The sequence below is a fragment of the Equus caballus genome, chromosome 17 (assembly GCF_041296265.1).
Source record: "Equus caballus isolate H_3958 breed thoroughbred chromosome 17, TB-T2T, whole genome shotgun sequence".
Lineage (NCBI taxonomy): Eukaryota > Metazoa > Chordata > Mammalia > Perissodactyla > Equidae > Equus > Equus caballus.
In genome coordinates, this window is record NC_091700.1 from 71,670,517 (window position 1) to 71,742,605 (window position 72,089).

The 72,089-nt window shown below is 40.7% G+C and overlaps 2 protein-coding genes across 2 annotated transcripts; both read right to left on the bottom strand.

Moving 5' to 3' along the window:
* Positions 1–1,596: 1,596 nt before the first annotated feature.
* POU4F1 (POU class 4 homeobox 1) lies at positions 1,597–6,182 on the bottom strand. The gene is made up of 2 exons (XM_023621714.2): positions 5,666–6,182; positions 1,597–5,006 (listed from the first exon to the last, which is right to left on the bottom strand). The coding sequence occupies exons 1-2, from the start codon at positions 5,786–5,788 to the stop codon at positions 3,864–3,866; spliced, it is 1,266 nt and encodes a 421-aa protein (XP_023477482.2). The 5' UTR covers positions 5,789–6,182; the 3' UTR covers positions 1,597–3,863.
* A 9,212-nt stretch (positions 6,183–15,394) lies between these two features.
* Positions 15,395–53,204, bottom strand: OBI1 (ORC ubiquitin ligase 1). Its single transcript, XM_005601293.4, has 6 exons — positions 53,021–53,204; positions 42,026–42,161; positions 39,766–39,857; positions 37,428–37,676; positions 33,771–33,859; positions 15,395–18,116 (listed from the first exon to the last, which is right to left on the bottom strand). Exons 1-6 carry the CDS (start codon positions 53,090–53,092, stop codon positions 16,601–16,603), a joined length of 2,154 nt encoding a protein of 717 aa, XP_005601350.1. The 5' UTR covers positions 53,093–53,204; the 3' UTR covers positions 15,395–16,600.
* Positions 53,205–72,089: the final 18,885 nt, after the last annotated feature.

Below are 72,089 nucleotides of genomic sequence, written 5' to 3' on the forward strand. Positions count from 1 at the left end.
TTTAAACGAATGGATGGCATAAACGTGCCAGGTTCATTTTGCTTATTATTCTTTTGCCTTTCCTACGCCACCACCGCCTGGATTTCCTGAGAAGTTGAAATGCGAACGGAACGCAATTTTCCCACTCTCTCCAACTTATTTTGAGATTATTCTTTAAAAGTACCAGAGCCACACATTTTACTACTTCCACCCACTGACTGGTGCCAGAATCCGTCTAGAGTGAAGTTCTGCTCTTCAGAACCAGAAAACTTTGAAAGGCCAACTATCCCCTCGCCGAGTGGCAAGACTTTGCACTCTCTTCAGGAGGACATTTGTTTGCTTGTTTGTTTGTGTCTTCACGGATTGCCAGTTACAGATGTCTTAGAATAGTCTTATTATTTCTTCCAGCGGCACACAGATCCACTCACCGGAAAGCAAAGCATTTCTTGTTTTGCACAGTTTCCTACTATATAAAATAGGAAACTCTGCAAAGCATGTATTCTCATCTGTTTTATTAACATAATATTTTCTTTTATTTGGTAAAGATTTTACTTAATACAAAACAAATGCTTAAGTTCTTATTACATACATTGGTCATCATTGTATAATACAAATGTATTTGCCTGTAACATTTCTGTTTGGGGCAGATTTTTTTTAAAGAAAAAAACAGCCTTTGTAAATCTTTTTTACTTGTGCATTCTCAGTTCTCCAGTAATGAAATCTGGTCATACTTTTCTATAAAATAACGTGTTTTTTTTTACAAATGCATTTTATTAAAAACTTTGATGACATTTCAAATCAAGAGCAACAGAAACAAATCAATTTTGATGGAAGAGATCTATTTTAAAAAATACCTCTAGTCCTTTTTTTTTAAAACATTAACAACTGTTTAAAATCACAGCTTTTTAAATGTACTATTCTTTTTTGAACATCAAGTGTCTTGTTTCACAGATTTGCCGGTGAAATTAAAAAGGTCTGGCTAAAATAGAATGACTTCAGAAGATATAATCCCAGCTATAAAGAAACTTTGTACATTTGGCATCTGATCTTGTCCCAGGCCACCAAGAAATAGAGAATCTCTGGTCCCTCTGGAGCAGTAGGTGGCACACTAAATGTTCCAAATGAACTGAGGCATGGACAGATCAGTGGATGGTTTTTATATTTGTTACCCTCCAAAGAAAAGTCAATTAATTATCGCATTTTTAAGTAACATTTTTAGGTTAGAACAACACAGATATAAACCTTCAAATGCCTCTGTCCCTGAACCTCAATTTAAATATTTTGAGGGTGCCTGGTTATTTATTACCTTCCACCACTCTGAAACAAGGGCTGTGGTGTAAGAGTTTCTGCAGTTAAAAAGAAAAACAAAACTTTGATAAACACAGGCAACTAATATAGAATTCATTTTATTCAGAGCACCGCTTTTCACATGAGTTATCTGAAAGTGAATTCTGATTCAGCAGAAAAATACATCATTCTCACCCCTTCCCCTCTTTTCATCCCCCTTTCAACATCCTCCCCTTCCCTGTATTTTTGGTTGAATTGAGTGTCATTTGTTGACCGGCTCTACTAGGAGTTGGCCCAGTAAAAACACAAAAATGCACCCAAATCATAAAATTGCTCTTCTTTCAGTTATGTTTTATTGGTAAGTGTACTGGGACACATCCCCCTGTTGTATTTTGGCGCACAGAAATGGTTCTGATAGAAGTGGGGAGGGGAAAGGTAATAGAGCAAGGACATAACCTAGAAGAAAGCTCAGCAGACATACATGGACAGGTAGATCAATCTGTGAGACGTCCCAGGATTAACACTGGCAGTTTGTAACCACTCTGTGAGTGTGTGCATTAAAGAAAATATTTACAATAATCTTCCTTTTTTCCTTTTCCTCTAAATACAAGAATAGGACAAGAATGTTGTGTTTTCGGTGAAAACAGGCAGTAGACTGTGAAATCACACTATCCACAAAACAGTCTATCAGAAAGCTAGCCCAGTATAGTGCTCAGTTTCAAATGCATAGGATGTTTGCGCTGCAAACAATGATATACAACGTAATTAAATAAATAATGCCTAACCAGAGTGAGACCTAATTGTGTTTCTTTCTGCACCTTTCAGAACATGCATGACTTCAGTCTTATTAAATGGCAGGTTTTTTCCTTTTCTTATTTGTTGTTTCCAATTTTTTAATTCTTATTAAAAGATGGTAAGAAACCACCTCCACAAGAGATTAAAAAGAGTATCTTGTGCACCAAGCAGGCCTGTTACCTAACCACCTTCAACTGTCTTTCTCACTTTTTTATTCATCAGCAGTTCATAAAGTTGCTTGATTATTACTATGAAATACTATACATGATTTTCTATTTGGGAGACTGATAGTGCAAATTAAAGTTCTTGCTACCCAACATTTGTCCCCAGCAATAAATTACTGTTGAATAATAATAATAATAATAATAATAATAATAATGAAACACAGTTGTTCTGCTTCCCCCACCCCCCAACATGCAGACCCTTTTGAAACAAACGGAGGCCTTTAAACCTGTCTTCCTTTCATCTGAGATTTAGTTGGTTTTTCTCACAGCCAAGCCCTGCTCCAACTGAAAGCAGAAACTTCTCAATATTTCAGTGATTTCATGTTGTCCAAGAGAGAAGGAAAGGAGACCCAGAAGGGCATGATGGAACTTGCTCTGTGGAGAAAACGGGACAGAGTATTTCCTAGTGTCTTCCACCCCAGCAGTCTACTTGAATCCATAGGAAAAAAAAAAAATCAGTAGGTAGTTTCAAATAAACCACTCAGAAAAATAAACCAAAGGGCAAGCAAGTTCTATGGGTGGGGGAAAGCTTACTTTGAAACAGTCCATCTTCTAGATCTTAGATATAACAGCAAAAATGAAAAGAGAAAAACCTTGTTAAAATTGTTTTATTTTCCTAGAATAAAATATTTATTTCGGAGGCCCTAAATTCTGCCTTTTAGTTAGCTCAAAGACTGTGCCTCTCTCCCTAAACACTCCCACCCAACGGGGACCAGGCCACAGGAGTACAGGTCGGTCACTGGAACACTTGGACTCCACCTAAACACGCAGCCACCGCCCCCCCACCCCCGTGCCCCCTTCAGCTGTGTCCCCACTCACTTTGTGGCAATGGAGAGCAGCCATCGGAGTCTCATTGGAACGGAGAAAAATAAATCAAAGAGGACATGAACGGGGTGGAGGTGAGATTTAGAGGGAAAATTAATTAAACACACAGACAGAACAACTAGCTCGCTACCCAGAATTTCTGGTTCGTTTGGTTTTCGGTTTCTGACTAAGTTTGTGTGTGTAGGGTTGGGGCGGTGGTAGTAATGGTGGTGCTCTTTTTTCTCTTCCTTAGGGGGGAATGAAGCTGCAGAATACGGCTCCCCGGAGTTAAATTTCTAAAGCACTTTTTCTTTGTTTTTGTCCTGTTCTGTTTTAGTTTGTCTTTATTTGTCTAGTTTTTGGTGGTTGGTAGGTTTGCTTTTGTACGTGGTTCCTTGGTCCCCAGGAGATTTTGATAAGTGTCTCTGGTCAAAAACAGTTCATTTCCCTACCCTTCCCGAGTCTCCCCCCACCCTAGCCCCCAGAACCATCCTGCTCCTCAAAACCCCTCCTCCAGTCTCCGCTTTCCTTCCCCTCACTGCCCGCTCACCCAAATGCTCCCCCCTTCTCCCCCGCCATCTTCTCCTGTGTCCACACGCAGCACCCCAGACCTCTAGGCTGGGGGAGGGTAAGGGCAGGGAGAGCAGAGAGGGGGCGGAGGAGATCGCGGGAGGAGGGACTCCCCAAATGCAAGCAGGTAATGGACACTCCAAATCCGGGGGGAAGCAGACCCTTCAGCTCCCGCTCGGCCCCACCCGGCACCTCCCACCCCCCTCAGTAAGTGGCGGAGAATTTCATCCGCTTCTGCTTCTGTCTCTGGTTGCAAAACCACACCCGCACCACGTTCTTTTTGAGGTCCAGTTTCTCGGCGATGGCGGCGATCTTCTCGGACGAGGGCCGGGGTTGTACGGCGAAGTAGGCCTCGAGGGAGCGCTTCTCGGGCGCGGCGATGGAAGTCCGCTTGCGCTTCTTCTCGCCGCCGTTGAAGAGCTCGGGCTTGTTCATTTTCTCGCGCTGCGCGCCCTCGGCCTCCTCGAGCCACGCCTGCAGGATGGGCTTGAGCGCGATCATGTTGTTGTGCGACAGCGTGAGCGACTCGAACCTGCAGATGGTGCTCTGGCTGAGCGAGCCCACGCCCGGGATCTTGAGGTTGGCCAGCGCCGAGCCCACGTCGGCCTGCGTCACGCCCAGCTTGATGCGCCGCTGCTTGAAGCGCTCGGCGAACGCCTCGAGCTCGCGCGGGTCCGTGTCCGAGTCGCAGATGGACGCCAGGCCCGCCGCGCCCACCACGGCCGCCGCCGCCGACGCCGCCGCCACCTGCCCGGCCGCGGCCGCCGCCGCCGCCGCCGCCGCGCCGTGGTGCGCCGCCGCCGCCACCAGCCCGGGGTGCGGCAGCCCCGACGGCATGTTCATGGCGGCCGCCGCCGCGGGGTGCGACAGGTGGCCCAGGCCGTGCATGTGCGGATGCGGGTGCGCCGAGCCGCCCAGCAGCCCGCCGCCCGGGCCGCCGCCGCCGCCCCCCGGGCCGCCGCCGCCGCCGCCGCCCCCGGGGCCGCCACCGCCTGGGCCGCCGCCGCCCCCCGGGCCACCGCCGCCCCCCGGGCCGTCGTGGGCGCCGCCGCCGCCGCCCGCCGCCCCCGCGCCGCCTGCGCCGGCCATGAGCGCGAGCGAGGGCGACGAGATGTGGTCCAGCAGGTCGCCGGGCTCCAGCGCCTGGTGGTGGTGGTGGTGGTGGTGGTGATGCGCCAGCGGCACGGTGGACGTGGACGTGCATGGCACGCTGTTCATCGTGTGGTACGTGGCGTCCGGCTTGAACGGGTGGCTCTTGCCCTGGGACACCGCGATGTCCACGGCCGCCAGCGCCTCCGCCCGCGCCAGCAGCGTTTCGTCTAGGCTGGCGAAGAGGTTGCTCTGCAGCTGCAGGCGACACAAACCAAACCAAAAAACCACAAAACCAAAAAAAGCAAAAACACAAAACAAAACCACACACAATCCGGCAAGCACAACGAGCAAAGGGCAAACACAAAGCAACCAAAATAACAACAACGGAGGTGGGGATAGTGGAGACCCGGAAAAACGGAATGGGGGACACATTGGGGACGAAACAAGGGGACAGACGAGAAGGGACGGGAGTGTGGGGAGGGGGGCAGACGCGGGAGAGAGGGGGACAGAGGAATACATTCCGGGAACGGGCGTGGGAGACGAAAAAGGAGGGGAAAAGAAGAAGAAATGGAGATGTAACTCGCAGCTGGGGACCCGTGTCACACACCCGAACACGCACAGAGACCACCTTTCCGAGGCATGAAATTAACAGAGAAAGTGAAGGGAAGTCGAGAGTCATGGCCCCAGCGCTCCCCACTATGATCGCAGGCGCCCGAGACCCGGGCAGAGGCGACGCGAACACAACATTAAGCGCCACTGTATAAAACGTGCCTCGCAGCGGGATTTCTCTAAAACTCCCTGTCCGCAAATCCCCGCACCGGGACCTGGGCACACACCAGGACCCAACATGCAGCGTCTCGGAGACGGGGAGGGGGCGGGCGCGCGGGCCGGGGCTGCGGGCGTGGGGCGCTTACCGGCGGCGTGGGCAGGCAGGCCCGCCGGATGGCCTCGGAACTGGAGTGCAGAGACGGGTACTTGTGCTCAGGGAGGGTGGGATGCATGGCAAAGTGAGGCTGCTTGCTGTTCATGGACATCATCTTGATGGCTTGGCATGTAAATCCACAAACACTCCGAAAGTCCGCGGGAAAGTGTGCACGCCGACTCCCCCGGCCTCCCTTCCGAGGCTGCTGCCGAGGTGGCTAGCGGCACGAAGGCGGCGGCCGCGCGGGGGGCTGCTGCTGCGCCTGCTGCCGCCGCTGCCGCCCGACGCTCCCTTTGACCGCGCAGAGCGCCGCGCACCGGCCTTGCGATCCCACTTCTCCGAGAGCTCTAGCCCGGCGCGCCGACGGGATGCACTCCTCTTACACCTGAGCCCCACTTCTCGCGGCCGGTCCGGGAAGCTCTCGCGAGAGCTCGCGGCCCCGCCGCGCTGACAGGCATCAACTGTCTCCGTCTGTCTGACGCGCGCTCTCCCTCTCCTCGGCGCCGTGCGTCTGCGCGCGCGCGCGCTCTCCAGGCCGCTACCGGCGCGTGGGAGCCGCTCTTATAGTGACCACCAGCAAGGACAGCGCAGGTGACGCACCTGTAGCTGCCCGGGCATGCGCATTGCACGCCTCACCTTTCCCACCTTGGGTCTGGAAAGATCAAACGGGGCAGCTATTGTCTGAGGGTAGACACCTTTTAGGCAGAGAAAGATAAAATGCTCGTAAGCCCCTCGGTGGTTTCCCTACCCCCTCCCCAACACAAGCTCTGAATATATGCACATTACTTAGGAACACCTCCTCTCCAAGATGTCTAACAAGCTGTTATATAAGGTGCACAACTGGGCATTTGTATGTTAAATTATGCCCGTGCATTCCTCTGTATACAGTATAAATAACAACACAGAAATGCAGAAGGTGCTGTCTTTTGCTGCAAGAAACTGTTTCTTTCAAGGTTTATAAATAGCTTCCTGGAGAATAATCGCGGTGACAGACATTTGTTTGAACCAGGCAGACGCTATTGATTTCCATATAATTTCATTTCCTCCGCATACTTTGTTGTTGTTGTTGTTGTGAATATAACTGTGTCAGGCACCGACAGTGACAGCCACTTAGGAGCCACAAGGAGCGTGTGCTTCCTACTTGGAAACGGCTGTTGAAATGAAATTGTGCGTTTCTCTTATTGTTTGTCTCCTTTAACCGTGTACAAACCCACATTTCAAACGAGCTCCGGGTGATCTGAGGCTTCTAGTAATCAAAAGGAAAAAATAGTTAACAGGGTGTAGATGGGATCTTTTCCTCCTCTCAGCATGCGCGCGCGTACACACACACACACACACACACACACACACACACTATATGCTGGAAACTCCAAGAAAAGGAAACTGCTTCAGAGAAAAGGGAATAAAATGTCGAAAAGAGAACTTTCTTTTCCCTTCCATCCTTTTGGTTTCTTTGCTTCTTATCTCTGTCTGTGTGTGTATATATACATATATATTTTTTTTCCTTCAAAAAGAGACAGGACCAAGCCAGTTTGTAGGAAACCATGATTAAAATATTAATTCAAACCAATTTGAAAGAATGGGCCCAAGCTCTCGTCCGGCCTTTATTTATTTACTTTTATTATTATGAAATCAAAAGCTAAGAAGAAGAATAAATCAATTAGCCAACCCGTTGTATGGCCCTTATGTGGCAGGCAGATCAAGGGCCTCCTGGGGAACCACAGTTCAGGTGCCTGTGTCCCCAGGGACGCAGCGCCTGCCGGGGGTGATAATAACAGCCCAGATGTTATCACATCTGCGGCGAGAGAGCCGGAGACCCGCGAGGGGCTGCTTATGGGAGGCAGAGATCAGATAAATAATCTTTCTGGTCTCTCCCACACCAAGGAGGTCTGTGTTTCCACCAAGTAGCAGATCTCAATTCTATAAACCTAAGTTTGCGTTCTAGCGGATTTTATCTTTTCTTTGGATAAATGCGTGCGTATTTAGCATACCACTCACTACTCAGATTCCAAGAGGAGTCCGCAGGCGTCATCCTGGCTTTTTCTTCTTTCTTTTCTCCTCTGTCTACCAACTACCCCCCCCCACGCCCCCCCACCCCTACTCCCCCACCCCCACCCCCGCCCTGCGCGCGGCTACAGCCTGAGAGGGGAGTAAGAAGTATGTTCACTTGCTGGTGCGAGAAGGAGCCGCATTTCCATCCATTACGCGGTCCCCTGGGAGTGCTAAATGCAACTTTATCTCCGTGGGGAATGGACGATGAGCAGGACAGCGCTGGAGAGGGAGAGTGAGTCCTACTGTAGTCGTCTCACCGGGTGTCCTGGCTTAACCTAATCCTTCCTGACACCCATCGTGGCGGTTCCCTGAGCTCTCCCGCGGGAGGAAGGAAGGGCCCTGCAGAGGGCGAACGCCTACATCCTGCCCTCCCCCCAGAGAAAGGCTGGCCTTTGGGGACCTCCGAAGGGTGCAGGGGGACAGAAACGAAAACAGCACAGTTTTGCGGCCAGGAGGACCCCCTGAGAGCGAAGTGGGCCCCTGAGTACCGGAAGCTCACTCGGTTTACCCTCCAATTCTGGAAAGCACGGAGACTCTTCTCCTAGCTTACCTCTCTTTGGACGACTGGAGTCCCTGCCTACCTTGGGGTGGGGCCAGACTTTTGCCCAGAATATCTCGCTTTTCCTGGGTCTAGATATATGAAGGCTGTGGATACAATCCCCTCACCGCCCTCCCTCCATGGATTCGAAGCCCATTTAGGGCACACCTGTGTCCACTATGACGCTTAACAAAGTGTTTGCCACAGAGTAAAAATGCTCTATAAAGCAATATGTGTCTAGAACGCAGGAGAAGCCAGATGGGGAGGGCCAGGGGCCAGGAGCAAAAGCCAGAAACAGTCCAACAAGCCAGGGCTAATTGGGGGCAAGCAGGAGACTCCTCTCTCCCTAAAAAGGAGATGGAGACTGGGCCAGAGGGTATGCTGTTCCCATGCAGAGCTGTAAATCTTGATTCCAGCCTTTTCTTTTTTGGAGGTCAGTTATTTCATCCCTACCTCATTAACTTTGTACCTTGCCTCTCTACCTCACATCCTTGCTGAGCACCAGTCTGGGCCAAGGTGAGACACTGGAGATCAAACGAGGTATAAAATATCTGCCCTCCAGGAGGTGGCAGTCTCTGAGAGTGGAGCAGATACAGGTGAAGAGGTGTTTATGGTACAAGTGTGACAGGTGGGATGAGAAGGAGTTGTACAGAATGTGGGGTGGAGGCCATGCTTGGAGAGTTATCCTGCAACATCCCTGCTGGGATCAGCCCCAGGCCAAAAAGTGGGGCACAGTGTCAGATCTGCTGGCAGTTTCTTGGACCTTATCAAGCCTTTCCCTAAGTACCCCAAGGCAGTGAAAGGAAAGGGTAGTGGACCAGGCTCCGGCCCACCAATATGTCACTGCTTTGTTTTCTGGGTTTGGCAAGTGCAGTAACTAGTTGGCCCCTGCCTGTGCTAATGATGCCCACATGGGGTCTGAGCCTTGGCATAGATTCCTGGGCAGGTTTTTTTTTCTCCTTCTTCTTGCTTAATGACCAACACAGATTTCCCCCCTCCCTTCATCTCATAGCTTTGCATTTTATCAAGAGGGGAATAATGAATGCACAGCTATTGATTTCCAAGGAATTTCCGCCCCCAGGGATAGGGAGTATATCATCTGGATCAGAGACACATTTCTTTCCCTCATTAATTAATTTTCTCCTCCTCCTTTGGCAGGCCCCACTTCACATTTCCTTCGGCAGTGCCTCTTTCTCGAGCTCAAGGAGCAGAGACATTCCTTGGTCGGAGTGAGGGCCTATGAGACAGTGCAAGGGCCGGCACTGTTGGGGGTGACCACTCCTCGCCTTTGACCAACCACCCCCTCCACAGCTGGGGAGAGCGCGCCTGACGGCTGCTGCCGGCTCGCGCAGCCTTTCTCCTGCCAAAGGGGCGCTGGGAAAGCTAGCGCTGGACTGAGCAGCGGCTACCTACACGCACCCCGCCTCCCGGAATTGAACCGAGTTATTTGTGCGGATTCAGGGACAGGGGTTTGGCCCTAAGGAATGTCCACTTAAGTACATGGAGGTTGTGTGTATGCAGGTGGAGGAGATCGGGCCCACCTTCCTTCCCGAACCCGAGGATCTGGCCCTACCTGCAGGCCCGGCCGCCTTGGGCTCTGGTGGCCCAAGCGGGAGCTCTGCTCCTGCCAGGCTCGGGGCGGCACGTTTCCCGCAGGCAGCCGCCGGGTTTGAAACTAGGCACACTCACCGCGGAGCTGGCGGCCCGCGTGCATGGCAAGCCCCCAGCGCCCTGAGCCGCGGCTCTAGAGGCCACGCGGGCTGTTCTAAGCAGGGCGAAGGGACAGGCAGGCGAGAAGCAGGCCCAGAGCTGAGGGTCGGTTCTTGGAAGAGGGGCTCACTTGGGCGGTCCCAGCGCCCTCTTGCTTGAACACTCTCTGTCCAAAGGATGGGACGGGTGCAGTACTGTCCCTTCCCCTCCTGGCAGACTTCTCTCTCTCTTAGCGCTACCCCTCGCGCTTCCCAGCCTGTCCCTCCCGCGGTGAGGGGACTGGGCTCCTCGCTGGCCCTGCCAGGGGCCCTCAGACCTCCCCAAGCAGCAATCGAAGCCGCGGCGCCCACCCCGCCCGGTCCTGGGCAATGGCTCTGCCCTCTGCCACCACCCAGGGCCCAGCTCAGCCCAAATCGGGGAGCCCAGAGCCACACTTTCGCTGGCCGGAGCTCGGAGATTTCCTGGAGGCCACTGTCCTCCTTTTCCACCCCGCCCTGCCAGGATCCGGGGCCGCTGGTCTCCCTTGGTCCCCAAGGCCGGGGTGGGTGGGTTATTGAGGCCCGTAGGGATGTCCTCCTGTAAGGCTCTCGGCCCCACATTCAGACTGGGTTCCAGCTGGAACCCGCGGAAGAGGTTCTTGAGTAATCCAGTGGAAAACTCACTGTTTTCTTTCTTCTGGCTGTTTAATTCAAATGCAACTCCCGTTGGGAACATTTTCCTCGATGTCGACCATGTCGCATGTCGCTTATACCCTTCCGACCCGAATGATGCTCCCAGTAAAGTTCACTGCGGGTCATCATCCCTCTGGGCGTTACATAAATAGAGATCTATGTGTGTATCTCCACCCTACTCTCTCTGTGGACTTAAAACCCGCCCAACTTGTGAAAGCCCTACGGGTGGGGCAGGACAACTAGGTCTCGGTCCTAACGGGGGCACTGCCTCCCCCGCCCACTGGTTGCCAGAACCAGTTTCGCTGTCCACGTGAACAATGTTGTAGCACTAAAACATGGCCACGGGCCTCTGTGGTTTAGGTCCCAAGAGGAGCAGAGCTGCTCCCGCCCCGCCCAGGCCCCTTCAAAACTGGAAGAGCGCGCTGCTCAGAGGCGGGGTTTCAAGGTTTCCAGGTGAAAAACAACAAAGAACAAACCAACTCTACGACAGACGCGCCCGCCGGTGACCCCACGCGATGAGATGGAAGTTCTGTCGCCTTCCCTCTCCGCAGATAGCCGCGTGCCCGCGGCTCCGTCCGGGACGCACGCAAGCCTAGGTTGGAGGGAGCTCCGCTGGCGCAAATGCACAGCAGAGGACCCCCATCCCCCCACGAGTGCAGTTCCGAGGACCGAGAGGCAGGCGCCGGTCGCTCTCCGCAGGCTCAGCTCTGCCGGCAGGAGCAGGATCCCCAAGAGGGTCCAGAAGCCGCGGAGGAAAGCGCGAAGCCGCGAGTCCAAATGCCAGAGTGCGGAGCTGGGTCCTGTCGCCCGGCTCCAGCGCTCGCCGGCGCCGCCGCCAGCCACCCCTCCACCCCGCCGCCCGCGCAAATCAAAGCCCCTTTCGAGGGACTGGGAAATAGTTGCCTTGTCATGTAACACATTGCCCTGATTTATTATAAAATTTTAACGAAATCATGCATATTTTAACAGCCTTTAATCACTGCATGAAAATTTAATTCATGGACTGTAGCGCGTTTAAATAAATGAAGTGTTAATTCATTAGGATTAATTAATTTGTTAAAGGATTGTGTGCAAGGTTAAGGTGGAAAGAAAACTCTTTTGTTGGTTTCGCGTCTTAATCGCCAGGTTACGCGAGCGGTAATAAAATGAGAGGAAATCGCAGAGCAGGTCTTTTCTGCGGCCGGGGCCCGGGCGGGACCAGCTGAGGGCGCCCTCAAGAGCGCGGGAAACTCCGGCCGGATGGGCACCGGCGACTCTGTCTTCCCGGGAGACCTGGGGGTGGGGGAGGTGGAGGGGAGAGCCGCACTGGCTGAGGGAATCCCGGAAGGCTAGGGGGTTCGCTGGAATCAGAGGGAGGAAAGGGGACTCAGAGCCGAGGCTGGCGGGCCAGACCTCACCTCCCCACCCCTAGCACGAAGATGACCCTGTGAGTGTGGCGAGGTCGCGCCTTCTGGCCCTCGGAGCGCCAAGGTTCGGCTTAATGGACAGATGATGGGCCAGCCCTGCCACCTCCTGAGCCTTCCAGCGCCCAGGGAGTCACCGTCTCGCCATGAAGCCGCCGGCCCTGGCAGCGACGGAGAGCCTAGAGTCTTGAGGAACGTTCAGAGAGGAGGCAGAGCAAAGCCAAACTGGGAAGCTCAGGCTGGAGCAACCGGGAAACCTTTCTCAACCAGGAGCCCTGCCGTTAGGGAATGGTTTCTTCAGCATCTCTTCTGAGACATCCGCTGAATAGGCGCTCCTTCCAGGATAGCAGACACTCAAAAGAGAAGTCCTCTTCCGCACCGAACTCTTATTCATCCTTAAAGACCCAATACAAATGGCACCTCCGTGAAGACGCCTGGTTTCCTTTCTGCTTCACGCTATCCCCAACAGGGACACTTCTACTCACCAATGCTGTAAGAATCAAAATGGACCAGAACTAGGTCCTCCCTCCTGTCACAGTCTCAATAAAAGCCTATATCAAATCCTTGCCCTCAGGGAGTAGATCTTAACACCTCCAAACTACAAGTGTCACACAAGGCACACACTTGGTTAATCCAACTAACATTTATTAGAGAAGTCTGCTCCCTAAGACACAGCAGAGCAAGGAGTCTACCTTATTTCAAAAAGTAGAGCTTCAGTTCAAAGTATTCTAGACTGCCTCTCTCATATAAAACTGAAGATCACCCTAGCCTGGGCTCCAGATGGGTTCTTAAATCTGCATCTTAATAGATGCTTCCTCAGTCAGAGTGGGGTTCCGAGAATTAGGCAATAAATGTTCACTATGCACTCTGAGATCATTGCTTAAAAGGTTTTTCTCTCTGCCAAGTATGATTAAAAGCTCGAGTTACATCACGATAGGCAAAGACTGTGCTGTTAGGACTCCCACCAATAAGAATGAAGGGTCTTATGAGGTTTGGGAAACCCTTCTAATCTAATAGGCCACACTCCATAAAATTCAACTGTTAATCTCAGTTTGATGTTCTCTACAAATCTCACTCACACACACAAAAGCAAGGGGGGAAAAAATCTAGTGCCTGTATTACACTTTAAATAATTGAAACTCATTCAAGTATAAGGAAACAAGAAGTTTCTCAAACATCTTAGAGTTCAAGACCAAAGTTCTTTCTTTGTTCAGTGGTACCTCTAGTTGTTTCAAACCAACGTAAGTATGAGACTTCAGGAAAACACAGCAGATTTGATATTAAGGGACTGTAAATCTTAGTCTACCATTTTGTTTTAGTCTGTTGATCCATTAGAAGAGGAAAAAGACATTTTGGATGGGAAGATTTTGAAAATTAGAAGATGAACACCAAAGGTCATGTCAGAAAAAAAAACCTAGCATCTTGTCACATTTCCTTAGCCATAGTATTTTAGAAAGATGAACAGTCAGACAAGATGGTTTTTATACAGACATGAACTGATAAGTGTCTACTTCCTTTATCACTAGTGCATCTTTTTCCAACAGATTTAGTGGGGATTTTTTTTTTTTTTTTGAGGAAGATTAGCCCTAAGCTAACAACTGCCGCCAATCCTCTTTTTGCTGAGGAAGACTGGCCCTGAGCTAACATCCGTACCCATCTTCCTCTGCTTTATATGTGGGATGCCTGCCACAGCATGGCTTGAAAGTGGTAGGTAGGTCCACACTCGGGATCCAAACTGGCAAACCCCGGGTTGCCGAAGCAGAACATGCGAACTTAACCACTGCCACTGGGCTGGCCCCTAGTGCTATTTTTAAATTCATCTAAATCTCAAGAGTTAATGTGAATCTTTATAAAATTAAAAGTGGCACACACACACAACTCCCATCATTGAGCTTCCACTTAGTAGTAGAGTTAGATCCAGGAACATAGGCAGGAATTAAGTGCTACTTGAAAAGAAACATGCTAATATTTCCAAACTACTATTTTAAAAAGAACCCTTGGAAATTTCAAAGCCATTCATTCTTTGGCCTACAAATGTGAACTCCCATGCATGGAGGAGGAAGGGTACAAACTCTGGAGTGAGAGGCCCAGCTCCAAGACATGGTTCTATTCCATTCCAGCTGTGTGACCACTAATGCTCAACACACTTGTTTGTAAACTAGGTATGACAGTTCTTGTCTCACACAGTTTGAAAAAAGGATTAGATGAGATACAGGTTAGGAAAGTACTTAGTTTCAATAAAAAGCAGTTTTTGTTTTTTTTAAAGTGTGTATATAATAGACAATTAAAAATATGTGAGACCATCATACTTGACATGACATAACAGATTATGGTAAAGAGTACAAATGAGAATGTATGATTAAAATCAGACCCTGCACAAATTATTCCCTTCAACTGAGGAATTCATAGGTTTAATTTAATATATGAAGTCCTGTGTTGGGAAGGATGGATTAGTGTCTCTGAAGCACCTGGGAAACATGCTGCTCCAATCTAGGCACTCTCACTCCGGTCAGGCATTAGTAAATCATGTTAACACTCTGGATTTCCATGGAAGAGTGCCAGTACATATTTAGATTACAAACCGACACATTCTTGGTAAAGAAGAATTACAGACAGAATAAGAGTGAAGCTCACACCTAGATTTACTCCATTAGTTCAGAAAAATTTTAGATTTTTACCCTTAATAGCATTTCAAATGTATAACTACACTGTCAAAGATAAACTGCTAAAATCTCTGAAGGTATCCATTAGCTTTAACATATCAGAAAGAGAAGACAACATACTAATACTTATTGGAAAATATATATGATAAAACAAAAATTATGCTTTATAACTAGGGGAATTTTTGGCTCTTACTACTTTTCAAAGTGGAGGACATGATTCTCCAAATCACAAAAGTGACTTGTTATACTTCTATGGTTTTGTTGAATCCTTAGAGTCTATTATAACAGGGGTCAGCAAATTTTTCTGTAAAAGGCCAAACAGTAAATATTTTAGGCTTTGTGGGCCATGTGGTCTCTGTCACAACTATTTAACTCTGCCGTTGCAGGGCAGAAGCAGCCAGAGATAACATGTAAACAAATGACTGTAGCTGGGTTCTAAGACTTTACTTAGAAACACTGAAATTTGAACTTATCATTTTCCTGTGTCACAAAATATTCTCTGGATTTTTAAAAACCACTAAAAAATGTAGAAACCATTTCTAGTTCACAGGACTTTCACAAAAACAGGTGCAGTCCAGATTTGGTCCATACGCCACAGTTTGTCAACCCCCCATAAGATCAATTAAAAATGATAAGGTTTACTTGTCTTTATAGGCTAATTCAATAGCAAGACAACATCAAGAATTACAGTGCTTATGACATCTTTTATTCAATTCACATAGAAAAGCATGCAGTATTAATGTAAGACAGTACAGTATTAATGTAAAATGTTCAGTGCACATTAGATAAACAAGTCATTAGCATACAAACCATTTTTAAAGGCCCATATAGGCACACCAAACATGTTTAGAATAATATACTTTTTCAAAGCCTAAATTAAAAATTGTGCTTAGCTCACCTACTCTCACCTCGTCAACACTTCATGAAAAAAAAATTTTGTCCTACATAAAAGATATTCTATTAGCCAACTGAAACTTCTTTTTCTTAAGTAAGGAAAACAGTGCAAGCAAGAATGCTACCACCATGCACACAGAGTTTCCACAAAGGACAGTAACATGCAAACAAGAACTTCATCACTCCAAAAACAAGCTTCCCAGGCGTGTGAGTGGATCAAGAACTTGGCAATGAGCGCTTCTGCACCTGCATATCCAGAACAATGCAGCTACCACGTTTAGGCTTCTCCAGACCCAACCGTTCTATGCCTTCCTTCCCAAGTAGGCTCAAATTCTGATTGTTAACACACACAAAAAGATAAACAAATGAAAGCTACCTGACATAAAACAAATATTTTCATATAGAAAATGTATTCTTTCATACCAGCAAAATATGAATTTTCACAAAAACTGGACAAATGTTAAAAATGCATAAAATCTAGAAAAACGTAAATGAATACTGGAGTAAGGTTAGAGTGCTATTTCTCCACCACCGCCTTGCATAAAAGTTAGGCCATAACTAAATATAAATAAAAAGGGCCAGGCAAAATAATTTCCACTCCAGGAAAAGCTTTAAAGAAACTCAAGTGTCTTATGAGCATGTGTAGACAACACTAAAGTTTTATTTAAGAAATCCAAGTCCTGAAGACAACTGAGGCTCATTAACAGGCCATTGTATCTAACAGTTAAATCAAGATTCAAGAAAACATAACATACCAAACCAGACACATATACTATTAAAAAGAAACCCTCTCCCTATCCTTTCTGGTCAAAAAGACCCCCAAATGAAAAAGAACTCTTCAAAATGAACAGAAGTATTCTGGGAACAGGATAATCCACCATTCTGATTTGACACTCAATTCAAAATTGTACAGAACTTTTATGAGGGGAAAACAGTAACTTTAAAAACTTATATTCCTCTCAGGACAAAAAACATAAATGACAGCTTTCTAATGAGTCAACTTTTAGTTGCTTTTGATGGGCTGGCATTGGAAAGACTGCTCTGGATTTTTCTTTTTGTTGATTGATTCACATTTTTATTCCTCTTTTCAGGCACAAAGGAAGTAGACCAAGGAGACTGAAGCTGGTTATGAAGACCATGCATCTCTGAGGACATCTTAAACAAAGATGACCCAAACCTTTGATCTTCAAATAGCCGGTGTGAACTGCTTAACAAAACACCCTGGGAAAACTCAGTCTGAAACAAACAGCTTGGGGGTTTGATTTCATTAGTTCCTGGGTTAGAACTGGGATGGAGTGAAAAATCTTCATTCATTTCTTGGTCAGAGGGAGAGAGGAGAAAAAAAGAAGTGGGTTTCCATTCATTTCCATTTTCTAACTGATCAGTAGTTAGAGAACCTTTGGAAAGGTTTGGCTTAGTTCTTTCTTCCAACTTATCTGATTCCTCAAGAAATTCACTGCCTTGAGACGACTTGGATAAACCATCCAAATCCACCGACTTAAAACCGTTATTGCAAGGACTCTTGCTGTTGTCTGACTCTGACATCATTGAATCCAACTCAGAGATTTTGTCAAGGTAAGCTGCGTCCATTGATGCTTCGCTGGATGTTCTTGTCCGATTCATTTCAAAAGAGCGAATAGAATTCAACCTCTTGGATAAACATGAGCCTGATTTCTCACTCAATTTTGAAGAAATTTCTCCAACAGAATTTGCTATTGTGTTCCCCTCTGAGCTTTCAAAATCCAAGCTTTGGGCATAGCTTGTGGAACAACAATCCCAAAATCCTGTCTTTGGGGAAGTAAAACAGTCTGATTTCTTTTCATTTTCACTTCTATCATCTTCTGAAGAATCTTTATTACAAACACTTGAAGAATCACAAAAATCATCAAACACCAATTTTCTGAGATGGTTTGAGTGCTTTTTGGAGCCTCCTGCTTTGACCACAGAGCTCTCTCTGTTTTCTGGAGTACTGAGCTGAAGGCAACTCAGGGACAACGGAGTACAAGGAGCTGGAAGATCATAAAGTTCTTCATCTTTGTAGGGGACACAGTCACTTGGCTTATTACCCCATTCTCTTTCCAAATAAGTATCCATACTTGTATCTGTCACATCTAACATTATTTCCACTTGTTTTTGATATAGGTCTTTGTTCTTAGAACAATTTGGTTCTGTTTTGCTGATGCCTTCCTGTCTGGCAGAACTGCTAGAAGGCTTTGCCAGGTGAGAACTCGAGGTGGATGAGCCAAGCTGCTTTCTGGCACCATCACCTTGATTCTTTGATGCCATATCCTCCTCGCTACATTTGCTCCCCTTGCCATCTGTAGAAAGTGTTCTCTGGCAAATGGAATTCATAGCTTCCTTCTCTTCACTTGAATTTTTTAGCTGTGCAATTTGAGATTCTAATTCCTCTATATACTTATCACTTCGTTCCAGGGCTTTCTTGAGGCGATTGGTTTCACGTTCATATTGTTCTACTTTGGACTGAAGAGCAGCTACTGTAAACCTTCCAAACCTGCAAGGAATGGAAGGATAGTTAAACTTACAGTTCAAGCTTTTCTCTCTCCTTTTTGAAGTTTAAGAGTGCAAATTGTCTCAGCCCATTCAAATTTCATCTAACAGTGACATTTCAGACCATTCAACAAACAGGACAAAAGCAAGGCCAGATGAAGTATCTTCAAAAAGATAATATACTTCCTCACTTATATAATAATAAGCATATGATAATAATGGCAAAGATCTAACAGAATACTTTTGTGGTCAAATCAGACTACTGGTAGCAGAGAGGCAGAAACTCGCTAATGATTTCCCTTACAAAAGCTAGCTCTATCAATTCAGCTCATATATGCATGAAGAGTTATCCCCTAAAACAATGGCAAAGATTTATGATAACATTTGAACAGTGGTCCACATCTTGAAATATTTACATTCAATCATTTTCCTATCGTACAGCAGTGTTTTACAATACATTTCTTATACAATGTCACCTTGTCAAACATAAAATGCCAATTTGAAATTCAGAAATCTTAGCAGTTCCAGCAGGGGTGGTTTTAAATACTTATTTGGACCCTTTCAATTATAGCCACCCTTGATCTGAAGCTTTTACTTGGCCTTTCTGAACACTGTGCTTTAATTCATTTCAGCTCTACTTATTTTTGGCATTTTACAACTGTATGAGACATCAATCTCATTTCTTCCAACTTTGAAATACAAAGTCAGTGCTTGTGATTCCAATATATTATACATAGGAACATTTTCACATTTTCTGAAAAAGAACATTTTGGAGAGTAACTGAAAAAGAATATATCAAAAACTCACTCCTTTTACTTGCGATTATCTTCTTTTCATTATTCCCTTAAAAACAAATACTGGGTTCAGCTGAGAAAATAATTCTTGAGCACCTACTATGGGCTGGTGGTATATGTGGAGCTGGGGAATACAAAGATCAACAAGACTGTCCCAGGTCCAAGGAACATAAAATGTCCACCTCAAATTCTAATTGACCACCAAGGAAAATTCCATTTTTCAGGAAAATGCTTCTTATGAGACAATAAACATGAGCCTTATGTTATAACCCCATGTAAAATAACTTCTCTCCACAAAAGTTCTTTTAAAGAGTCTTTTCTTAATCATCTTTTTGTGTGTGTGTGAGAGGAAGATTCACCCTGAGCTAACATCCGTTGCCAATCCTCCTCATTTTTTTGCTTAAGGAAGATTAGCCCTGAGCTAAAATCTGTGCCAATCTTACTCTACTTTGTATGTGGAATGCCTGTACAGCATGGCTGATGAGTGGAGCAGGTCCGCACCCAGAATCCGAACCTAGGAACCCCAGGCCACCAAAGCAGAGTGCGTGGAACTTTAACCACTTGGCCGTGGGGCCAACCCCTTAATCATCTGTTTGATGACTTAAATACTGACCCATTTTGAAGAATTCAGGGATTGTCTGTTGGGAGAAAGGTACTTGAGAAGCTGACTTCTAAAAATTGTTTTTATCTATGGGTTTATCTTTTTCTTTCTTTTTTCCCTAATTTTAAAAACAATTACAGTTAAGAAAATGTACTAAGTATTAAAGAAAACTATAAAGGAGAAGGAACCAACAGTAACTGCTCCTCTTAGAGTTAACCACTATATATTCTATGACTAGCACTCAATGCCCACCACCTCCTCCTAAGCTGTAGCCCAATGCAGTCTGCAGCTCACTCCCGACACGATCCCTCCTCTTGTCACTAATGGAAAAAAGCAGGGGCAAAGGTAAATATACATTCATAAAATCTTAGGGTTAAAAGGGCCTTTAAAGACATGTTACTGAATATTGATCTACTCACTGCAATTAACTGAACTCCCAGAAAGAGCACACGCCCTTCAACCTCTAAAAAAAAAAGTAAAAACCATAGGTATAACAAAAACAGCAGCTACAATAATAAACTTCCCTGTTTTAACAACAAAGTTTACTATTACGAGTATCTGGTTAAATGAATGAAGGGAGTTTTTCCCTCTTTGTTAAAGAAAAGAGTTTTGGTTTGTAAATGTAGCATTTGACACAGCTGTAGTTTCCACAAACAAATTTTAAAAAGTGGACAAAGATCCTTAAGTGCATTCAGCAAAAATGTTTGTGAGCTCTTGATTGTAACTACTCTAACATAACGAAATAACTCATATATTTTTAAATGGAAAAACTGTGTAGTATGTTTATTTAATGCAAACAGCAAAAGTGGCAGCCTTAAATTTGCTAAGATAAAATTTGTCTTTGCTTAAGTGCAATTTTTATAATGAAGGTACCCTCAGATGAAAATAATAAAAAAATTTAAAATCAAAGAATCTTACTAGATAGTAAGTCAGCTGCTACCAAAGGATGTCCTTAAGAACTCAGAGCCTTACATAAGGAAGACTAGTAACAAATAAGAAATGCTTCCCAAAATATTAGCAGCTTCTATTTCAAGTTTTAGCCTGGAATTTCAAACATAATGTCATTTTAAGATGCTACATTTGTCCCTAATTTTTTTTAAATAATGTTTTTAAAAGAAACAGTTCTGAGTTGAAGTCAAAATGATAGCCCTAACTGTATTTTTTATGTTACTTAGAGAGAAAAGTGAAGTCCATGAGAACTAACAACAAAGGCTAGCAACAGAGTATATGAGAGGAAAATATGAGAGCCAAGAGCAAGCAGAAGTCACTGATGGAGCTGGGTGTTTTCTAAAAGGTCACTGCCCTCAATTCCCCAAAGTTCTATTGCAATACTTTACAAGTCTATAATACTTTGAGTGATCAGACCTTTTTACCATGCTAATAAGGGATCTGTGCTGGTGGGCAACTAACGAAAATGTATAGTGAAAGCCATGGAACTGATCAATTAATCAATTCATGTATTTTATTTGTTTTCTGTCTTTCTCTTCCCCATCGGAGTATAAGCTCCAGGAAAGCAGGGAGTACGACCATCTTATATTTACTGCAAGCTCCCTAGAACAATTCCTGGTATACAGCAGTCCCTCATTAAATATTTCTTGAATAAATGTTATTTTCTTACTTTAAGATACATCAATGCCTTACATCAAGGCAGAGCCAACCGGATAAGCCAAGGTCCTCGGGCAGCTTTTACATCTTTGAGTTATGAGTCACTGTATTACTAAATTAAGTGTTTCATACATTTGACTGTTTATTTTCTTTCTTTTCACTGACCCAAGGAAAACAAAAGAGAATGACATATACACAATACAGTTGGTTTTTTTAATTCAGGCTTGCTGCTCTACACTGCTCCAACCAAAAGAACTTCCACTTTCACCTTAGCAAAAGAATGCAACCAGATGGAATTTCTGAGATAGGTATTAGGGATTTTCAGCTTACCCTAGATACCTATATATTAAATTTGGAAAGGGCAATTTACTTGATCATATAGAAACAACAATCAGGGACACATATGATGCTATCCTTCCAAGGAAGAAGACAATGAGGATAAGAGTTTATTTAATTTGGGTTTTAATAATCTGTTATTCGCACTAACTCTGGATGTTTCCAAAGTACATAACATTAAATGAATCAATGCCAAGGCAAGCCGGAGGGATTTCTAACATCATTTACTACACTTCCTTTTCCTGAGCAAATTTCAAAATGGAGTATTTTTTGTAAACATTCCATTAGAGACCAAAAGGCTTTGATTTTCAAAGTAGCAGTGATGGTCAAAGCCTTCATTATGTAAGAGAAAACATCGTAGTGCAGTTTGGGAGCTGCAACTGATATGGGAAGTGTGTTCTGTTAGAATCTAGGAGAAGCTTAAAGAATTTTTCATCTTGCCATGTTAGCTGATGTATGCATTCTGGTTGAGGGCTCCCCTTGTCCAAAAAGCTACAGAGGTACAAGATTGTTCCTGTCCACACTAAAAGTAAGAGCAATGAAAGTCTTATTGGTTTGACTTTTGAGGTATTATAACTAGAGTAAGGGCATCTCTAAGAACAAAAAGTTCCCAAGACCACATTTTCTCATAGCCTGTCATACAGGAGAAACAGGATGTGTCTGTGTCTGAAGGGGGTGAGAAGAAGGAAATGTGATAAAAGAATGCCAGAACCACGTATCAAAAGAACTAACCTTTAGTGCTATGCTGCCATTAACTAGCTGTGAAAACTTGAACAATTTATTTTGCCTCTCTAGTTCACAATAGCATTCCTAACAAAAGGGATAAATGCAGCATGCCCAGTGGGCTGCTGCGATCACCAAACTACAGAAACACTTTGTGGGAGGGGAGCCCACTGCCTCCCATGTATCTTTGATTTTATATCTTTTCCTTACTTGCTCGCTGAGGTAACAGTGAAAACAATCTTTGTATCTGAACCAGCTTTTGTGATCTGGCTTACCTGATAGATTTTCAGTGGTGATGTCCTTGCTGTATGTGGGTCCGATAGGCACAAATGTCAGTTACCACAGTTTAGTTAAATAATAACACCAGTCACTTAACAACATGGTTCAAATTTACCACATTATATTAACTGTGAGTAAGTGCATAAAGAAAAAACTTAACAGCTAGCTTTTCAGTTCACAAAATACTATATAAGTAACAAATACGCATCATGATCAGTGACCAATCAGTGACTGTGCATTTGTTATTAGTTCACACACAGACAGTAAAACACGTATTTGTGCTGCCACAAGACATTTTAGAAAAATGGATAATCAAAAGACAGAACTGGCCAACAAAGAGGAAGGTGAGCAAAGAAATGAAAAGTGATTAACACTAGAAGTGACATTAGAATGAAATGTAAATGTAGTTTATAGAAGAATAGCTGATAGTGGGAATGTTGAAATTGTCACCATTCAAGAGACCCTAGGCATGCCAGAGGAACTCGGGAGAGGCAAACTTACTGACAAATGAGAAAAGCAATTGTTACGAAAAGGATAAAGATGTCTAGAGGAAATGACAGGCAAAAAACTTCACATTAAAGTAAATAGAGATATTTCATGACACTGAAAGCACAAAGGATAAAATGTTGGAAGCTGATGCAAACTTAAGAGTATGACAATTCATCAAGGTGTTAGAAAAGATGCTAGGTTCATTAACTTGATATGTCATAAGCTACATGATAAGAAGGCAAGTGTTTACAGTCATGTGCCAAATAACGATGTTTCTGTCAACAACAGACAGCATATACGACAGTGGTCCCATAAGATGAGTACCATATTACTGAGATGCATAGTAGGTTATACCATCTAGGTCTGTCCCTCATTCAGGGCTATGCCGAAAGTAAGTGGCAGGAATAGGATTTGAGTTCAAGTCTGTCTGAGTCCAAACACTATGTGTGAAATCATATGAAGTGCTTGAACATGAGATTCCTTCTTAAGTAATATCAGTAACTGCTTATACTATGAAATAGTGTAAAATGCAAGCTAGGTTTACCAAGTACAAAGTTTGTATACACAGCCAAGGGACTAGCAGTTTTGTAATATTAACTAATACATATATATGCTAACAGAAACATGGAGAGGAAATAAGAAAACAAAATGTGGAAAGACATACAGATATATATGCAAAAAGTTGATAAATATTTATCAAACACCTACTATGTTCTAGACACAAGTTCAAGAATATTTTGAAACTTCCAAAGATTATTTATTAATGTGGCCTTGCAGGAAACTATAGCACAGACAGATCACCCTGGCAAATGCCAACTAAAGAGGGTGGGTTTTTTTTCCTTTTTTTTTTTTTTTGGTGAGGAAGATTGGCCCCAAGCTAACATCTGTGCCAATCTTCCTTTATTTTGTATGTGGGATGCTACCACAGCATGGCTTTAGGAGCAGTGTGTAGGTCCATGCCCAGTAACCAAAACTGCAAACCCCAGGCCACCAAAGTGGAGCACACAAACTTAACCACTATGTCACCAGGCCAGCCCAAAGGGTGGCTATTTTAACCAGAGATATAAGGACTAAGTCTGAACCAGAACCATGAACCGAAAGTTCCATGTTTAAGAATGCTAAGTATAGAAAGCATAGATGACTACTTTACCTCATGCACAATCAACAGGCATCTTCAACTACAAGGAAATGATGCTACTTACAAGACATCAGCAAAATTTTAAATGCAAAATTTTAGGCCCTATCCATCACACAGGCACTTGTCTCTGAGTCTAATACTGAAGAAGAAAAAAACCCAAGCTGTGTTATATTGCATCTTAGTTGTCTCACAAAACAGAAAGTACTTCAATATTTGCAAGAATAAAAAAATGCCACAGTTTCCCCCTTGGAGACAAAGATCACATGGACAGTGGAACTAGACAAAGAATTAAAGCCCTTGGAACCATTTCTCCTCCCTCTACCTCCCAAAGCACTGTTTAAAAAGTAAGGTAGAGGCTTCTTTGCAAGCTTTCAAATGGAGAGCAGAATTTAAATATAATAGCTCAGGGGCCAGCCCCCATGGCTAAGTGCTTAAGTTCGCGTGTTCTGCCTCAGTGGCCTGGGGTTCACCAGTTCAGATCCTGGGCGCGGACCTATATACCACTCATCAGGCCATGCTGTGGAGGCATCCCACATACAAGAACTAGAACAACTTACCACTAGGTATACAACCATGTACTGTGGCTTTGGGGAGAAAAAAAAAAAAGAGGAAGATTGGCAACAGATGTTAGCTCAGGGCCAATCTTCCTCACCATAAAAAAAAAACAACATACCTTTAAAAAAATAAATATAAATAAAAATAATAGCTCATATTATTAACACAGTTTTAAAGGAAGTTTGTGTGTTATAACCAGGCACTTGTAGTTAAATATTGCAGTGCTGAAAATTCCTACTGAGATACCTAGAAATTCTTAATAAAAACCACCTGAGTGTTGGGCAGCATATAACTGAAGAGGGACAGATTCCCTTCTGCGTAAGTCTGTAAAAAGGGCTGAACCATATATATATTCACTGCCTGTGAAGGTGGACTACTCTTTCTACTGCGGAATAAATTCCATTCTATTTCATCAATATATTTCATTTCAATTCCATGCAGAAATTCCCTAATTTTCTGCCCCAAAAGAAATGATCAGCCTTGAAGTTTACATGACATCAACAGGGATCCTAATCTTTCATGGAAGGAGAGAAGCTTAAATGTGTTACTTTGTATCTCTTTACAGTTCTAAGAGGAATAAAGGACTTACACCTTTTCCCAAAATATAATAACCTTAACAACAACAACAACAAAGTCTCAACAGTCTAAAAGACTACAACTACTGTTGGGTAAAAAAAGCATATTTAAAAACCTCAGGCCTAGCATCTATACATTTTTCACTATAGTTAAATCAATCTCTTTGTCTCTCTCAATATGAGGAATAGTCTGAAACAAAACAAAACAAAAAAATAACCAGCCACTTTGTAAATATTACTCAGATGACAGTTACTGAGGACTAATGTAGGCTGAGGGGCTATGAGGAAAGAAAACAAAAGGAATAGAAGACATTATCCTTGTTCTCAAGCAGTTGATAATCCTTCTGACAACCTTGTTGCTTAGTCATTAGCATGCATTGCAGGCTCCTGAAATATCTTATCAATACAATAAAGACAAGCTGACAGAAAACTGCAGTAACTGTCCATCCCCAATTAGCTGAATATCCAGAGAAGGGCCCCTCAGGCGGCTGAGGAGCCTGAGCACACCTAGCTGTCATAGTCTGGCCCCAGGGTAACATCAGGCTCCCCTGACAGTCTATAAGTTCCCCTTCCGGGAAAACCAAAGGGCATAGCGGAATCAGTCATGGATCAGGCTGGGGTCAAATACTAGGAATCATGGCATTTGTCACAGCAGAATCGTGAGAAACAGAAAAGGCCAGCATAGGTCAAGAAGCCACAACAGCCAAGGCCAGCAAGACCAGAGGTGTTGCTGAGGATGGTAATGGCATGTCCAGAGACACAGTTTAGGAAGATCAGGCCTGTGAACCGGGAAGGTGCCACAGCTCAGACTCAGTAAGTACGGAGACACATAAGGGCAGGAAAACCCAGTTCAAGTAAGGAGATCAGACAAGATCTTGTCCAGGAGCCAGGCAAGCCCTAACATCGCCTTCTTTTTTCCCCTTTCTAACTGTCAATCTCTGGTACAATTTAGGAAAATTTCCGGAAATCCCTCTCCTCTCCAGACTGGAGAAAATGCCAGGAATCTGACTTTCTGCCCTCTTAAACCTTTAGTACTTTAAGTTTCAAGCAAGCTCAAAATCTTAATTCTCTGGTCAGTTCCCTTCAAGCAGCAACAGAGGGTATTAGAGTATAAGGGTCCCTTCCTTCTGCCAGGCCCCAAAGAAACACATACACACACACACGTATATGTATTTTATATATGTGTACATTTTAAAAAATATGTCTTAGCTTCAAGGAGGTGGTGTATTAACTGAGCGTGACAGTCATGTAACTGGTCAGTATAAAAAGCGTTCCTTAAAACAACATGATATAAGAACAATGGGAATAACAAGAGGAAAGTTCCCTCTGTCTAGGGAAATCATGCAAGTCCTTACAGGTAAAGCAACAACTGGACTAGATTTCAAAAAATGGATAGGAACTAACCAGGCAGAATAAAAAAGGAGAGGCTAATGGGGAGGACCAGGCAAGCCATGAGCAAAGGTACAAAGACATGTCACAACATGGCAAATCTGGCCCAGTGAGAATTCATGGCCAAAACAGGACAAGAAGGGGGAGGCTGGAGAGGAGGCAAGAAGGCTAAGCTGAAGTCACATTACATACTGCACTAAGAAATCTGAGCTTTAATTTGTAGGCAACAGGAAGTCACCAAAGGTTATTAAGCAGAGGAGTAAGATGATCAAATTTATATTCTAGAATTCAGGCAACAATAAGGCAGATGCTTGAGAGTTGAGTAGAAAAGAAGAGCAAGTAGTTGAAGGTTGTTAAAATAGGCTAAATAAGAAATCATGTGGATCTAAACTAGTGGGAATGAGAAGAAGATGGATCATAGAGGCATTTAAGAGGTAGGATGGAGAGAAAATAATGAATAAGCAGGTGTGGGATGAAAAGAAGGGATGGAGAAACATAGGAAGACGGAGGTTTTTATCTTAGGCAACCAGATGAGTAGCAAAGCCATTAAGGAGGATCGGAACAATGCAAGAGGATAATCAAGGTTTTGTGTGGGATGGATAATGGATACAATTATTTAGAGAGACACTTTTACCAGTTCCTTGTGCTACAGATGTTGTGCCAAGGACATAAAATTATTTCCTTTATTCCTTGCAATTACACATTATCCACATTTTACATAAAGAGAACGATGCCTCCAAGAGGTTAAGTAATTTATCAAATATTTATCTATTCATTTAATTATTCAACAAATATTTATCAAGTACTGAGGTTTTGCAAGTGAAGGAGATAGGCAGCAGGATCCTTATCCTTGTGGAGCTTAGAGTTTGGAATGGAGGAGACAGACAACAAACAGATCAGACAAGTAAACAAACTAGATAATTTTAGACAGTGATAAGGGTTAATAAGACAATAATACTACAACATTGGTTGAGTATTAACTATGGGCTCTAAGAGCATGTCAAGTTTTAATTCATTAAACCCTCTCTACAACCTGTATGACAGGTATTACTATTGACTCCATTTCATCAAACACAAAAACTTAGACACAAACAGCTTAAATTATCTTTCCCCAAATCACAGAGCTACTGAGTAGACAAAGCCAGAGCTCAGCCCTAAGGAGTCTGGCTCTGGAGCCTGTGCTCATAATCATATGCTATACTGCTTCACCACACCATGATTTTATTATGATGATATGACAATAAGACAGAGAAAGGAAGGAGAAGGTGCTGAAGCAGAGGGCTTGTTAGACTGAATGTTCAGGAAAGGCCTCTCTGAATCTGTTGACAGAAGGAGAAAGCCACATAAAGATCTGGAAGCAGAACATTCTCAGCAGAGGGAAAAAGTCCAGCATATTTTAGAAACAGAAGAAAGCCAGCATGGCTGGTGCAGGATGAGCTGGAGGAATAAGAACGAGATGAAGCGGAACAGGTAAGTGTAGACTAGCTTGTGAAAAATCTGGATTTTATTTTAGGAAAACAATGGATAGTTTTAAGTAGGAGATTTAAATAATTTTATTTATATTTTGTAAAAAGACAATTTTGACTATGGTGAAAATGAATTGGGTAGGGGAAGAAGGGGCAGAGTGGAAGCAGGGAAATTTGAATCCAGGTACCTGTCTCCAGAGCTAAGGATTTATTTAACCACTATGCTTTGTGGTGAATTTAAGGTATAGGATCTCCAGTGAAGTTATAAAATGGACAGATGGAAACATGAATCTACAGTTCAGGAGAAACGGCAAGGCCAAAGATTTATACTTTATTTTCTTATCTCTGACACACAAGTAGATGATTATTAAAGCCATGGTAGTAAATGAGATGGCTCAAGGAACACAAATACAGTAAAAAGGGAAGAAGGCCTAGGTCATAATCTATGAAGTCTATTCGTTCTCTTCAGTGGACTTCTTTTCATATACTAGTAACAGGAAATACTGCTTATTGTCTAGAGAGTGTCTGGAGCCTTTACCTCCCCCAAGAAGGAGCTGGAGCATGGGTGAAGAGTGGTCCATAATGCAAGCCTGGGGGTTGCTGTGCAGTAAAAGAGCTGCATGCTGGGAGACATTATCAAACCCACAGATCTCACTAAAGGAACAATGACAAGAACACATAACATTCTCGAATACATATTTATAGAAAGGAAAGCCATTAATCCAATTATACCAAGTTTGATGTAAATGACTTATGGAGTTTTGTACATGGAGCTTTATATCCTATGCTATTAAGGTGAGTTAGCAGCTGAGGGGAAGAAAAGCTGCCCTGCTAAAGCCTCATAATAGCTGGCAACATGGCACCAACCCTGCATAGCATGCCCAAGGCAAAAAAAATGGCACAAGTGAACAGAGAGATCTCGGAGAGAGGGCATGGAACTTCCAAATGCTTTACAAGTCACTTCTTCATACCTCTTCAAGCTAAAAAATCACTAAGGAACACTTCTAACTCTATCAAAGACAAATATATCCACATTTCCTGTCACAGTTTAGGAACAGTAATTAAAGCCAAGGGAATTTAGGAATATGAGAAATGCAATACTAAAGTCTTCCCTTCAGCTTCTCATTCTTGTTGTTTCTTACCACGTGGAGGGGTGACACTCTTGGCACTCCCCACTAAATACAAGACTAAGAAGGCAAAAAGCTTATAGCAGAGATTGATGGATGTAGTGGAGTTGTGCTAACCAGCTATTAAAGTAAGGTGATGATGGTCACAATGGAGAGAAGTGCAAATTACATACAGGACTTCTGCTCTGATGAGTTTGAGAAGGAAGCCACCATGTTTCTTGAGAATGATGTGTGGCTACTACTGGAGACAAAGGAATGAAGATGAGGGGACCAGTGAGTACTCCTAACAGCTCAAGCTGTTTCCTCTTGCTCAGAATCCCTTCCTCCTCAGTGAAATCTCCATCCTTCAAAACTCGGCTCAAGTCTTGCCTGTACTCTCATCACTGCAACCCACCTGCCATTCTGTGAATCAACGTACTGCTGTCTCTGCTACTTGGCTTAGCATCTGTTTACTACTGTTTCATATGTTTTTGTCTCTTGCCGTCATTGGATTATGAGCTTCCTGGAGGTAGGGACCATGTTTTTTGGTTTTAATTTTTCATTATAAAAATGTTCAAGCATTCACAGAGGTATAGGGAATAGTATAACAAACCCTCATATACTTATCACCCACATTCAACAATTATCAAGATTTTGCCTCATTTTCCTTATATATATCCTTTTTTGTTAAATATTCTATAATCTATATTTTAGCATGCATTTCTAAAAGAAAATACATACATTTTCTTAAGTAACTACAATACCTAAACAAAATGGTATCATCTAACATCTAATTCATATTCAAATTTATGTGATTCCCTCAAAAATGACTTTTGACATTTGTTTTGTTATTAATCAATATCCAAACAAGACCTTAGTTCTCTTAGTTCTCTTTCATTATAAAGCAGGGCTCCTCCTCTCATTTGGACAATGATTTAATGAAGAAAACTAGTTATTTTTCCTATCGAGTGTACCATATCGTAGATTTGTCTGTCTGCTTCCTCATAGTCTTAGGAGCCATGTTTTTCATTCATTTATTCAACAACTATATATTAGGAGCAGAACATGAGCTAGAATGTTAGAAAATGCAGCGACTACAACAGTGAATACAACCCTAGTCCTGGCTCAAACAGAAGAAAGCCATGAACAAATAATTACATACAATATCAATTATTAGCAATTGTGATATGTGCTAAGAAGGGAAAGTGCAAGGCAGTAAGAGACATTATAGCAAGGAAACCTAACCTACTTTAGGGGTCACGAAGAGCATTTATTTTGTATAGTTCAAAGCACCTAGTACAGTGTTAAGTAAATAAACATTCAGCATTTCTGGGTTGGCTGGCAAACTAAGTTTTTTTCTGATATCAGCCTTGTAAATCAAAGGACTATCACCACCTCTTGAGTTCTGAATATCAAATCTGATTCTCTCAGGAGTCAATGTTAGAGAAAACTGAAAGGGCAAACAGATGGTTTCCTCTGGGTGAACTAAATTATTTTAGAAGAAAAAGAATTATTCAGGAAGTGGCTACATAAAGTCAAGAAAAGGATCACAGTTTCTGAACTGCCAGTTTAGATATTAGAACAATGAATTTTTTTTTCTTTCTGCTGAGGAAGATTCGCCCTGAGCTAACAGCTGCTGCCAATCTTCCTCTTTTTGTATGTGAGCTGCTGCCACAGCATGGCCACTGACAGATGAGTGGTGTAGGTCAATGCCTGTGAAGTGAACCCAGACCACTGAAGTGGAGCACACCAAACTTAACCACTAGGCCACCAGGGTTGGCCCAGAACAATGAATTTTTGACAAGGAACAGAATGGACATTATTGAAACCTAGAAGAACATGCTTAGTAGGATATCTGCCATACTGCTCAAAAGGGCTTTTAAGTTAAAGCTGAGGAAGGAAAAATATCTAGGTACACTTTCAGATTGGATATAATGGAGGGTAAAAGACAGAAGAGAAAAACAGTAGGAGAGAAGATAAATGATAAACCAGATCTTCATTTTAAAAGATTATAGCACTGCTCTTAAAATATTATGAAATGTGTTACTTTTATACAATACTACCTACCTGAGACCAATGTAAATGTTTAAGTCCCCCTTTTTCACACCAGATGTTAGTCTTGTTTTGGGGCAACAGAATGATATTTGTTTGAGTGTCTTGAAAAGAAAGACCTTTTGCTATGGACTAAACTGTGTTCCCCACCCCCCACTCTCCCCCCATCAAATTCATATGTTGAAGCCCTAAACCCTAATGTGACTATATTTAGACTATACAGGGTCTTTAGGAGGTAATGAAGGTTAAATGAGATCATAAGGATGAGGCCCTAATCTGATAGGACTGGTGTCCCCATAAGAGGAAGAGAAACTAGAGCTCACTCTCTCTGACATGTGAAGACATAGTGAGAAGGCAGCTGTCTGCAAGCCAAGAAGAGAGCTCTCACCAGAAACTAAAACTGCTGAGCCTCCAGAACTGTGAGAAAATAATTATCTAACCTTTAAGCCACCCTGACTATATTACTTTGTTTTGGCAGACCAAGCTGACAAATACATCATCCTAATTTTTTTCCCATTAGTGTCTAAATTTTAAAGCTCTCTCTTCTGCATGATTTGTAGAATATGTTGCACAACGTGAAGGATACATCAGAAACTAAGGCCATGTGTATAAAAAGCATACTTTGACACCTAACCAAGTAGACAAGAGAAAAATAATTGGTCAATGCACTTCCTAATCAAGAGAATGAAATGAAATGGGTAGGTTTTATTTGCTTGCATTTACTTTTAAACTCTTAAAGTTTCATATTCTTTCCAATACAAATAGGAACTCTTCTCAGGTGAACCAGACCTCAGTATTTTCAGCTGTGGTCAGCTTCTCTCTGAATCCCACTTGGGTTTGGTGATGCAAAGCAAACAAAGCTATAAATCAAATGCAAGCATTTAATACCTCAATGCATTGCAAATTGATCTGGAATGGGGGTCAGTTCAAATCGTTTTTAAGTGAAACTATTCCCTTCCCCTAAAGAGAAGGAATGGAAGTTAAAGATAGCAAATCCTAAAGTTATAAGGGATTCAGAAGCATGGCTGCTTGCTAGAATAGAGAGGCCAGGTTTCTTCAGGTGAGATTCCTCAGTTATTTATCAGGTTGGAGTCATGGATATTTAAACATATACATCCTGGTGGCTTGCATTAAATCTGAAATGTGATGGGCAAATTTTCAAGAAATAAAAGCTACAAACAAAATAGCTTTAGTTCATTCAGCATGCTGTGGGAAATGGCTAATGGACAAGCATTACTATGACTGGCAAGGCGAGCTGCCAATAAACGAGAGGAGCAAAGATTCAAACCACCACATAACAGCAACACTTCCTAAGCTTATTTTACTAATTTTTCAAAGTAGGACATTATCTGAAGTGAAAGAAAAATGAGGTGGGAGGACACAAGGGAAGGAACTATTTAAAACTAAAAGCTATGCTTCTTTCTCTGTGGGTTAGCTATCCCTGCTTTGAGTAATTATGGTTTACTTCTACCATTTCCTGATACCACACTTGGTTCTACTGAAGGCAACATTTTCTTTTTTCCAAACAACAAACAGAGAGAGCGATTCTGGCAGGATAAATTTCCATTGTTTGCTTACGCCTGCCTTGTCCTTTCCGACTAGGAAGAAATGACATCTAGCGGTTGGATGAGAAGAAAGTGTGGAGTTCTGATATGCTACCCCTCAGAGAGGGATGGGGGCCAAATTCTCTTCTCACTTATTTTTTTTCCTAGAAGAAGAAAAAGAGCAAGCGCTGTCTCCCATCTTTTCTCCAACTTGAACTCTTAACTCTCAACTGTTTCTTATAATTTTAAACAAACTAACGGTGAGCAAGTCAATACTTGTAATCTTTTACCTTCTGGAATGGAATGAAAACTATTCCATCATAAAGGAAGATTAAATTCATTTAATTGTATAGTTCAAATCAGTCCAAAGTTCAACAAATAATGCCTATTCTACATAGGCTTTTTAGTATAATGGGTAGTATAATAGTGTAAAGGTTTTCAGTGTAATGTAATGAGCACAGACTCTGGGCTGGACTATCTGAGGTTACATTATATTTCCACCACTTACTAGCTGTGCAGATTTAGATAAATTAATTTAATCTCTCTATGCTCTGTTTCCTCATCTGTAAATGGAGAATAATAGTTCTATATCCCAAATTGTGTACCTGGCAAAGAGAATACACTGTATAAATATTAACTATTATTAAGATTATTTCAGAAAACATCTAAAAGGCATTACGTTAATCTCCCTACTCTTGGTTAGTACTACTAAACAGTATACACAAAACCAAGTGAAGACTGACCTGTCTTAGGTCACATAAAACAATCCTCTTGCTAATCAGATAAAGAAAAAGGATAAAAATAAAATCCTTTCCCCAAAATTAGCCTTAACTGAGACTAAGATTAAACCAATAACAGAAGTACATACTTTACTTTTAGAGGCAAGATATTCTACTTAAACCTACATGCTTCACTCAGAGTCAAATGAAAAACACATACTATAATACCAGCTTATTCTAAAACATTGATATAATCTGAAACATTGCTCTATGAGCAAAATACATACTTCTGGGGTGATCTGTTATCAACTTCAGCCTTCAGTCGTAAATTCTCCCTCACCAGGCCACCATTTTCCAATTTCAAATTTTTATTTGCCTTAAAAAAAGAATTGAAAATAATTAAGCACAAGCTAAAACAAAAGTGTCTTGTAAAAATTATGATATGGGCCATCTGTAATTTTTAGAGCGATAATATCAGAAAACCGAATACCAGAACATAGCCTTCAGAAACTTAAAATCACCACTAGGGATGACTTGTGAAACTGAACACAACCAAGAATTTTTAATCCATATTCCCCAAGCACTTTGCAAATCTCCTATCCAGGGAAATAAACAAAGCTATGTTAGTTAGCTTACAGTCATTAAGGGACTATACTAATGGCAAATATGGTTTTTTTTCCTTTTTCACATAACTGAATTCTCTAAGCACGGTAACATTATACCATGTGCAATTATTTGCAAAACTTATGCTAAGAGTCAATTCTTGAGCTATGAGACTGATTTTCAGCTGCTTTTTAAAAATAGTGTTTTAGTGATAACAAATCTAATATGATTAAACCACTTTCTTTTTTTCAAATTTAATTTTTTTTATTGAGGAAACACTGGTTTATAGCATTATATAAATTTCATGTGTAATCATTATATTTTGATTTCTGTATAGACTACATTATGTTTACCACCAAAAGTCTAGTTTCCGTCTGTCACTGTACAAACGGCCCCCTTTACCTTTCACCCTCCTTCTACCCCCATTAAACCACTTGCTTTCCTTCTTCAAAATGGTTTTCCTAAATGCCCTCGCTCGTTACTTCTGGGACTCTCAAAATTGGGTTAATCTTTTCTAACATATTCTATGGATCCTCTTTTGATGAGAAAAAATTCCAAGTATGACTTTCTTTTTTGAATTGTACGATACCTAAAAATTGCCTAACAAAACGTTAATTGCTGAAAAATCTGGAGTCTAAATATTGATTCTGGACAGCCTGAAAAGCAGTGTGCCCACATTTGAGTCTTCTTAACAGCTACTTTCTTTAAATTCCCTGGTCACTGCATCTTTGAATTCCAAAGAAAAATGACTCTCTAGATGAGAAACCAATTTCACTAACCTGTCAAGAGAAATTCTCTTTGACTAGAATAGTAACATTCAAAGTGAATGGGTACAAGAACTATTGTCAACAAAAAGGTTTAAACCAAGAAGACTTAAAAATAGATTTCAAAAATTTGACGAATGTTTTTGACTAATTTCTAGACTAGCAACTATACTACTTGCCCACCCATACACAAACACCCCAAGAGGATGACAAGAGAAGCAGGGCAGAGCACACTCTTTTGGGCACAAAAAGCCTAACTTTCTCACTTAGACTCATCCAGGTTCCTTTTGGGCTCTGAGCACCTGCTTATCTTCATGGTTGCAAACTAACCAGGATTGTGGAGGGTTAATTCTTTAAATGACTGATAAACACCATTACTGCCCTTCTGAAGATCTAAGGAAAGACATTTACTTCCTCATATACACAGACAATGAATTAAGCTCTCAAGCCTAGCACCCTAAGAGGAGGCACTTAGTGAATGCTTTTTGATGATGATGACAAGCTTAAATTAGAAACTCATTTGATTTCTTTTCCCCATCCCCTCCATACTATATCGTATATTTCAAGGTCCCTCACCAGTCCTGTGGCTCTTGAATATTCTCATTATGGGCTGGCTAGTTCCTCAACTAGCAGAGATATTTTCAAGTTCAGGAGGGTTGGTAGGTAAAAGTTACAAAGGGCAGAGTTCTGCCTATTTGTTGTACCTAAAAGAATAATGAAGACTTCAGCTTTTTTGCATTCTCAACACTGGTTGGGTGATACTAGCCTCATGACAGTTCAACTCACCTAGTTCTGGCAACATCAGAAAAAAAGTCTATTTCACTCATTCTAACTAGTCCTTTTTTCTGAATCTTCTGTACTCCTGTATTTGATTTATAGTATGTTATTAATTTGTACTCATATTCAAGTTTTGCCTCTGCAGTCCATGTTTTTTAATTCATTTATGTCCCGGTTTATTGCCTAGTACTACATAATACCATCAGCAGGCACCCAAAATGGGCTATTTAAATAACGCTAATAATTCTGAGGTCTCAGAGTGGCTTTGGGTATTGAATTTAACATGTGACCTTTAAAATAGCAAAGAAAAACTGTTTTGCATGTACTTTTCTTTTACATACATCCCTGATACCACTCTTATGAGCCCAGAGTAAAGTTTTCATACAGTGCCTCATACTCTAAGAAACATTTATTGCCAAAAATTTAAATGAAGTTTAATAACTACAAAAGAGACCGTATAGAACTTACTGATGGCTCAAAAAGAGAAAGAGAAGTTAAAAGGGACAGGTAGATTGATATATACTGTAACTTCTCAGCTGTCTTTCCTTTTACCGCCCTCTTCAGTTCTTAGACAAACCAACACGCTAACATTGGCCATTAATACGCAAAAAAACTACACACTTCCCCTAAACTTGTAACAAACTCAGTGCAATCATGTCTGTAGTTTCTTTTTCCTCTGAAAGCACTAAGTTCCCTTCTTTGTCTCATCTCGGCCTTTTCTGAGCCCAAAAAGCATTTATTTTATATGTGGGTATGTGAAGATGGCTTAGTATTTACACTAAGTTGCAGATATTTTTCTGCTACTTAACCTCCCTGAGGATCTGAGGACCGTATGTGGTGGTACTTCTATAAAATATCATAGTAACTCATTAATGATTTCAGGAGGCAAGATTTAGTAATTTAGCACAGGAACAGTATTTTAATTACGTATTTAACAGCATTTAACCATGTAGATAGGTTGAATGGGTGGTTCAGGACTTGGATACCACAAAACCATCTCCATTCAGCATAACAAGACTCCACTATGGATAAACCTGAAGTCAAGCTAAAGGCTGGTCCCTTTGGCCAAGAAAGCTCTACAGCACTTGATGATAGCCTCTAGTGCTGATGGTATGGATCTCATCTCTTTTCCTAGACTGGAAAATCCTAGAGGTTTGCCTTTTTCACCTATGCTTTCTCTATCTTATTGGATGGATAGAAGAATAATTGAAAAAAATGAACCCACTTCATAAGCCACAACAGTCTTTTGCAGAGAGTAGTCTAAAGCAGCTACCACAGCTCTCTTGGAACTAGTCATTAAGCCTTTAACTATTTACAACTTAAAAATCAGAGAATGGTAGTACCAGAAAAGATATGGTCCAAACCTTGCATTTTATAGGTAGGGAAATGGATATGTGTTTGTTTTTATGCATACAAGGCAATCACTGACAAAGCTTAAAAAAAAATTAAGGCAAACCACAAGGAGGGGAAATAGAAACACATCCTTTAAACTGATGTCACTTCTACAAGAAGATGCAAACTCATATAGAAGCACTATAGAGTCTCCAATTATAGTTACAAATGGAACCATCTGATATGTCTTGGCAGCTAATGACATTTAAGGAGAAAAAGTTTTCGTATTGCTTATAAACGCTCATCCAGGGATTTCTGTCCTTCCTGCACAAATCATCTAATGATGAGTCAAGATAATATGGCTATTTATACCTTTGAAGGTACTTAAAATATTATAGAATTTTAAAAACAACACAATAGAATTTTAAAAACAACTATAATAGAATTTTCAAAACAACCATGACATACCTCCTTTAACTTATCCACATCATCTTTCACTTTTTCATAGATTTCATTAGCTGTTCTAAGTTTTTTTTTCCACTCTGCTACAGTTTCTGGGTCAATTTTACTTGGATTATCTGCAACTGGATGTTTGTCTTCATTTTGGTTGCCCTGCATCAAGGTTAAAGGATCCAGAATAGTCTTGATCTGTGACTCCAAGCTGAGATTTTTACTCTTAAGTTCTTCTACCTCTTTTTGCAGACAATCTATTTCATCCTGAAAAGCATTGCATAGCCATTAGGTAGACACAGACACTAAACACATTCATATGCTAACTGAGGCTAATGTGTTTTTAAATTTTATACTCAAAGTTTGGTAGATGAATAGATTCTTTACCCATCAGAATAGTTTTGTAGTCAGAAAGTCACCTACAGTTCAAATTCTGAAAACATATTTTGACTTTGATAAAAATTGGCATTTTCATTGCTTTCATTTTAAGTCAATGACAGTTTGTGGTTTTAAAAAAATTAAAATGTCAAATCTCTGATTCTACTTAAGATAGCCAGAAAACAAAAAAAGTCACATGAATTCAACAAGGAAGTAGATTTCCTCAAAAGAAAATTCTTAGGCATGTTTAATTGCTTTACTGAGGGGAATTAAAAAATACAGTGTTCATCAAGGTGATCTCTTACAGTTTCATTTGATGTTTATATTTTTGCTTCTGTACTTGAAGAGTGAAACCATATACCACTTCCACTTTCCATTTCAGAATAATACCTGTAGTTCATTTTTAACCTTTCTACATTCTGGTTCTTTAATTACCACCATGACTATTCCGAGTATTAGTTTTCCCCATCTGGAACTGCTTATTATCTTAAATCCAATTACTAAACATTTGGGCTACAACTCTTTTCTGTGATACCATTTATTCATCTATAACGAATATTTCATCTTAAACTAGAAATTCTGTTGTTAGAAAATAAATTCCAAGTAGCTCAATGTGCCAGTCATCTCATAAAGGATTAATCTGATTAGTACCTAAGTATGATAAATATTCACTAAATATGTAAGAGTACATTTTAGAGTTAACATATAGTATTATATACTATTTTGAACTGTAATACATTCCAAGTTAAATAGCATTATAAAATGAGAAAATCACTTTGTTTGAATATATTAGTGAATAAACAAATATAAACAGAAAAAACACATATATGAATGATTCAGTCATTTATTTATGCCCTATTTTATTTCAAAAAATTTTTGAGGCAGCTCCTGTAGTAGTTTCCATGTATATAGTTTAACAAAGATATTTTGTATCAAAAGAAGAGATCAGTAATATCCCGCCTTTAGCCAACATAAAACGACAATAGGGCTTAAGGTTTACTATTCAAAAGTGTAAGTATTCCATTAGCATAAAGCTAATTTGGAAAAATCCCATCACCCTGTTAAGTCACCTTCTCAGAACGAAAACTACGGCATGATCTCACTTAAATTGGAATGTAAAAAAGTTGACCACATAGAAGCAGAAAGTTAAACAATGGTTACCAAGGGTGGGGAGGTGGAGGAAATGGGGAGGTGCAAGAAAAGGGGAGATGGATCAAGGGGCACGATGTTGCAGTCATGAAGGATAGATATGTCTAGGGATTTAATGTATAGTGTGATGACTATAGTTAATAAGACTGTACTGTATATTGGAAACTCGCTGAGAGTATATTTCAGGCGTACTTATGTGAGGAGATAGATATGTCAATTATCTTGACTAAAGTAATCATTTCACTATGTGCATGTATATCAAAACATCAAGCTGTACATCTTAAATACACACAATTTTTGTTTTAAAAAACTCACTGCTTTAGATGCAAAAAAAAAGAATTAGGAAATAGCATATTTCATACCAAAATCTCTTTACTGATAGTTGACATAGGTATATTTACTTTACCACACTGACTAGGCTTGTAATTATCAGTGAATTTATCGGCAGAAACAAAAACAGAATGAAAGTTATAGCCACTGTTACCAGAACATTCATAACGCCCTGTGGGAGTTGGAAGACTGACTTTCACAAGAGAGTTTCCTTTATTTCCCAACTTCTTGAGGGAACAAACACTTACAAAATGACATGACTGTTGAGAACAAATTTTAAATTAAAAGAAGGAAAAAAAGGAAATGGCTCCATCTGTTCCTTTCCCCTATTTAAAACAGGAAAGGGAAAAAGAAAAATTTACCAATAAGATATTCTCAAAATTGGCATTTAAAATAAGATTTCATTAGATGCTTACGCTAAAAAGTTCAGGGACTGAGATAGCTCAGTTTTACCTTGAATTCAATGCTGTCGTCATTTTAAATTTTAATTATCATTTACCTCATATTCTTTGTGGAGTAACTCAAGTCTAGTTTTCCGGAGGTGCTTCCTGACTGTATGGCTTAGCATAGGTTCACTTTCACTTGTTCCTCCTACAGGGAAAAAAAAAATCTAATTTTTCATCCTGATTTGGGCAGAATTAAATCGAAAATGAACCCTTTTCTTATTGTCTTCTATAGTTCTCCAGCTTAACATCTACCCTTTCCGTTATGTACACACTTGGGGCTGCCATCCAGGCTTCTTCTCTAACTCAATCCTTAGAAAAGATAAATATCAAACAACAGCATAAAAAATACCTGCAGTAAAAATATCAAACACTTACTTATGGATCTTATTATAATAAACTTAATAAGGCAAAGGCTATATTTTATTAATTATCACATCTGAACTACTGCAAATTCTGAATCCTAGACTATTGTCAAATAGCAATAAAATAGCACTGATTATATTTATATTAAACCAATGTTACATAAACATATTATCAATATTTCATATATGATATAATTATCAAATATATATCTATATATATGAACTATATATGATATATATTATAACCAATGACTTCATTCAAACATACTTTGTTATTGGTAACACAACTGAAAAGATTAATGTGTCTTTTCACTGATTTTCATTGTAACAATCCAGTTAACAATGGATTATGAATCACAGCATTAACTGTATGCCCATAAGGACTCATTACAAATACACTGAAAATGAATTCTTCCTGAGAACTCTTCACTTACGCTGTCGATACCTTTGTACTTCTTAGCATCATGATAGCAAAGGCATTTTACAGATGTTCTTTTTCAGGGTGTTCTATCCAAATACAAGGACGGATGAACTATTTTACTTGACATAATTTATGAAATATCACTTAGATATGAATGAATGAAGGCAGGAGAAGGAATGAGAAGAGAAGCTGAGGGAAAACTTTCATATTATTTTAATCATCAGAGCTCATCTTCTGCAAGAAAAGACTTGAGTCCTTGGTGAAGTTCAGTACAGGTAAGAAACTAGAGGCAGAGAGGTTAACACTACACTATGCAGCATGGCAGAGAAATATTCCTCTATTGGACTTCACCCAGGTCACCCAAGAAAGAAACCTTGGAGGCATCTCTGACTTGCCCTTTGGATTTCTTAGTTCCAAAGTCCCACTAGTTCTTTTGTTCTGGCATATATCTTACTTTCCAATTCCACTGTAAAAATCTTAAGTCCATTTTTCCTAATTTGGGACTATTACAATGTCTTCTTAAGTTTTCTGAGAAGTGTTTTCTATACATAGCTAATGACTAATTCACTTTCAATTTTTTCTAAAGCAATAACAAATAAAAGTCATTTTAATTTTTGCAATCTAAGAGAAATAATTTATATGAGCAGAATAAAAACCAAACACTAAAAATGTTCTTTAAATGCTTTATTTTTCAAGGATCTTCTAGTTAAAGTCTTAAGCCCCCTCTTACCTACACTAGCGTGGCACTGAATGTTCTTTTTTACCCTTAACCCAGACCCACATTCTCCCTCACCTGGGCAAGAACCTCACCTGACCTACTCACACCATGTCTCTCCTCTACAGCCCAACCTACATACCATCACCCTAGTAAGACTCCTCAAGCACATTTTGGATTATGCCACTCCCTTGCTCACAACCATCATGCCCACTTCTCCCTTCTTCTCACCCATTGAGCAAGTCCCTGATTTAGTTTGTCACTCAAGATATCTGCACTAACATCTCAATCTACCTTTTCAATCTTATTTCAGTAGTCAGACCCAAACTAGACTACTGATCATTTCCAAAAACATACTTTGTGTTTTCCTACTCTAAACCTTAGTTCATACTACTACCTTTGCGTGAAATGCCCTCCCTAATCTTTACCAGTTGAAATGTTATCCATCCTTAAATCTCCATCTTAAAGGCCATCTGTTTCATGAATCCCTTCTCAATGTTCCCAGCTGAACTTCCTTGCCTGAACTCTGTGAGCCGTTTTTTGGCCTTTAGCATCTGTTGCTTTAAACCATTAATATTTTGGTCCACACGCACAGCCTCTACCAGAATGTAATTCTATGAGGTTCCAAGACTTCTCATAGTGCCTTGTGCCCCTCAGTCGCTCCAATTACAGGTTATATAAATGACGAATCTATACAGTATGATATTGGCAAAATAACATCAATGAAAACTGTCTATTTCAGTCTTCCTCCAAATATACATTATTTAGAGATTGTTTCAAATCTATTTCTCTGTGTTTATAAAATAGGCCCTTACCAATAATCTCTTTGCAAGGATTTTCAGGAGTGATAGGGACTCTGCAAGCTGGACACTGGCTATTATTCTTCAACCACAAATCGATACAAATTGAACAAAATACATGGTTGTTGATGCATATGACAGGTTGGCGTACCTTTGAAAAAAGAAACATTACTTTTAGTACAGGGCAACAATCATAAGTAGAAACCCAAGAAGTTAGTTTAGAGCAAACAAATTGCTTCTCTAGAGTACAGCAGTCGGTGCTCTAAGAAGAGACATCTAAGACTTATTAAAATGCTGCTACTGCTACCACATCGTTTTTATATACGTATAACAGAGACATGTGAGATATTTGGTCACAGAGACTGAAACTTTTGACATACTCTGTAATGGATTAATTTTGTTCCAAGCCACATTCATGGCCAAAAAGAAAATGCATTTTGATCTACTAAGACTGAAACAATTGTTCTTCAGCTATTCTATTTCAGAATTATAAAATGTCAGGATTAGAAGGTTCTTTAAAGAACATTTAGTCCAGTCATCCCTCTGACGCTTGAATCTTTCCCTCAATTCATTCCACTATATTATAGAGCAACAATCAACCATTAAGCATTGACATCTTACTAGACAGTCCCTCAAACCAAAGAGGCATGAAACCTAAAACAACCATAAAAGACAGGAGTCCCACTCCCAAGTGGTTTCTAATCTAAACAGCAAAGAATGCTGACAGAAATACTGACATATACCAAATACACAAAACTTCAACTCCATTTAAACAAGTACAAATAGTAATACTTTACAATTATATAGCCTATATTTTACAAAGGGCTTTCACGTGCATTTTCTCTCTGTTTTTTGTTTTTTTTTTAAATAATGCTGTGAGGCAAGCAGAATAAATATACTTTACAAATGAGGAAACCAAAGTGTGAAAAAATTAGGTGGCTTGCTCAGGGTTAACTAGGTGTTTTGATTTCGTGTAGATGTTTTATCAGAGGGAAAACAGAAGAGAGAAAATGCTTTAGATTTCTACTTGATATTACATGTTTGTTTACACTATTTATTGTCTATCTCCCCTATTAGAATGGAAGCCCCATGAGAGCAAGAACTTCCTGCACCTCACCTATTCCAAAATCCCTGGTGTCTAGAAAACAGCCTAGTATACAGGAGGTACTCAATGAAGGTTTGCTGAATGAAGGAACTGCTGTTAAGACAGCATTTTACATTCAATAAGTTGGGTAATTTGCCAGAGGGAATAATAACTTAATATTCTTCAGATAGCACAAATTTAACAATAAAAAACAAACGCCTAGGCTTTCACTTGATTCACATGGTACTTTTACTGTGGGACTCAAAACACTTTATAGCCATTTTCAATAATTTCCTGTTCTAATAATAACAATACCATTGTAGAGTCTTTCTGCACTAGGGACCAGAAGATGAAGGGAAAACAGAGGAATTAGAGGGAGAATGAAGAGACAGAACCACCACAAACCACTTTCTCCAGAGAAAATGCTTGTGCTACTCTATACCTGTCTCAGAAGGATACCATGAATTTCATTAATTTGAAAGGGGTCCCTACCCTCAAAGAAATCACAGATATAAGGCAATTCATGACAGGCAGGTAATCATTTTACATCTCACTGCAAAGAATTCTCTGCTCTCAGTCTGGCTTCCCAAACATTTAGGTGCTCCCTTGATTACAAACACTAACATAAGAAAACTAATCAGAGAAGATAATTCAGTATGGATTTACACTTCCTCTTGGAGAAATCAATTTTAATTCATTCAATTCAACTGATTTTACAGGACTGATCAAAATAAATAAATAAGTAAGACCGTGAAGCACAGCTTCTCAAACTTTTCTTCTAAAGTTTTCCTTAACAGCAAGGAGTGAATGCTTATCTGGGAGGTATTCCTGATCAGAGGCTCAAAAGGTAGACAAGCACGAACTTCATGTGCAGGCGCTATTTTTTCCTAAAAATTCAAGTGATTCAGAAGTCCAGATCATAATATATTCATGTGTGTTTTAATTTAATCTTTAAGTCATGAAATGTTTTAAGACCAAAAAAATTCTCAAACTAAGTACCAGGAAGATACTGCCGTTATCTATCCTGTAGCTTCCCCCAAACACATGCACATGAGCACACAAGCACACACACCACATTTCTGCAGTACTCCAAGAAGTATGTATAACCCCCAACTAAGACGCCTGGCTAAAGAAAGAAGAGTTACCTTCTTGGACTTTGAGAGCATGACAATTTCTTTTTTTAAGTCACGAACTCATCTGAAAATGGATGAAAGCCAATACTCAAAACATAAAATTGTGCACATTATTTAAGGGGATTCAAAATGCTCTCCCACCCAGTATAGGCTGCCCTCATTAGAAGCACATTTAAAAGCAATCAGTATTTTCTATGTAATTGCTCCCACAACAAAAGGTTAAATACCTCCCCAATCTAAAACACAGTTCTGAACAACTTAGTGGTTGGTGCTATCATTAACTAATGTGATAAAAATGAAGGAAAAGAAAGTCTCACATGTGGAAATCAAGAATACTGTTTTGGCTATGTTAAATTTGTGACGCCAAGCTGACTTTTAAGTGGACAAAACAGGGTCTGAGAATCACTGGCTTTATATAATGGTATTGAAATTCACAGGACTGGAGGAGATCCTCATTCTACCAAGAAGAGGAAGAGGAGCAGCAACCAGCAAAGCAAACTGAGAAGCAGAGGTCTATGCTGGAGGACAGGAGAGTATGGTCTCACAGAAGCCAAGAGAAGAAAGTTTTTCAAGAGGGACACAGTGGCCAAGTACGTCAAATATGGAGGAGAGAATGAGTTTGATGTGGACAGAGAAGTGAGTATGGGATTTAACTGCATGGAAGTCTTGTAATCTGCTACTGAAAAGCACTGTTTCAGCCAATATTGCGGGTGGAAACTTGACTGGAAGTTGACAGACAAGGAAAGGTGAAGAAGACAGAGAATATAGACAATTCTTTCATGTTTTGCTGTAAAGGAGAGCATAAAAATGAGGCCCTGGTATGAATGCCAATGGGAATGATACAGTAAAGAGGGATATTAATGATGGAGGAAGAGGGGGAGAAATTAGAGCCATAGATAGCAAAGTCCCTAAGAAGTCAAGAAGGGATTGAGATCCAAAGTACAAGAGGGAGATTTTGGCTTACACAGAAGTAATGTCTTCATTACTTCATACAATGTTTTCCATTGGAACAAAAGTGAAGACTGAGGGTGTGACTACAAATACAAAGGGGATGGAAGATGTGTTGATGGAAAGATGAGAGAACTCAAGTTGCAACTGCTCCAATGCTCGTAGCGTCACTAAATATGAGGTGAGGTTACCAGCTGAAAATGAGAAGCAGGGGGTGATATCAACTTGAGAAAATAGGAGAATAAAGCAGTTATTTTGAAAAGTGAGGAAGTAAATTTACTAGGGACATGTAGCAGGATGGCCAAACACTGTTGATCTCCTACTTGACGTCTGTGGTTTTGAGTGTAAAGACAGACCAATTAGCACAGGTGTGTATTTTTCTTACCAATTTTTAGCTGCTCAGGTTCAAACAGGAAGTAAATGAATAGCTGGGCTTATCCAGAGTTGGCGTTTTGCCAAGGAGAAAGAGAGAGACAAATGACTGATGAAAATAAATGACCACAGCTAATAAGGGAAATGAGTATGTGAATAGTAATGATGACAGTGAAAAAGTGATAGAGTCACAGAGTCAACGGATGGGTCTTGATAAGGCTGAAGTAATGCTGGAGAGCGGGTGTGATGGGAAAAGGATGAGAGAGTGAGATGCTTATAGTCAAAATACTTGAGGCAGTATAGCTGCTTTCTCTGTTTTGTCCTGGGCCATCTTATCTGACAGTTCTATTCTCTCTCTTAATCTCACGTATCGCACAGTGTTAACATCTTTTCCACGTGTCAACTTCTGAGAATCCTCTATAACTGGACCTAAGTGGCAGAGCTTAGGCTTCAAGAGACAAACCTGGGGCCAACTCCAGCTCTGCCACTTACTGAGCTGTTCGACCCTGGGTAAGCCCTTTAGTTCTGGTGGGCATCAGTTTCCACCTCTGAAAATTGTTTTTTAACCCAGTACACTTTTCATTCAGGTATTGTTTAAGATTTAATAATGTAAAATTGTAAGCACAGAGACTTACACATAGTAATCCCTCAAAAAAAAGGAAAATAAAAAGTAACAATATTAAGTCCATATGCCCAGGTGCCAACTATGTATAAGGATCTTATAGCTGCCTTAACCTTAATATGTCCAAAACCAAAACTTGGCCTCCTCCACTCATTCACTCCTCCTCCTGCACTCCCTCTTGTCTAAGTTAATGGCACTACTACCTCACCACTTGGGCTAGAATATTCAGAGCTGCCTCTGACTCAACCTTTTTACTTACCTTCCCCATCCAATCTGTCACTAAATCCTGGTATCATATATCAAGTCTAAGAAGCCATAGATTTTAAGATGCATCAATATTTATGTACCACTAAGAAAAAAGAAAGAATGAAAAATGCTGCCACTTACAACTGTAAGATGCCATCAGTTGTAAGATACAACCAGATTTCATATGTGTTATAATGCAACCAAAAGTACATCCCAGAATAGTTGAAATATGGCAAACTACTCCTAAATGTTCTTTTACCTACCATCTATCCCTTCTTTTCCATCTTCACCTCAATAATGAGTTCCAGTTCTCATTCTTTTAACCCTGATCTATTGCCATGATCTCCCAAGTTTCTTTCCTTCCAAGTGTTCACTTTTGTTCGCTTTTCATGTTGATGCCAGAGCTACTCCCTAAAATATGGATCAGCAGCTTTCACTGCTCTCCGGCGAGATGGCAATGGCTTTTTCCTCTTCATGGTTTTAAGTACAGCATTTAAATAACAACATAATCTGGTTCTTAAACAGCCACTTCCCTTGATCTGCTATTTCAGTTTTTGACATAACTTACTCTTCAACCACACAGATCTACTTGATGTTCACTGAAAAGAATATGAACAGTAGAGGCTCCCTGTTTATGCTCTCACTTCTTAGCTTGATATGTCCTGCTGGCCTCCAGCTTCCTCAAAATAAAAAGCCTTCCACCTTTTGGAAAATCAAATGCTACTTCGTCTGAAAGGCCTTCACTAATCCTTTTTAGAACTGGGTCTTTGTTTGATTCTCATAAGAGTACCACTTATGCATTAATTTAATGTTCATTTTTTTCTGCATTGTGCTGTACTTAGAAAACTGTTTACATCCTGCCTTCCCTATTAGATTTCAGGCTCCTTGAGGTCAGGGGCAGGGGCCTGCTCATCTTAGTATCCACCTGGTACAGCACCCGATACAATGTCTGGAACTCTCTAAGATTAATAAAAGTGAATTCTGATGTATTAAAATGAAAGGCTGAGATAATGCTCCTAAAAGCATCTCAAGAAGCAAAAGGTCAACAGCTACTGCCAAATTGTGAAAAAGCAAAAGTTTAACCTTTCCATTTAATCTGCCAAAATGATAAAGAACAACCACAAGCAGACTACTTGGCTCTGTCTACTAAGAGCCATCTTTTGTGACAATGTCACCCACAGAAGATTCATTTTCACTGTTCGATACCTGGTATTGTCACTGACATTGTGTTGGATTCTTGTAACAGCTGATAAACTCGTTTCTTTGGATCAAGTACTTATCAGGTGATGATTTCTACACAATGCTTTAAATTTAGCTTAGGAGAACAGAAACCTATAAAAGAGAAAGAACTACTAAAACAAATAACTTGCTGTTTATTTGACTGTAACCTACAAAAGCAAAATACAAAGAATCTAGCCCTCCCTCAATTCCTCTCCACCCATCTTCCTCTATCCAGATCCTGCCATATACATCATCAAAACACACAATTTTCTTTAATGAGAGCTTCTCAAGATACAAAAATAGTTATAATTTGCCTATGGTTATTAGACTCTATATCCAATTTACTCTCAAATGAGATATGTGGCAATAAAACAGCACTGTTATGAAATAAAAATGCAAGATGACAACAGCAAGGGTAAGTGACACGTACAATTCCAAACTCATCTGGAGTAAGCATGTTGAAGTGATATCCTAGGGTAACGCCCCCTGAGGCTAGTGAGGAGGAGGAGGGGAAGGAAGAGAAGAGAAAACAAGGTATGAAAAATGGGCTGTTCTCACTAGACTGCGCTGAGGGGACAATCCTAGGAACAGAAAGATTAACCCTATAATCTATAATAATCCTACATTGTTTCATTTCTTTATCTGAAGATGTTTCAGTTTTAAGAGACTTGACTTTACCACCAAAACCCCTTTCTTAAAACACAAATGTAGCTGGGAGGAGTCATGTTTAAAGGTATTATCCATTAATATCCATATCATCCTAGACTCACCTACTAGTAGTTATACCTTGGTTTAGGACAGGGTTTCTCAACTTCAGCACTACCAACATTTTGGATCCAAGAAGCTTTTGTTGTAGGGCTTTGTCCTGGATATTGTAGGACGTTCAGCTAGCAGCAGCCCTGGGATTTATCCACTAGATGTGAGTAGCACCCACCCTGGAGACAATGAGAAATGTCTCCAGACATTGCCAAATGTCCCTGGGAGATGAAATCCACTCACACTCCTTTGAGAAGCACTGGTCTAGGACATTCACATGAACTTCCCTAACAATCTAATGTGGTTAGTATCAGATTCATTTTCAGTTGTGGAAGCTAAGACTCAAGGAAATAATGATTCAGGTTATAAGGAGCAGTCACCCCTCAACTACCATTCAACGTGATTCAACAGCAAACTGAGCGCTCGTTCAACTAAGAAACAGCTCTTTCCTCTCTAGAGCAGGGTTAGTAACAATAATCTCGGAATAAGAAATAGAGTATATGTGCTTAAAAGAAGCAAAAAGTTAGGATCAAGGCACTGGGATCAGTAGGGGCTGCAGAAAAGGGGCACTGAAGGAGGTGACAGGAGGGAAAAGGCAACAGATCAACTTTATCAACTGGCCTAGCAATTACACTTAAAATCAACTCTCGGCCCTTTTGTCACCTTTGCTAGAGACTAGAACTAATCCTTCTTCTTCAAAGAGTATTCTTTCTTGCACCTATCTCAAAACATTATGGGTTTTACTAAGTGAAAACCTAGAAAGACTGTGAAAAAGAAGGCTGAGGTATAGAAATGACTGTAATATGGGTCCCCTAGTCAACCTTGGGAATTTGGAAACTTTTCAAAATAAAACTCGTGGATTGCTCTTGCTATGTTTTAAGAAATCTTTGGCACTGGGCTAGAATTTAGGTCCTAGAACTTTAAAACCGTATGATCCTAAGAAATAAGTTACTTAATGCCTATTGGTCTAGGTCCCTATTCCTGTCTAGGGAAAAGGAGAGATAATACACCTCCCCTCCTCCACCTTTATCACTACTAGAAGGCTTTAAGGATAAACTGGAATCTTATTTGTGAAGTAAATATGTCAGCTATTACATACCAACTTTGAAAAGTATTAAAAACTATCAACACTTTTTTGAGTTAATTTTTTTATTATACACTAAGTATGTAAAAACACAACACTGTTATACTTTTCTGAAAATGTCTGCATTCTTCAAACTTATTTTAATGTGGAAAAGAGAGAAAAATGTAAAGCTTGTACTCCATATGGCTTTTTTCAAAGCAAATTACTTGTGACAATTCTGTACAAGGCTGGTTCTTAAATCCACTCCCGGGCACTAAGAGGCAATCAGGATTCAAATGAGGACTCAACAGACTGAGGTGGATAACTTGCTGGCCAATCAAGAGCCCTCAATGAACAATGATTAATGAATTTAGTCAAACTAGAGTGAGGATTCTAAGTTACATAAGGCTTTGTTCCTACCCTAATCTTTCAAACATTTTTAATCAACAATATGGGTGGAAAGGAAAGCAAGAAGTCCTCCTTGAAAGAAGAGACCCTCCCCATAGTATTCCTAGAGGGAAACAGTCCACCCTACTCCTGGACACTTCAAGAGACAGAAACCCCACATCCTAAGGAAGCTGGTTTTATTTCTGATTATTTCAGCCAGAAAGCTTCCTCTTATATTAAGTACAAATCTTAATATTGCAGAGTTACAAAAGCTTGATTCTCTTACAAATGAAAAATATTTTATTTAAAGATTCACAATCATGTCCATTCATTCCAACACTATCCCATTCCACCTACATTCCAACCTCAATTTCAACTCCCTTTGAAATGATTTCAAAATACTCTATATTTATCTTAAAGTGTGGTACCTCTAACTGTACTCACACTCAACTAAGGAATAACTGAATATGATATATTAATGTTAAACAGCATTAGAAGTCTAATTGCTTGGCACTTCTCTCGAGAACCTCCTTTATCCTTTAATAAAACTAACTGTGGGCCACATTTGGCTGTCACTCATGGCAAAACACAGACACAGTCAACAAAAGTACATTAGATGCAACAACAATTTGGTTTCATAGCTTGACTCCTAATTGATGCGATAAATGACTGGAATTGTCTAGAGATAAACTGATCTGTAGCATTCTGGTGGCAGTACCAATATGTCACATAACAGATATCCTGGGCTAGATCATTCCCATATTCTGTTTGCTGGCCCACTAGTCCAAGGCATTGGAAAAAATTAAAGAGGAATAGGCAAGAATACGTTATACATAAATCTTCCCACAGGATGTGCACCTAACTTCTTCAGGCCATGTAGAGCTCTTACTACAATACTGGCACGATAGCTAAACATTATTGGGCAGACAGAATCCATTTCTGAGACTGAGGTAGAGACAGAGGTAGTAAATGCAAAACTTTCCAATTTTAAGTACATCTGTATTCAAAAGACAAAGCACCGACCATGTGCATACTTAGGCTAGGTCCACTACTTCTTTCCTCTCCATTCTACCCCATCGCCATCCCAAACAGCATCTATCTTCTCTCTTCAGATTTAAGGTCTCCCCTACTCCTAGCTTTTTAAAGGTTTTACAGATATATAAAACGTTTATATATATATATATATATATATATATATATATATATATATTTCGTACAATGACTTTCCAGGGATAATGACCCCTAATCCTGTTGAACAATCAAAAGAGAAGATTACTAATGGTGAGATTTTTGAGACAAATGGTGAGGCCAGCAGAAGAATGATGATCTGGAAGGGGGTTAGGAAGGAAGAATCTTAAGGCAGATCTCAGAGGTGGCTAGAGGTGCTATCTGTCAAGGTGATGGAAGTCAGGCTTGGAAGTAACTGCTAACTCTTGATGTCCGTCAGAATAAAATGCCTCTTTTGTCATGGATTAGCTCAAATGAGTTTCTAGGAAGTAATCTACTGAAGACACACATGGTTAACTAGAGGGGTTCAAACGCCAGTGACTCTAAGCCTTAGTTTTCTTATTTAAAAAATGGGGAAACCAGCCCTATCCATCTCACAGCACTGACAAGGGGGGTAAATGAAATAATTAAATGCATACAAAAGCATTCTGTAATCTGCACACTATCCTATTAGGTATCATTTTGGTTAAAAACAAAAAGTATAGGTATGGGAAACCAACCACGGACAACACATTTTCGACACAATTGCAAAAGACAGCCTATTAACTAATGGAAACTAGATATAATGTGTACAACTAAGACCAAGTGAAAATTATTTCCTAAGGATATTTTTATCAGCCTTAAAGGCTACTGTTGAGAGGAAATCCACCCAGAATTTAATACATACTTATGGGAACTTCATGTCAGGAGCCAACTGCAGACTGTAGCAAAGGGAAACATCATCTCTTCGTCCTCCCAGCTATGTATGTAGGCAGTAGTAGCAAATTCTAGCTCAAACACACCCTCCACCAGGGCATCCTTGCTCTCTCCAGTCAGAATTGATCAAGCCATCCCCTTTATAGTCTCACAGCACATTTGCTATTTCCTTGGCATTTCATTCTGACGGACATAAGAGTTATCAGTTACTTCCAAGCCTGACTTCCTACTACTGCTTGAACTCAAGAAATTCACACAACCCCAAACACCTAAGGCACACGATTGTAGTGGCTGACACTCAATGTCTGCTCTAGAAAGTTTATACTGCTCAGTTTTAAGCCTGTGGCTGTAGCTTCAGTCTGCACGTGGGAGTAAACACACACAAACACCCCTACAAACGTAAAAACAATTCAGGGCGGGGGAAAAAATCTGATTATTCACAGTATCTTCTCCCTTCTTGATCTAGGCGGTAAAGAAATGCTCTTTTACAAACCGAATGGGAGGCACAGACGGAAATGAAAGAGACGAATATATTAGAACATTCAAGACTCTGTTTCTAATCCTGAACTACTTTCTCCACCCTGTTTCACGTACATGTTAGGCACCTCTTGCATCACAAAGAGGGTATTCTGTCTCGTAACTGATCCATTCCTGGAATCACAGACCATGCCTCTCATTGTAAACACCATTCAGGGGCACGTACTACTTATTTTTCAAATTTGGAACCCAGAGCAAAGGCCACTCTGGAAGCCGGGTGCAGCAAAGGAAAGGATCTTGGAAACAGAAAAGGCTCCCCAACTGGCACTGCAGGCCCAAGAACGTGACACTCGAGTTGTTCAGGGGACGGAGGAGCCTTAGGCGAGGCTCCCAGGAAACGTGCTTTAACCGGCTTCACCACACGCCGCACGGGGTTGCACAGGGGCCTGAACAGCGCTGCGATTCATTTTAGACCAGGCCCGGAGTCGGCCGGGCGCGGCCGCCGGCGGTGGCAAAGTCGCCTCGCCGCCCTCCCTTCAGCCCCCAGGCTGCTGTCCTCCTCCTTCAAAAGGCTCACAGAGGACCCATTCATCACGGCGCGCTCCCTCCGTCCCCCTGGCCGCTGCCTCCCGGCGCCTGAGGAGAATGCGGGGTAGCGTCTTCACCCATCTCGGCCCCTCACGCCCCGTCCCCGCCACACAGCGAGACCGCCCTTGGCTCCGGCGGGCGACTTCACACCCGACCCCTTTTCGTAGCCGTGCCCGGAATCACCCATTACCTTCCCCAAGCAAATGTGGCACGTGATGGGCAGAGTGAGCGACAATGTAACGTTCTGCACGGTCTGAGCCATGGCAGCGTTCAGAATCCCGCCAACACGGAAGTCCCGCCGACCGGGGCTCCTCGCTGCGACTGGGGCCGCGCGCGGCCGGCTACGGCAGCCCTGCAGGGCCACAGCCCGCCGGGAAAGGAAACGAAAACGCGCTTTTGAAACGCGCGGTCGCCGAGGGTTTTACGCTCCTTCCTTCCTTTCATTTTTTAAAAAACTTTCCCCTGTTCGGGAGCTGAACGATTCCTGAGAATGGGAAGGAAGGCAGTTTACTACAGGCATCGAGGATCTTGAAAGTTTAAATGAAAAAGAGTAATAGTGGAGCGAGAAAAGAAAGATGCGGAAAGGCTATCTTAAATCCATGAATCTTTCCGGGAGGGTGGGATTGCTGAATAGTTTTCCGCCTACAGATTAAACCCTACACAGTCTGCAAACATACGACGCCGTCAAAACAGGAAGAGAAAAGGCGTTATCGATACATTTTAATTTTTCAAAGCAACACTCTGCTGCTCTCAGCTCTCTTCCCATTATTAAATGATGTAAGTCACTTAAAAACAACAAACAGTGATTGACTGTTTATCTGTTTCCGAGACGTTTGGGATACATTTAATCGCAGCTTTCCCTGACGACACGGTTTCACCGCTGGTCCTTCTGTGATTTTTATCTAAAAGAGACTTAAGGGTCAGCGCTACTGACTGTGATTTACATCCGCAAGTGACAAGGGTGCAAATAGTGCGAGCCATCCACACCCCAGAAAGCGGTTGCACCAGGGTTTAAAGCCTTCCTTTCAGGTGCATGCTGGATATGAAACGTACTACTGTGCTGTTGAACTCTGAAGGAGAGTCAGTGAGTTTATAAGTTAGCATTTCCTACCAATGAAAAGAAAAACTCTAAAAGTTCCTAAATGAATCTTGAATATAACAGCTTTGGAATTTAACCGCAGCTCACTTTAAGAGAGGAAGAGCCAATATGATCCATTTACGCAAACAAATATATTCTGTGAGTAGGGAGATTTAGTAACAAAACCAATGGAATTACTGTTACTAATCTTTTGGAAAAAGAGGCAATATAATCACAAGAAGCAGCCTCATGGTTAAAAGAAAGGGGTTCTGGACCTGGAGTGCGAAGGTAGAAATCTCACCTGGAACGCCTTCCTGGCTCTACTGGCTTCAGACAATTTAATCTCTCTGCTTCTTAGCTTTCTCCCTGGTAAAATGTGTTTGTGTGTGTGTGTGTGTGCGTATTAAATGAGGTCCGTGTATGCTTACTATCATGTATATAAAAGGAACAGACAATAATGATATTGGAGCAGCTAGTAATTCACTTGAAGAAGCCCAAGACCAGTTCAAAATCAACTCACAGGTGACTGAAAATTCTTCCAAACAGCTCAGTAACTTACTTTCCTAGGTATTGGAGAACATCATATGCTTAGAATTGGAGAACTGGGCAAAATAATCGTATTGATTGTTTGCTTAATGGCCATTTTTTCACAATGTCTGGCATAAAAGTCTTCTGGTTTGGCTATTTCCTGGCTGTTTGAAACCATATTTCTATGGAGTCTAGAATTCACATGTTTTGCTAATGCATCTTTCACGTTCCTGGTTGTAGATCTCAGGCTTCAGAATGAGAAAGCTCTAGATCATGATGCACTGTCACTGAAGTTCACCTTTTCCCCACTTTGCTCTGTTCTTCCTGTTCTCACATTGTTCTGACCTTACTTATACCTAAGGTAGTATTTTAGGGCCTGTCATTCCCACCCACTGGGTGGGATGTAAATCTGAGAATATTCTGCCTTTCACATCCATCCCTGGAAACAGTGCAGCAGGAAGATGTTGAAAACAAATTTTTTTTAAAAAAGACTTTTCCTGGGCAGCTGGGTGGTGTAGTGGTTAAGTTTGAGCACTCCACTTTGGTGTCCAGAGGTGCTGAGTTCGGATCCCGGGTGTGGACCTACACACTGCTCATTAAGCCATGCTGTGGCGGGATCCCACATACAAAATAGAGGGAGATTGGCACAGGTGTTAACTCAGTGACAATCTTCCTCAAGCAAAAAGAGGAAGATTAGCAAGAGGTGTTAGCTCAGGGCCAATCTTCTTCTTCAAAAAAGACAGACTTTTTCGTTGCTACTAGGGCAGGTTCACTTCTTCTTAGTCATCCTGGTGACTGGCATTAATACTCAGTCACAAAGATAAATTTTAACAATTATAACATACGTTTTAAGTAGAATGTTAAAATCTAGACTGTTTCCAACATCTCTTTCCACATTTACTTTCACTGTCACAGCTTCTCAGTGCTGTTTTAATGTGGTGTCCATATAGCTATTTCTGTGCTGATCACTTTGCATTATAGTTGGTTGTTTATGTGTTTGCCCCCACAACAGACTCTGTTTCTTGAGGTCGGGGATTGTATCTGATTTTTCTGCTGTCTGGTACTAAGTAACTATTCCACAAACTGTAATATTTTCTTTAGCTGCAAACTACCTTTATTACAGACCCAGGCTGTTTTTTTTTGTTTTTTAAAGATTTTATTTTTTCCGTTTTCTCCCCAAAGCCCCCCAGTACATAGTTGTATGTTCTTCGTTGTGTGTCCTTTTAGTTGTGGCATGTGGGATGCTGCCTCAGCATGGTTTGATGAGGAGTGCCATGTCCGCGCCCAGGATTCAAACCAACGAAACACTGGGCTGCCTGCAGCGGAGCGCGCGAACTTAACCACTCGGCCACAGGGCCAGCCCCCCCAGGCTGTTTTAAACATTGTCTTTACTTGTTTTTCACTTCAAAATGGAAGACTGCATTGCTTTTTTGCTACTTGTAAAAATAAGAAGGCTTATCTTAAAATTAAGCTATTTATAAATTTATAAAATAATAAGCAAAGGTTGCTTTCTACTTATGCCTTGTCTCTCTACCCTGTGTGGTCATCACTATTAACATTCTAGAGCATATCCTTAAACATTTTAATTCATATATTACTGCGTGCATAAGCACAAATAGGATCATACCATAAACATACCTTCTTTGCTCACTAATGCTTTGTGGATAAGTACCTACACACACACAAATACACATCTAGATAAAATTGTTAGCAATACAGGCTGATTAGGACTCTCACTTGGTCCAGGTTGATTCCAGGCCAATTCCCAGGCTTTGCTTTTAATAATGCAAACAGTTTAAGCCCAGAAATTCTCTCTTCCCTCTACTCTACGAAGGGGATTTCCTTTTTCGACAAATCATGTTCTAAATAGATGTCATTTGGCCAAAATGATTAAATAATGATGCCACTTACTCTAATAGGAAAACAAAGATTGCGTAGCTCCTTGACTTTCTGCTTAATTTCTTTCTCAACTTCTTAGTAGCCTTATGGGAAATCCTGTGATCTGAGGAGTTCTATCAGATATAGCTCCTGGGATGGGCTGAAACCTCCTAAATCCTTAGAATTATGAACTTTTAGAGCTAGAAAGGATCTTAGAGCTTTTTATGCAGGCCTTTTCTGTCACAGATGAGGAAATTGAGGCCTAGATAAGGAAACTACCAGGTAGTGGTAGAATTGGAGCTAAATCCTCAGTCTCACTTGGACTCTGAGATTGTTGGCCCAATGCCTTCGTGTAAGTGCAAGATGTATTATTATTAATAAAGTAGTTCAGTAATAAAAAGTCAGTCATAATTGAATTTCTTTGCTAAGAAAACCATCAAATAGCAATGGAACACCTTTTACCCCTTGTTTAAATCAGATTCATTTTTATGATAAATTATTTAAAAGCAAGTTTAAAAAAATACAAAATCTTAAGTGCTATTAAAAATTGATTAGGAATGCATTATTCTTTCATTGACCCAGTTCAGATTGTTTTTTAATTTTTTTGGTCAAAGCTAATAAATTTGAGTAGATGTTTCAGACAGACGTTTTGTAATCATTTGGTCATCAGTCAATTAATCACAACTTCATAAATATTGATTTCAGATTACATTTATTTTTCATTCCTGAAAGACAATCTTTTTGTTGTTGTTGCTTTAAATTTATACACCCCCTACTTGGATTATGGTTAACACTGAGAAAACTCATAAAAGTTGGATTAAAAATTAATCAGAGGTGCTGGCCCAGCTGCATGGACATCAGGCATGGTACCATCTTCTCACAGGCTAGGAATTCTGAGCTAACATGTCTCAAAATGGTGGCATGAAAGATACTTGTTACTACAGCAGAGGAACTTGGGTTTTTCTTTCACAGTGTTTTGTGGGTTTTTTCCCGAATAGACTGCTGGAAGTTAGCATTCATTCATCTAATGTATTTTTATTAAAAACATTAAGAAACAACTAACTCAGACAAAGTTTTGTCTCATGGAGCTTACATTCTAGTGGAAAAGTTTCACTGCACTGGCTTGGAACCAAATCCGGGCCTCTTGAGCAGCAGTTGAGGTTTTAATACTGAATCTGCACATCACATTTGTGTATAATCACAATATAAGTGATTGCAGAATAAATACATTTAATTAGTTATTCGCTATTCCACCAACATTTAAATTTTTTTTTCCATCTTCTCTCAAAGCCCCCCAGTGCATAGCTGTACACTTTAGTTGTGGGTCCTTCCAGCTGTGGCATGTGGTATGCCACCTCAGCATGGCCTGACGAGCGGTGGTAGGTCCGCGCCCAGGATCCGAACTAGCAAAACCCCGGGCTGTGGAGGCAGAGCGTGCAAATCCAACCACTCAGCCACAGGGCCGACCCCTAAATGTTTTTTTATGTGCCAGACACCAGTCTAAGGGCTGGGTATACAGCTGTGAATCCGACAGACAGGGTCCCTACCTGCATTTGTTCATTCAACAAATATTTTATTGCTTACCAATGATGTGCCAGCCACTGTACTATTAATGAGCCGCTTTATAAATGCAACTACTGAGCCCAACTTTTCTACCCCACCACAAAATGCCTATTTCTACAGTAATTTCTCTTCTGGATGTTCTTATTGTTCCTTAGCCCTGGGCATTGTGATACAGCAAGTTATAACTTGAAGTATTGTAAAATGTTGCAAATTGGGTGATTGTTTTAAATTAGGTAATTTTTTAAAAAATATTTTAGTTCCACCCAAGATTAGGTGGTACATCACAAATGTTTGTGGAATGCTATAGAATAAATGAAGGAAATATTACCTCCCAGAATATCAGTGTAACAGGAAGCACAAAGATGGAGAGGTTATGGGATTTGCTAAAGTAGCAGAATAGGGAACCCAGCTCTGAGATCCTGACAGTTTTTGTCCTTAAGTTGCCCGACAAAGCACATTCCTTCCTTCCTGCCCTTAGTTTAGGTGTGAGCAGACCTTCCAATGGGAGATCCTCCCGTAGGAACTCAAAGCCAGGCCCCTGTTTTTATCCTATGTACTGAAACTCCATAAATAATAGCCTTCTATCTGAGGGCACCTCTCCCACAAAGGCATTCTGCACTTAGCTATGAAGTCCTCAGCAGCTGGTGGGAGTCTTGCCAAGTTGCTTTACTTCTTTTAGGTAAAGCATCAACACCTCTTTTACACACTCAACACTCTCAGTCACTGTTTTAGCAGCTGAATCATTTATTACAAGTGTTATTTAAGATATGGCTTCATTTCCCCACATCACCATCCTCAACTCTTTGATCTGGGAATTTTCTTTCTCCCCACCCCGCACATGATTCGTTATGACCAAGTCTCAAGTTTCATCTCTTTCATGATGCTTTTCCTGTCTGCTCTAGCCTCCTCATGATCCCCTTCCCTTTCAAATTCGTTACCACGTAGCTATATCAACCAATTTTGTACCTCATGCATTTACTCTACAAACTCTTATTTAACATCTACTATGGGTCAAACACTGTGACGAATGCTAAAGCTAAAAAGTTGAAAGACAGGTCTAGCCCTCTCTTCATGAAGGTTACAGTCTAAATGTAGGAAGGCAAATATATTAATAAGCCACTAATTACATAGTGAGTTAATTCCTGCGGAAGTAGAGAGGGAGAGCATGTAACTCAGCCGTGCACAGAGGCATATAACTTCTATTGGGCTCTACATTTTTGAAAAATCTCTTCCTAACTGGATTGAAGGTCCCTGAGCATAGGGAATCCTGTATTATTCATATGTGACACAGTGCTGAATGCACAGTGGGTCTCAGCAGATAATGGCTAAATGATTGGCAATTGCTAAATGATTGGCAATGCTCTATCTCTTTCTATCTCTATTTCCATATCACCATTTTAGAGTATTAATTTATTTGAGCTGTTGTTCTTAGGATTAGAAAGAACAAGTGGTATATGTGTATGTGTATGTATTCTTACTTAAGAATGATGTTTTCAAACCATCATACAAATTTATATTTCTTTGCAAGAAATAGCAGGATCTGCCCAGAGTAGCACGGCCATGGGTGGGAGCTCTGTGGGGTAAGCTAGGACAATGGCCTTTTCTGCTATACAGCATTTCAGTTCAACTTAGAGGGGCAGGTGCATCCATATCGCAGAAAGATAATGAAGGATATTTTCTCCAAAACAGCTGGGGGATTGTAGCATAAAAGCAGCTTTCCTTCACTCTTACTCCGCCAACTGCTTCCACTATCTTCATTTCCCTGCCTTAGAGAGTGCTGTCCTTCTAGTCCCAGAACTTGAAGTGGCCTCCACAAGGCCAGTGGACTCCTTCCAAGTAGCTGGATCTGATTGCCATTAAGGAAGGCACGAAATTATGTGATCACTTTAGAACTATCACATACACAAAACCATTGTGAGGTTGTGGTAATTTAATGATCAAATCATAGTTATCTGAGAACTCTTATCCAGAGTCCTCTCAGTCCTCGGCGTGACTTCTAATAATGAAGGCATGGCTGTTTTATTAGAGTTTAACTTTTGTGACTAGAGAAGATATCCACTGGGGCAAGGGTGTGAGCAAATAGGCACTCTAATTCACCATAAATTAACAGTGTAACTGGAAGTTTCTGCAGTGAACAAGTATTCCTGTGAGAGCTGTGTTTGTTTGCAAGGGCTGCCATAAAAAAGTACCACAAACTAGGGGGCTTCAATTTATTGGCTCACAGTTCTAGGGGCTAGGAGTCTGAGATCAAGGTGTCAACAGGGTTGGTTCCCTCTGAGGGCTGCGAGGAAGAATCTGTTCCACGATTCTCCGCTAGCTTTTGCTGCTTTTCTGGTAATCTTTAGCATTCCTTGGCTTGTTGAAGCATCACTCTGATCTCTGCCCTCACATGGTGTTCTCCCTGTGTGCATGTCTGTGTCCAAATTTTCTTTTTTTATAAGGATGACAGTCAGATTAGGGGCCTGCCCTACTTCAGTATGACCTCATCTTAATTAATTACATCTGTGATCACCTTATTTCTGAAGAAGGTCATATTCTGAGGTAATGGGGGTTAGGACTTCAACATAGGAATTTTGGGGAGACACAATTCAGTTGGTAAGAGTGGCCGTGAATACTGTTTACGATGCTGTCCAGTTCCCTGCCTCCTGAGCACATGGTTGATCTGCCCTCCCTGGCCTCCTTGTCTGTGGTGGGGCTCGGGGTCTAGTTGGGCAAATAAGATGCAAGTAGAAGTAATATGGTTACTTCTTGGCTGGAGCATTTCATTGCTTGTTGAGGTTTGAGCTCTTTTTCCCTGTGCTGTGGTGACCAGCAACAATTAAGATGGTTCCCTCTCCATTAGTTTCAGTTCCAGAGTGAAGCAACATGGAGCAGAGCCCTCGGTTGACTCGTAATTGGCAAATAGCCTGAAAGAGAACTAAACCTTTATTATTATAAGTGATTAAAATGTGTTACCATAGCATAAACCTAGTCTCTCCTGATATAGTACCTTTAGGGGATATGATTTATTTTTATTTTGTTTATACTTCTTGCTATAGTCTGAAGTGTGTCTCCCCAAAATTCATATGTTGAAGCACAAACCCTCAATGTGACTGAATCTGGAGATGGGGTCTTTAGGAGGCAGTTAAGATTAAATGAGGTCATAAAGTTGGATCCTTAATCCTGCAGGACTGTGGCCTCGTAAGAAGAGGATCTCTTTCTCTCTCTCTCTACCTTTATCTCTATCTCTGTCTCTGTCTCTGTCTCTATCTCTGACTCTCTCTCTCTCTGTCTCTCTCCACACACACACACACACACTCCATGTGGGGATATAGTAAGACAGAGGCTGTCTGTCTGCAAGCCGGGAAAAGAACTAACTCTCACCGGACCCTGACCAGATCTGGCCTTCTGATCTGGGACTTCTGGTCTCAGAACAGTGAGAAAATATATTTCTGTTGTAAACCACCCGGTCTGTGGTATTTTGTTACGGCAACCTGAGCTGACTAAGACACTTTTTTTCCCCTATTTATATTTATTTATATGTTTTCCTACTTATACTTAATTAAACTCTTTTCTTTCTTATGATTTTTTTCTTATGTGTGCTTTTCTTAAACAATAAAAAATATTACTTTTATAACCATAAAAGTTTCAACATTAAGAAAAGTCCTTCAAAGCATGCATCATTTTGTCATATATTTTAGTATGTGCTACCTAGATTATCTTTATAATGAACCAAATTCAGAGGAAACCCACATGAAAACCTAAATTCAATTCAATTTCACAGAAATGGATTGAGGGCCTACTGTGTCCAGCCACAGCTCTCATGGCTGCTATCCTTAATGCCTCCCACAAATATCTATCTCCCTTTCTGCAGTTACAGACTTTTTAATGATAACACACATCATTTCTGCACTTCATGAACTTAAGTGGTGGATTTGTGGAATTGTTCTCAGTCTTTCTAGAGTGTTCCTTGAGATTAATGTAACTGTGGTAAAATCATATTACTTTACACCAAAATTGGCCTCCCCTCCCTTTTCTGGGAGAAGATTATATTTTAGAGTCCCATTGAAGTTGGCCTTGATCAGATGACTTTCTTTGGCCAATGAAATGTGAGCAAAAGTAACATAGATCTCTTCCACACTAAAGCTGTAAAAACCTGTGCTTGCTTCCTCACGCCTCTTTTCCTTTTGCCAAGGGAAGTCTTTCAGTCGCAGCTTCTTTCTAAGCCTGGGTCAGTGAAGATACAGTGAAGATACTGTAGAGCAGAGCCTCAGGCCATGTGTTTGAAACGTGAGCTAGAAACGTCTTTGTTATTATAAGCCACTGAAATTTTGGAACAGCATTTATAGCTGCAAATCTTAGCCCATCCTCACCACTACAACAGCTCTTCCTTCTAAATGCTCACTTTGTCTGAGCCTCTGTGTGGTGTCTGTGTCTGTACATACAGCAGAGGCTAGCCCTTTCTTAGGGCTACATGTGTGATAGGCACAAAGATAAACCACTCTGTTCTCCCTTTCTGGGGATCTTGTTGCCTCAGCTGTTGAGAGTATTGCCAGAAGACATCCTTTGGCTCTCAGCTCTTTCGGTTTGCCTCAGCTATAGAGGACTGTGTCAACCAAGGTCATATCCTTCCTAGGCTGGCCAACATCAGGTAGCTGATGGAGGGAGGGGTGTAAAGGCTGGGCCATTTAAGGTCAATGAAGGACAACTCTGATGGGCCATTCAGCTCTAGAGCTCCCTGTGGAATCTGCTGAGGTGTTGATGGGCCTACATCTCAGCTGGACTTCTTCCTTTGCCCAATCCTACCTGCTCCTCCTCCTTTCCAAGATGTTGATCGTAAGTGCACTTCCTCACAAACCCCCAGCACATTCAACTCTGTCTTAAAGTCTTCTTCCCAGAGAACCCAACCTGTGACAACATGGCTATCTTTAAGGAAAATAAGAGGGGGTGTGTGTGTGTGTGTGTGTGTGTGTGCATGTGCTTCTGTGGTAAATGGACATGTCTGTTTAATTATCTGTGTATATCTATTCCTGGCTTCATGGACATCTTCCTAATTATTCTGTGAAGAAACTATTGGGTTTAAGAAACAACAATAGAAAGGAAGGAGGAAAGGAAGAAAGGAGGGAAGGAAGGATGAAGAAAGGAAGGAAAGAAGAAGGAAAGAAAGAGAGATTAAGAGAGAACTGAGGGGCGTTTTCACCCCGAAGTTCTTTCCTTTCCCACTGTCCCAGATTCTACATAGATGAGTCTGATTTGGGACTTTAATCTCCCATACTTGCCTTATTTTATTGAAATATCCTACCTCTGTAGGATATTTCTCTGGCCCCCACATTGGGATGATCTAAACATATTTTACCATAAGATTATTGCCTACACATTTGATTAACAGTAATCTCACAGACGGATGACATGGGCATCAAGGGGTGGACGCCAACCCTGGCACTGCACCTTACCTGACTGTGTGACATAGGAGAAGTCATTGCACCTCTGGGAGCCTCAGTTCTCTCATCTGCATGTGAAGGCTATTGGGATAAATATTCTCTAAAGAGTCTTCTGGGTTTTACAAAAAAGGTCGAAAATGTTGGATCTAATCGTTAAATCTAATTATAGTATAAAAATAACTATCAGACATAGAAATTCCTCCTATGGTTCTAGGGAGGATTCAAGTGGCTGAGGAATTCCAAGGGACCAGTGGTACACCAGAGACCTGTGAAATGGATGGAAGCACAAGGGGAGTACTGCAAACAATATGTCCCAGGGCTTCACAAGTGGCATTATTCTGATGAACTTAACTTGCTTCAGGGTTCTGGTCTTAGCCTTGAAAATCCTGAAACTGGGATATATTCATTCAGTCAATACTTAGCAGATTCATCTTACTCAAACTCAAGACGCTGATACATAAAGAAGAATGCAAATTCGTGAAATTGCAAAGAGGGAAATCCCTTTCCAGTGACATGCATCTTTCATTTAGTGATCATTGCTTTGGAGCAAAGGAAGGTGGAGAGGTCTGGAGGGACATTGTTCCTGGCTGTGGAGAATCCTGGATCGATATCACCCAGAAAACATCTCTCTGATCTTTGGGATCAGAGGGTCCCTACTGGAGCAGTTTGGACACACATATACTGCGGATGGGTCTCTGTGCTGTGGTGTCTCCCCACTTTCCTCCTTTGGAGACCCATTTGTTCTATAGATAGGCCCTTGTTACTGAATAGCTGCAGCTAACCTCTTCTGTGGGCCTCGGAAACCGTCTACCTTTTTCCAATAGATATGTCACACGTGACCTATCTTTAACTTTCCAAAGACAACCTGGTTTCTTTGTTTAAAGTTGTTGGGGAAAACTCCTTATCACCTACAGGTAGAAGGAGGACCTTTCAGAAATAAGAGGCTAGGACACTACAGTTTTTCTTATTTATTTTTAAGATTCCTCAGTATATTGAAAAATGAATAAATGCCAAGATAGTATTACAAATATTGTGGTATATTTTGGATATTTGCATTTAACAGATTAATTTCTTTAGCACAAAAATATAATGCAATATAATTACTTTCACATTGCCCAAAGTAATTATAGGATTCATCATAGAATATTAATTCCTGGCACTACAGGCAGTATTGTTTTGTAAAATTTTTGTTTTGTTTCTGTTTTCTTTTCAATCCTTGGGCATGTCCTCATTAGGGCATCATGAAATCAATTAGTGGGTGAAAAGCAGGGCAACCAAGGTGTAAAAACTCCACCTTCTCTCCCCACAGCCAGGGCGAATTGGCTGAAAATTCTTAGGTGGGATTTGTGTTTGCCCCCTTCTAGCCTGCAGGGCCTCGGTAATTTATACTGACTTTCTACACTGTCCCCATCCCCTCACCTTCCACTCCATCTGTCCTGGTTGCAACCAACACTTTAAGAAACTTTCATTTGAACGCAATGGAACACAAATACACAATACATTGCAGGTGGTAACGGTAAGTATTATTTTTTGCTGGGTTTTGATGTAAAACAGATTTCTTACTGAGATTTATATTAAAAAGTTTGAGGACTAGTATCTTTTTTTTAAAGATTTTGTTTTTCTTTCGTTTTTTTTTTTTGAAGAAGAAGATTAGCCCTCAGCTAACATCTGCCACCAATCCTCCTCATTTTTTTGGTGAGGAAGATTGGCCCTGAGCTAACATCTGTGCCCATATTCCTCCATTTTATATGTGGGGGTTTGATAAGCATGGTTGGATAAGCAGTGGGTAGATCCATGCCCAGCATCCAAACTGGTGAACCCTAGGCCGTCAAAGTAGAGCACTTGAACTTAAGTGCTATGATACCAGGCCGGCCCAGACTAGTATCTTAATGTACAAGTTTAGGCAAATGATGGATGTCTGCTTTTAATGTCATCAGTGTGTCTCCATGATGAAGTATTTACATGCTTTTTGAGACAATGTTAAAAGTCAGAATTTGAGGCATCTGATAAGGGTATGACGTGGGCCAAATGAATGGTCTAGTTTTCCCCTCCTCAACCCTAAGCAAGAAGAAATTTTACCAACCCAGAGGGACTTGGATGAACACTTTCCTTCTCTGCCCCATTCCCTCTTCTTACTCCTCCACCAAAGTACAAAGTTAGACATTATATATTTTCGTGAAATAGTCTCAACCTCATTGCACTGGCTTTGCAAAAACTGAGGGGAAGCAAAAGGAAAGGGTCTGATTTTCACGGTAATTTCTTCCTCAGACACATAACTCTAGCAGGGCTGAAAAAGACAACCCAATGAGAATAGTGGTTCAGCCCAGCGGAAGTTTCTGGAGTGTGTACTACATGTTCCTTATAGCGACCTTGATAGATAGTCTACCATTCTTCCTGTTTCATATTTAGAAAACTGAGGTTCAGAGAGGTAGCAAAACTACACAGCTATTAAACGTCGTAAGTGGATTTTCTGACTCATGTTCCAGTGGCTGTTCATTCAACAATCATTTGTCAATGATACACTATATTCCAGAAAACACATTTTATACCTGGAGATTGTTAAACTGAGCAAGACATGGCTTCTGCCCTCAAGAAACTTAAATCACTCTGGGGTAGAGATACTTTTAAAATTCAATCAAATATAGCCATAACAGCCATCACTTACGGAGCACGTATTATGGGCCATGCATGAGGTCTGCACAGTGCTGTGGGGACTCTGAGGAGAAAGTCTCTTTCAAGGTAGGGATCAGGTGAGCTTTTCCATCCCTGGGAAAGGATAGTTAGAATATGTAGCAGCCAGGGGGACAGCAAGGCCCCTCAGAACAGTGGGAACTGTGTGTATGCAAGGGAACTGACTGGGTAAGAAAGAGCCTTTTTTTATCAGGATGCATGCAAAAGGTTGGTTGTGGGTGGGGGAAGAAGTCAGGAATAGTCCAGGATTTCTACTTGGACAACAAGGTGGCAGGTGGAATATAGGCGATTACTGAATTTTATAAGTTCGCTCAAGATTCAGTATTGTGGTCTTAACATGGATAATCACCGCCTGGAAGCATTAACACTTTCCACACTGCTAGCTTTATATTTGTCATGAATAAGTAAGTTGTGGGAAAAGCTGACCGAATTAAAATGAGATTTTGTTGTTGTTGTTGCAGGAATTTATTTTGAAAAGCAGAATATATCTTGGTATACTTCAGTATGCAAACCTTTCAATGAAGGACTGTTGTCTCAATTTAAAATCTATACCTAAAAGATTAATGAAAAAGGAGGGCTCAGTTTTGAATGTTTATATAGTTATGAGAAATCAATGCAGTAGGTGGATAATGGACAGGTAATCACCCAGAAGATACAGTATTGTGGAATGAAAACAGGATACAGTTAAAAATATAATTTGAATTTATTGATGTCTGGATAACTCTGTCATTACTTTATTTTAGTCGCTATTTGGATGTATTTGCAAGGGATAAAACATTATTTTGAAATAAACTTTTAAAAGTACAAAAGCACAAGTCTTTGGGAGTCAAAGCATGTGTTAAATGGAAAATTTTAAAATTACTGCCTAAAGCCCTGTTTTAAACTGGTGAAAATGTTTTATTTAGAATATGCTGTGCTTTTTGGGGAAAAATGGAAGCAACGTTCTAGAAAAGGAAGGAAATGTGGATATTCTGTATACATACTGTATTTATGCTGTATATATGTACATAGACCCCCCATATATCTGCTTTCATATCTAACAAATATCTGTTATGCAGAATTCAAATAACTAGAAGGCTTAGATAACCAGTATCAATATTACCTAATTATAACTGGAATTGTTTTTAATTGAGGTAACATTGGTTTATAACATTATATAAATTTCAGGTGTACATCATTATATTTTGACTTCTGTTTAAACTACATTGTGTTTACAACCAAAAGTCTAGTTTCCATCCATCACTATACAAATGTCCTCCTTTATCCCTTTTGCCCTCCCTTCACCTCACTTCCCTCTGGTAACCACCAATCTGTTCTCCATATCTCTTGTGTTTGTTTGTTGTTGTTACTGTTTTTTATCTTCCACATGAGTGAAATCATATGGTATTTGTCTTTCTCCATCTGACTTATTTCAGCTAGCATAATACCCTCAAGGTCCATCCACGTTATCACAAATGGGAAGATTTCATCCTTTTTTATGGCTGAATAGTATTCCATTGTGTATACATACCACATCTCTATCCATTCATCTGGCAATGGGCAAATAGGTTGTTTCCAAGTCTTAGCTGTTGTAAATAATGCTTCAGTGAACATAGGGTTGTGTATATATTTTTGAATTAGTGTTTTCATGTTCTTTGCATAAATACCCAAAAGTGGAATAGCTGGATCATATGGTAGTTCTATTCTTAATTTTTTGAGGAACCTCCATACTGTTTTCCATAGTGGCTTCACCAATTTACATTCCCATCAGTAGTGTATGAGGGTTCACTTTTTCCACATTCTCTCCAACACTTGTTATTTCATGTCTTTTTCATAATAGCCATTCTGATGGGTGTGAGGCAATACCTCATTGTAGTTTTGATTTACATTTCCCTAATAATTAGTGATGTTGAACATCTTTTCATGTGCTTGTTGGCCATCTGTATATCCTCTTTGGAAAAATGTCTATTTGGATCCTCTGTCCTTTTTTAAATCAGGTTATTTGTTTCTGTTGTTGAGTTTTATGAATTTTTTATATATTTTGAATATTAACCCTCTATTGGATATGTGATCTGCAAATATCTTCTTCCAATTGTTAGGTTGTCTTTTAGTTTTGTTGATGGTTTCCTTTGCTGTGCAGAAGCTTTTTAGTTTGAACTAGTTCCATTTGTTTATTTTTGCTTTTGTTTCTCTTGCTTGAGGAGACATATCCAAAAATATATTGCTAAGACTGATGTCAAAGAGCGTACTGCCTATGTTTTCTTCTAGGAATTTTGTTACATGCAAGTCTTTAATCCATTTTAAGTTAATTTTTGCGTATTGTATAAGATAAATGGTCTACTTTCATTCTTTTTCATGTAGCTGTCCAGTTTTCCCAAAATCATTTATTCAAGAGACTTTTCTTTTTCCATTGTATGTTTTTGGCTCCTTTACCAAAAATTAACTGTCCATAAACATGTGGGTTTATTTCTGGTCTCTCAATTCTGTTCCACTGATTTTTTAATCTCTTTTTCCACCAGTACTGTGTTGTTTTGATTATTATAGCTTTGTAGTATACTTTGAGAACAGGGAGTATAATACCTCCAGCCTTGTTCTTTTTTATTGGAATTGCTTTGGCCATCCAGGGTCTTTTGTTGTTACATATAAATTTTAGAATTTTTTGTTCTATTTCTGTGAAAAGTGTCATTGGGATTTTGATAGGGATTGCATCCAATCTGTAGATTGCTTTAGGTGATATGGACATTTTAACTATGTTAATTCTTTCAATCCGTGAGCATAGAGTATCTTTCCACTTCTTTGTATCTTCGATTTTTTTCAACAATGTCTTATAGTTTTCAGTGTATAGGTCTTTCACTTCCTTGGTTAAATTTATTCTTAGGTATTTTATTCTTCTTGTTGTAATTGTAAGTGGGATTGTATTTTTGATTTCTCTTTCTGCTAGTTCACCATTAGTGTATAGAAACACAACTGATTTTTGTATATTGATTTCATGCTGTGCAACTTTACTGTATTTGGTAATTATTTCCAATAGTTTTTTGATGGGTTCTTTAGGGTTTTTTATGTATAAAATGTCATCTGCAAATACTGACAGCTTTACTTCTTCCTTTCCAATTTGGATAACTTTTATTTCTTTTTCTTGCCTAATTGCTCTGGCTAGGACTTCTGATACCATATTGAATAAGAGTGGCAACAATGTGCATCCTCATCTTGTTCCTGTTCTTAGAGGGATACCTTTCAGCTTTTTTACCATTGGGTATAATGTTATGTATGGGTTTGTCATAGATGGCTTTTATTATGTTGAGGTATTTTCCTTCTATACCCACTTTATTAAGAGTTTTTATCATAAATGGACACTGAATCTTGTCACATGCTTTCTCTGCATCTATTGAGATGATCATATGGGTTTTATTCTTCATTTTGTTAATGTGGTGTACCACGTTGATTGATTTGCAGATGTTGAACCATCCTTGCATTCCTGGAATAAATCCCACTTGATTGTGGTGTATGATCCTTTTAATGTATTGTATTCAATTTGCTAATATTTTGTTGAGGGTAATTGGAATTCTTTTTTTTTTTTTTTTAAAGATTTTATTTTTTCCTTTTTCTCCCCAAAGCCCCCCGGTACATAGATGTATATTCTTCATTGTGGGTCCTTCTAGTTGTGGCATGTGGGACGCTGCCTCAGCGTGGTTTGATGAGCAGTGCCATGTCCGCACCCAGGATTCGAACCAACGAAACACTGGGCCGCCTGCAGCGGAGTGCACGAACTTAACCACTCGGCCACGGGGCCAGCCCCTGGAATTCTTAATGATAATTCTGCAACTCTGAAGGATTTGAGATGCCTTGGAATCCTCAAGGGTATATTAAATTATGTCAAGGTTAGTATTATTAATTATATTTTATGATATTATTTGAATATTGCTTATCTCTGTGTAATACTTTGTTGCTTTCATTTGACCTAAATATTTAATAAACTATGTTTTAATTTCCTATGTGTGAATGTTTGTGAAAAAGTAAGTTAACATGCACATTTGGCTTCATAACTTGTCTTCAGTTGTGGGTGTAAATGTGGCATTTAAAAAGACATCCCTTTAATAGAAAAGAATGTAATTTAGATGCCCTACTACTCTCTTATTTTTATGTTGCTTCCACATTAAATTTTTGAGGCATTGATAGGATAAAGATGTTTCTTTGGTTTATGAAAAAACTCAACATATAATTTTAGAACAGCATCAGCAGGCACTTTTTCTTCTTTAGTGTTTTGTTCTCTAGTTTTAATTCTCTAGCTATGTTTGTCTCTAGTTGTTCCAAGTTCTGATCTTAGTGATAATGCTTGATTTGGTAGAAGGATCTCTGGGCAATCAACATTTGCCAGAATGTGCTTTCTAATTCTCTCTAGATTTGTGATCTCTAGTAACCCAGATTGGATGTTCAGGTTAGAGAACCCATTCTTTTGGAGTCCCCTCCCCTGACTCAACCCCAACTTGAAGGAATGTTGAGAGATTTATCTTCAGGATAATAATAATAGCCAGCTTACAGGATTCCACTAACTAGACTCCAGTCACTGTTAAGAGCTTAAGTTCTTCTGTTCATTTAATTCACAATGCAACCCTATGAGATTGTTCCTATTTTACTTTTGAGAAAACTGAGGCTAATTTGTTCATTTAACAAATAAATATTGGAGACACACTATGTGCCAGGCATTGGTCTAGGATTAGGTACACAGCAATGAATAAAATAGACACAATGTCCCCCCCGTCTTAGAGTTTACATTCTGGAAGAGGCTCAGAGAGGTTTTGAGACCTTGCCAAAGATAGGACAGTTATTGTTTGGTGAGACATAGATCGTGTGCTCCTAGCCACTGTCTCAATATTATTTTCTCGGTCATGTAAGTTCCAAGGGGAACCTCAATCTATAATGCCTTTTGGACTTTAAGTCAAAATGTCATAGAATCTATTTGGTTCAGTAAGTATTTCTGAGTGTCTATTCTACATGGCTTAAGGAAATAACACAAGACTGAGAGTCAGGCATCCTTGTAGTTGTGTTTCTGACCCTATGTAGGAGCAAGTTCCCAAGCTACTCTGGCCTTATGGGTACTGGATGAAATGTCACTGAGTTACTCTAATTTTATGATGGTTCTATGTGTCTAAAACTTCTAGATGCAGTGTCAAAAATGTATATACTCCAAAAGCATATGCCAGATGTTAACTTTGAGGAATGTAAGACTTGTGTAGGATTGTGCAGTTTTCAAAGCACTTTCAATACATTATCTGATTAGCTCATCATAAGGACCTGGTGAACAGATTGGAAAGATGCTATTATTTCAGTTTTATATTTGAGAAGACAGGCGAAGTGGCTTACCTTAGGACACAAAAGTAACAAACATTGGGGCAAAGATTCAAATTCCTCTTTCTTCAGGAATTCTGGCCCTGTTCTCTGATTTTGGAAGACGAGATTGAGCTTATCTTGGAAAGAATTGTTTATTAAGCTCATACTATATTCTAGACACTATAAACAAAGATAAATTGAACATGGACTCTACCTGTTCTTGAGGCACTTGTAGTTCAGCAGAGTGAGAATACCTATACACAAATAAGTCCTAAAAAGGAGTAAGATAGCAAGGGTTTTAAGAGATTCAAATATGTGGCAATGGGAATTGATTGGTGGGAAAGATTATTTTAAGTGGGCATAGACTTCTTATAAAAACACCATCTGAGCATGTCATATATGGAGTAGGGGAAGGGTATTTTAGGTGGAAGTGATAGCATAAGCTAAGTTATGAAAATAGGAAAGCATTTAGGAGCATCCCACAGTTCAGTTTAGCTGGAGCCTAAGCTGGCTAGGGGCAGCAATAGAGAGGCTGGTCAGATGAGCTGAGGCCAATGGTGGAGGTCCCAAGGACTTTGCACTTGACTTTGTAAGCTCTTGGGAGACAACACAAATTTCTGAGCAAGGGAGTGTGTGATCAGAAGTGTGCTTCAGGGCCGGCCCTGTGGCCAAGTGGTTAAGTTCCCTTGCTCCGCTGCGGCGGCCCAGGGTTTCGCTGGTTTGGATCCTGACCACAGACATGCCACAACTAGAAGGACCCACAACTAAGAATATACAACTATGTACTGGAGGGC

What these genes read in the sequence shown, in the direction of transcription:
- POU4F1 (XM_023621714.2), bottom strand. Translation starts at nt 5,788, where the DNA reads ATGATGTCCATGAACAGCAAGCAGCCTCACTTTGCCATGCATCCCACC. An exon ending in CCTGCCTGCCCACGCCGCCG is followed by an intron (nt 5,007 to 5,665) that starts GTAAGCGCCCCA and finishes TGTCGCCTGCAG; the next exon opens with CTGCAGAGCAACCTCTTCGC.
- OBI1 (XM_005601293.4), bottom strand. Translation starts at nt 53,092, where the DNA reads ATGGCTCAGACCGTGCAGAACGTTACATTGTCGCTCACTCTGCCCATC. An exon ending in TCCTTGCAAAGAGATTATTG is followed by an intron (nt 39,858 to 42,025) that starts GTAAGGGCCTAT and finishes TTTTCCCTGTAG; the next exon opens with GAGGAACAAGTGAAAGTGAA. An exon ending in ATGTGGATAAGTTAAAGGAG is followed by an intron (nt 33,860 to 37,427) that starts GTATGTCATGGT and finishes TCTTTTTTTAAG; the next exon opens with GCAAATAAAAATTTGAAATT.